Consider the following 71,644-nt stretch of genomic DNA (forward strand, 5'->3'; position numbering starts at 1 on the left):
CCAACTGGTAATGCATTAACAAGCATTTATTAATGCCAGGTTCTGTGCTGGGTGTACAGAAACAAAGAATGAAACAAGCCCCACTTCCAAGGAGCTGCCATTCTAATGGAGGAGGGGAGGGAGCCACAGATAAAGTAGAGAGGAGCAGAACTGGACCTCTGATTTCTTTAGGATAGGGAGCTCCCAAAGGAAGAAACCCTCCACCAATCCAAGCCAACACATGATTTTAGAGATTTGCCTAGACTGACGAAAGGTTATATAATTTGTTCAGGGTCACACAGACAATATGTGATGGGGAGAGGGGCACTCTAACCCAGAGCTTCCTGGCTCTGTGGTCACTACCCCCATGTTTCATCTATGGGGTGTACCACGCATCTCCGTGGTGTTTTAGGCCTTAATAGCTAAAAGAAATCTGCCTTAAGAGAAAAATTTAAGCCTTAACAGCTTAAGACTACGCTAAGACATATGGGACAACCTATATAAGTATATATAGAATAATAAACATAAAGAGAATAAATGCAAACACAAAGATATCAAATTCAAAGTCGTTTGGGAGTTAGAAGGAAATGATTGCTCTTTACAGGAGAAACATAAGTAGAGTGACGAGTCTTTAATTCCCCTTCCCTGCTGTGAATACTGAGATTCAGAGATGTATGGGACCGTGGATGAGAAGGAAAGGTGGATAGGGAGTGGGAATCCTGATCTGCTCCCGGGCCCCTGTTCCATCCTGGGCAGGAGACAGCCACCTCTTTCTTTTGTGAAACTGAATTAGCCACTTCTGCCTTGCAGCAGTATGGGGCCGGGAGTGTCGTCACCTTAAAGCACCACAGAAATATGGGTTATGATTTCATGATCGTATTAATCATCTGAAACAAACATCAGCTGTGAATCTTCAATAGTTGTGTTAAGACATCAACCCACTGCTCTTCCTCTTCATTCCCAGAGGTTAATTATCGATTTTAAATATGGGGCAGATTAAAGATTCTAATATTGAGAAGTGAGTCTCTAGAGCCTGGAGTTACATACTACTCAGCAGATTTGACTCAACTCAAGGGTCATTATACTAGAGTCTGCAAACATTTGCAGACAGACAGATTAGATAGATAGATAGGCAGATAGATAAGATTGATAGATGATACACAGATAGATGATAGAGATATAGAATGTATAGTTATAAAGTTATATACGTATAACTACGTATATAACTATACGTACGTATGACTACATTTCAACATATCTGGTTTCCTTTGTAATCCTCTTTTATTTTAGGCATCTAAAAACATTCAGAGAAAAGGTTCCATTGACTGCCTAAAGAGTCTATGACCCCCAAAATGTGAAGAGCCCCTGCACTGAGTAACCAAGGTGGGCAAGCCATGGAAACGTTTAAAGCAGGGAAGGGTATCTTCAAGCCATCCAAGAATGGTGGTATTCTCTCCTTCCAAAGCTGTTGTACCCACAGACTGCACTTCTGTTCTCTCTGTAGAGACATATTGGGATAAATGCTTTGTCTCTGACTTCTTTTCCAGGAGTATTTTTCTCTTGTATCATCCAGCCTTCACACCATCTCCCACGATAATAGTTATCCCTTCTACATTGAGGGGGTTAAGGGCACGGAGCCCCTGTGAGCTGGAAAATCCATGTAAAATTTTTTGACTCTCCCTTCACATCAGAGAAATCTGAATTATTATGGTATTAAAAGATAAACTATGTTGATGTCATACAATACTATACATATATTTTCTGCCTTTCTAAATTTTTTCTGTGTCATCTGCTGGCCTTCACATGTTGTCTGTGACTTCCACAAAACTCCCCCCAAATTTCCATTTAATTTCTTATGCCAACCCACGATATATTGAAACTATGATGGAGAAAGTCAAGTTATGGAAGGAATAACTGTAGTAGATGTGATGCACATTCATTCCATTTCTTCTTAATTAGGGACTGGACCTGAGATTTCAAGAAAAATAGGGACCCCCCCAGATAAGGAAAACTCTTATCAATGGAAGTTGCCAGACCTAGTGGTTAAGTTAGTTGACTAGGGGCTAATAGCTAGTGTGTGTCAGTATGTCCTATTAGAATTCTTTAGTATTAATCAACAAACATTTCAAACACCTACTATGTGTCAGGCAGTGTGGATCAAATGAAAATGGGTAACTATGGTGCTTTGGAGGAGACCGTATCTGAGCTTAGAATCAACTCATCAATAAACATTCATTAGCTTAGAAGACAGCTGGCTATGCTTCTTGTCTGCAATAGAGATACAGATCTCATGACAGTGAACTCTAAAGACTTGTTCAGTTGTGTACAACTCTCTTGATCCCATTTGGGGTTTTCTTGGCAAAAATACTGGAGTGGTTTGCCATTGCCTTCTCCAGCTCATTTTATAGATGAGGAAACTGAGGCAGTCAGGGTTAAGTGACTTGCCCAGGGTCACCTATCTAATAAGTGTGTGAGGTCACATTTGAATTCAAGTCTTCCTGACTTCAGGTCTAGAGCTGTCTCCACTGCACCTTCACCAAACTGCCCCTTCAAAGATCAGTGGCCATTATTCTGTAGGATAGAATGTTGCTTAAAATGAGTGGCTGGGAGATAATGATAACCCTTTGGTTATGAATAGACATCTTTATTACATCTTTGAGGCTGTCACACCACCTTGGGGACCATTTAAAATAATCTCATCCTTATATGGTTGGCAGCAAGTAAATAATTAACCTAATATAGTTGGTAAGAAAGTAAGATCTAGAGAGAATGATTTACAAGCAAATAGACAAAAGCTTGGACAGGAAACCAGGACCCACATCGCTCCATCCACCAGTGTCTCTTCCGCTGGCTGCCTGACTGGGGATGTGTCCTTAGACCTGTGTCTACAGAAGAGCTCTAAAACCTCATGAAGGCATCTTAGTGAAGTCCGCACTGGCATATGTTAACTCATTTCTAGGAACGCCTGTGAGGTATGGAACCATGCTAAAACACACTATGTTGCTCCTTGGATCAAGGCGGCATGGAAGGTGCCCAGTGCTTAGTTGTTCAGCTGCCTAGCGGGCCCCAGGGTCCCTAGACTCTGACCAGGAGCTGTGCAAACAGCTGAATGCAAGGGTAGGTTTTTAGATTAAGCAGAAAAGAGCTTCCCAAACCAGGGGAATTGAGTCTAAAGAATGTTTCTTGTTCTCCCAAGTTATTCTATCTGAACATGCTTGTTTATGTAGAAAAATAAACTAGAGGGTAACTTCCCGTATGTAGACTCTTCAGGCATATTTTCTAAGTAAAAGGAACATTTTCACTCCTTCAACTGAAGAAATAGATGAGGAAACTGAGGCAGACAGGGTTAAGTGACTTGCCCAAAGTCACACATCTTGTGAGTGTCTGAGGCAGGCTTTGAACTCGGGAAGATGAGTCTTCCGGACTCCAAGCCCAGTGCTCTGTGTACTATGGTGCCACCTAGTTGCCCACCTGGCACACAGTAGGTGTTTAATAAATGCTTTGTTGAATGAGTGGATGGAATATAGGGTCTTTTCTAGGGACTAGAGATAGTATCAGCTCCTTGAGGATAGGAACTATTTCATTTTTTAAATTTTTATTTTTAGTCTTTTTATCCCTCATGCCTGGCACATAGTAGGCGCACAATAAATGCTTTGTTGAACGAATGAACGAGGGTCTGGACACAATGTAAAGTCCTTGAAGATAGAAGGATTTCATTTTTTGGTCTTTGTACCCCCAGTACCTGGCCCATAGTAGGTGCTTAATAAATGTTTTGTTGAGTGAATAATTGAATATCTAGATATATATTTGAGGGAAGGACTGCATGCATGCATGATGCCCTCGACAGAATGCAAGCTTCTTGAGGACCGGAAGTCATTCCCTTTTTGTCCTGGTATCCCCAGGGCCTCGCATGATGCCATGAATCTCCTCCTCTGATCACCCCCAGGTGGTCAGGAGGCAGGTCCCCCACACGAGCAAAGCTGGGAGATGCCCGTCTACATCCTGCTCTAAGCGCCCCACAGGGATACGTCCACCCCATGAGCTGGGTCCTCCCTCGCGCATTCCACATTTCACATGCATTACCTACGGAGGGAGCCCGGGGTCCTACACGTTGCCATGCTTTATGTGACTTTTCTGGAGCAATTCTGTGAAATGGATCCCTGCCTGCTTACCTGCTCCTCACACAACTTATACATAAGAGGTACTTAATCAACATTCATAGAAAAAAACAACCAACCAGTCAATGAAGTTGGATATTCTGAAATTTTCAGTCTATTATCTCAAAATTAGTTTCCTTTTCACAAAATATACTCCCTTCTCCAAAATTAGAATGTTTGAAAAAAGAATGAGTGTAGATGTATATTATTAGATTAACCTACTCACAAACTTTCTGGGCCTGTTTCTCCATCTGTTAAATGAGGGGGTTGGCCTTGATGGTTTCTAAGATCTCTTTTAGCTCTCCATCAGGGTTTTTTAGCCTTTCTTGTGCCATGGCCATCTTCTGGCAAAGCTTATGGACCCCTTTCCCAGAATGTTTTTAAATGTATGAAATAAAATGCATTGAATTACAAAGGAAACCAATTCTACTAACACAGTCATCAAAATACCCGAAGTTCCCAAGTCTCAGGTTAAGAACTCAGCCCGGATCTATGATTCTCTTCAAAGGTGCTTCATAAGGATTTGTTCCCCAAATCGCATCTGCCTTGGATGCTTGGATCGATTGAATTGGCAGCCATGTGGTCATGGAACATGGTGTGTGCCCTTGGTAGCTCTGCCGAGGTGGTCCTTAGCAAACTGATGAGGCTTTTGGCTGGGGCTTGGTCCTGGACTGTCTGTCCCTTGGGGCCTGAGCTAAGTACTGAGCTCTTTTCTAGGAACCTTATAGCCCGCTGAACAGAGAGACACCTTAGGGATCCAGAGAGGGGACTGGAGAAACACCTAAGGGGTCCCCTAAGGTACTCTCTACACAGAGGAGATGGTAGGTCTTTTAAACTGAATGGGAAGAAATGTGGCTCCTAAGTATTTGCCTTTTTTTCCCACATAGATTTTTGTATCTGATCATTGGTGCTTCGATGAGGGGCTGTGTGTGCCTCAGCCTCCTGGCTGGCCGGATGAAGGTATGCTTAGGGTTTGTGCCTATCCATGCTCTCCAGAGTCGGAGGTCATTCCCGCCACCTCTTTGTGTGGCTGAACAGCAGCTAGGCACACTGTACCAGCATCCAGGGATTCAGAGCCCTGCCCCTCCCCCAAGGAAGGGGATGTGGAGCCTGTAATGACAAAGCCAAATCTAGGCAAGGTTTCAAAATGCCCTCTTGGCGGAGGCTCTGGCAGCTAGAGATTAGATGAGAAAATGAGTGTAAGGAACTTACATGAGTGGAGGCCACTTGTACTCAATTTGTTGAGGCCTAAAGCAAATACTTGCCAGCTGCCCTTTAAGGGTATGGGTTAAACGCTGAGGTAAAGTCCTGCAGCTAGACAGTGCAGCAGACACCGTGCTGGACACAGAGGCTTAAAGACCTGACTCCAAATCTGGCCTCAGGCACTTGCTAGCTGTGTGACCCTAGGCATGTCACTTATCCTGTCTGCCTCAGTTGTGTAAAATGTGGGGGGGCTGTCCAAAGGGCTAAGGACCCTTCTAGATCTACTGTGACTGAGGCTGCCCTTGAGAGTCAGAAAAAAACGGAGTCTTGGGGCAAAAACCTGGAGAAGGCAAGAAGTGAAGGCTGGGGGGCCATCGCAAGTCCACTGCCCAGATGTGAATTCCGAGTTACCTTTGGGACACTGAAGCCTGGCTGTGGCTAAACCCAACTTGTGTCTGGAGATGAAATTGGGCTTCTGGCTGACTGTTCTCGCCGGGGTGGTCCCAGACCCTGGCTATGCCACTCCACATTCATGGCCCTGACCTAGAAAGGATGTGCCCCCCCTGCCCCAGCTCATGGCCTCGGCCTGTGTGTGGGCATCCTGAGGATTGTTAAAATTGAGTATCAACCCTGCATTTTTATTTCACTCTGTAACTGATAGAATTCTGTAATCTTATTCTTAATTGTATAACCCAAGCCTCTTCTTTGTCCCTAAGTGAAAAAGCTCGGAGTTCAAAAGTTCAGCCTTCCTCTCTCACAGATGCTAAAGTTTACTCTCCCTATCGATCGCCTTTAAAGAAAAACTCTGAGCCAACTTTTGAGGTTCAATATTCTCATTAAACTCTAATTCTAAGGGAACTGTTATCCTAGTACCTGACCTGTAAACTACTTTGTGCCAAGGAAATTTGTTCTCCCTCCTAATTTCAGCTCCTGAGAAATTCCATGCCATCTGTATGTTATCTTGGGAACAGCCAAGCTGACCAGCCTCATCTCTGCTTCTCCTTGCCCAATTAAGGGTGGTCTTCTCTCATTCCCAAGAGCGAATGAGTCTACATCCCTGGTCCACTGTCAATAGACTCTGGACGTAGCTGCGTCCCATAAAGCCACATTTCTGAGAGGGAGAGGGAGAGGGAAAGGGAGAAAGAGAAAGAGAGAGGGAGAGAGGGAGACAGAGGTAGAGAGAGGGAGACAGAGGGAGGGAGAGGGAGAAAGGGAGAGAGGGAGAGGGAGAGGGAAAGGGAGAAAGAGAGAGGGAGACAGAGGGACAGAGGGAGAGGGAGGGAGAGGGAGAGACAGGGAGAGGGGGGGCAGGGAGAGAGAGGGAGATGGAGAAAGAGAGAGGGAGACAGAGGTAGAGAGAGGGAGAGAAAGGGAGAGAGAGGGAGAGGGAGAGGGAAAGGGAGAGGGAGAGGGAGAGAGAGAGGGGGAGAGAGGGGGGGAGGGGGGGAGAGGGGGGGGAGAGGGGGGAGAGAGGGAGAGGGAGAGAGAGGGGGAGAGAGAGAGAGAGAGGGAGGGAGAGGGAGAGAGAGGGAGAGGGAGAGAGAGATGGTCCCAATCCCATGTGTCTGTCTGCCCACTTTCCTTAATGTTACCAGTCACGCTGCCCTCACCCCCCGATGCTGCTAACCTTATAAGCAATCGTATTACTTCTCCACCTGCCCTGTGCTGTTCTTTGTTCTATGCTTATAAAATTGAGTTGCATCATCAATTCTTGGTCTTTGGTTAAACTGAGGCAAGCCATTGGCCCTTTCTATTGGCAGCCAGTGCCCCTGTTAATAAAACGTTCTCTTCCTTGATGTGGAGAACTGGAGGGTGGAGGAGCCGAAGCAGGAAGAGGAAAAGAGACAGGAGCTGGAGGGCCAGGACAAGGAATAGGGCAAGGACAGTACAAAGCCCTGCCAGATGAAACCCCACTAGATGCCAATGCGACGCTTCCTTCCCCTAGCTGGGCTTTAAACATATACACACATCTCGCGAACAATATGCCTTTTCTTTAAAAAATGTTTTTGATTTTAATTTTTTCCTAGAGTACAGGTTTGAATGAAATATATTCATTCAATAAATAGAATAGCAGCATTACCTTCCCAGTCACGTCCGCTCCCACCCCAGAGGATGTGATCTCTACACTGGGAAGTGGGACCAGAAACCGTCAGCCAAAAGGGCAGCGTGGACACCAGGCACAGGGCACCTCCCTGTCTGCGGGCAGCCCCAGGCTATTTCTTGAGCACCAGCACGTCCCGATTTCTCATGTGCCCCTCTGGTGTCAGGTTCCCCTGGAGGCCCAAGATCTACACTTGGAAGGCAAAGCCATCCTGATGGAAAAGCTTGAGAGTCTCACCTGAATGTTGCAGATACTTCTCTGTTCTGGCCTAGTGGCCCTCCCAGGGACCACCTCACTGCTCCGTCCAAGAGGACTCTGCTAGCGCTGTCCACCTTTAACCCCTGGCAGCCCCCACTGGCAGGGGCTGCTAGGCAGATACTCTCACCCCTCATCCACTCCGTCCCTTGGCCTCTAGGTAGCTGGTGGTCCCTGGGTAGCTCTCCTGTCACCCACCCCCTATAAGCCCTGGTGGTAGACATGGACAGTGAGTCTGGGCCTAAGGAGAAAGTCACTTTGCATGCTCTCACAACAGCTGAAGCTAGGGCCGTAGATCACGACCCACAGGCCCCAATTCTTCCTTTCAAGGGGAGCCTTGAGAGTGATTATATGACGTGCTGACCGGTACTCGAGGGAGCTGCAAGGCCAGCCCTGACCTTCAAGGTGCAGGGGAAGCGAAGAGCCATCAGGATGGAATCTACAATCATCTGACTGGCTCACTCATCACTCGAACCAGAGGCTCTGAAATGTCCCTGGGAGGCTGATGCTCTCTCCCTGCTGTCTGCTCTCCTCTCATGGCTGTGGAAATAAGGACACAGGCTTCTCTAAGTGCTTTGCCCATTCTCATTCAAAGTCTGTTTTGGCCACTGGCTGGAAAGAAATAAAAAGCTGCATTTATGTATAAAAATGCGGGGTGGAGGTGGGGGGGAGGGTCGCTGGATTTTCCCTCTTCTCCCTCTAAACTGCTTCCGTCCAGCCTCATTTGTGTCCAGAGAGGCCGTCGTCGGCAGCAGCATACACGGCCCCACCCAGCCGACAATCCTCGGCCCCCACAGGGTCTCCTAACTCTTCCTCCTCTGAATCATCATCGTCCTCTTCCTCCTGGGCTGACGAGCTGGAAGTGGGGCCTTTGCAGATCTTCAGGTGCCGTGTGAGATGATATTTGGTCAGGTAAGCCTTGGAACACTTCTCACAGACGTAATCCCGCTTCCCCTCGTGAGAGTTGAGATGCTTCTTCAGGTGATTCGTCCTCAAGAAGAGCTTCTCACACTTGGGACACTTGATCTGCCGCTCTCTGGGGGAGCACAAAGGAGAAAGCCTGATTTTAGACGTGACCTTAGGTCAGTCCTGACCCCTATTCATCCACACACTCCCACAAGTGTGGCAGAACCAGCAGAGCCCTGTGCCTAGAGCCGAGACCTGGGCTAGAATCCCACCCAGACAACGGACTGTGAGATTGTGGGCCAGTCACTGCCCCCTTCACAGGGCTGTGCTCTTTCAAATGTGAGCAAGTCCTGATCCTCAAAGAGCCACAGAGCACGGAGGCTATGAAGGGTCCAGCCTCCCCAGTTTTACAAGGGGCTGAAGGGCAGCTCCCCAGCATCCCCAGTGTCCCTGGCCTGACATACGTACTGTGTGTGGGTGAGCACATGCTGCTTGAGGTCTTGCCGTCGCATGAAGAGCTTGTCACAGTAATCACACTTCAAATTCTTCTCTCCCGTGTGGATGACCATGTGTGACTCCAGGTGAGCCTTCTGGGTGAAGGACTTATCACATAGCGCACACCTGTAGTTCTTTTGGCCTGGATGGCGGCACAAAGGACAAACTTGTGAGCCTCCCCTGCCACCAGCCCCAGGACTCCCCAGGAGGGAGGGAGGGGGCCATGTGGGGGTCTGGGGCCCTCCACCCCCCGGGCCTCCCCTCCTTACCTGTGTGGATCTTCAGGTGTGTGCGTAGGTTGCTGGGATCGCTGAAAGCCTTGCTACAGAAGTCACACTTGTGGGGCTTCATCCCCATGTGGCCCATGAAATGCACGTGGAGCTTGGATGGCGAGATGAATGCCTGTGGACACATTGAGCACTTCCACTTCCTCTCCTTGCTGTGGTTGGGCCCATGGCTGCCACCGTGGCTCTGGCTTGGCAGGTGGTGGTGGATGTGGCTGCTCAGGTGGGCTTTGAACTCTGTGTAGGAGTTGCACTCCTTGCCACAGTTACAGACATGCACATCTGGGTGCTCAGGAACACCTAAAGGCAAATCCACCCAGGGTTAGGCCCAATCCGTGCCCCGATCTCAGGACCGGAGATGTCGCTGATAACCGCCTGTGGCCAGTCTGTTCCGGGGACAAGAAAACACCTCCAGCTTTCCTCAAGTACTCACACGGTACAGATGGAGGCCGACTCTTACAGACAGGAAACATTCACTTACTACAATGCTCTGTTCCCGACATGAGTCTTTCCTGTGTCAGCCATGACTGACCTGTTGGACAAGGGCCTGCCCTGAAGAGGAGGCCCAAAGGTGCCGGGCACCAGCTCTGGCAACCTCCTGCCCGGCACAACCAGGACCTCTGAGCAGGGCACAAGGTCAGAGTGGCTTGTCCTCAGGGGCCAGGGACCAGAGAACGTGTGCAGGGTGCAAGGCCACTATGGTTGTGGGCCTGGAGTCTGAGAACTGGGCTCCCTGGTGAACCATTACCTCCATGGGCCTCATTCCCTCTTCTGTGAATGAGGGGCTGACTCAACAGCCTCCATGGCTGCCCACTCATAGTCCTGCGAAGGTCACCACAGTGGACTAAGGGCACCACTACATGAGTGGGACTGTCTGCAGAATCACATATGGATGCTTGGAAATGAACCTCCAAGGTCTCCCTGCCACTGTCTCCTAGGAGGGGAGGGGAATCTCCTGTTGGGAGAAGGCTCAGCCTTGACCTTTTCTTCCATCTGAGAATCTCAGTGATTTGGAGGCCCCCCTCCCCATGTTGGGCAGTGAGGGACAGCCTCATTGTGTGGAAGGAAACTGAAGACTCTCAGAAAGCCACAGAGGGACACAAGTTAGTATCTGCGATGAGGCTTATTTCTGTTTCTCCCATTTTCCATACTCATGATTTATGAAAGAAAGGGAATCTGTGCATCAACTTACCAATCTGCTGGGCATAGTCCCGGCTGTAATAAAAAAGCAGCTCGTTTTCCGGAGGGATATCCTGAGAGGTGCAGAAGTAGATTTTTCCATCATGAGGATAAGCAACCAGATTTTGTTCTTCCCGGTTCCTGTAACACCACACATTTGAGAACCGGTCAGGCTCAGGATTTGGAAATGCCAAAAGCACTGCTCTGATCAGGTATGGGCAACAAGCCAACACCACAAGGCCTGAAACTCTGGGCCATCACGCCATTCCTGTGGCTTCTCCACAATCACTGAAGGCATTTACCTCCAAACAGGATTCCCCTTAGGACACCAGTTCCCTGCCCTGGCCAAGTTGAATCCTGATCATAGTCTGTCTCTGGAGGAAGGGCATGGCATTTGAGAAGGGGGTACTCTAATAAGAAATAACCCTCCCTTCCAAAAAAAGAGGGAACCTGTTGCTCCTCCTACACCCAAATCTGTGCCCCAGGTAAGATGCTCAGTGTCTGAATTGTCATAAATAAAATCAACCAAAAGAATGCCAGGCCAAGACAAAGAACTTATATATCTCTCAGTATTATCGGACTCAAAGTTTCACATCATCACCTGTGACAGGAGCAGATCGTTACATAGGAAAAAGAGAAAGGAAAGGATCATGGGACTGGGGATTAAGAACAGGCCTGAGGCTTTTGCTGAAGCACAGAGTTGGACATGGTGAGGAAGACATCCTCCCAAGGATGGCAAATGCAATACACCAGGGCACGGCAGCTCTCGATGGAGATCAGGTGGACAGAGAAAGCAGACAATAAAAAAATGGGGTCGGAAAAAAAACAGGCAAGAAGTGAGTCCAAGGAGCGACCAACAGGCTGGGGCTTTCAGTGGAACAAGGCGGCCCAGGAGGGCTGGAGCTGCTGCCCTGGGAATGGGAAGACCAAAGGGCTTGACAGGGAGGGACCACCAGGAAGAGGCCTGGGTGCAGCTCTGGCCTCCAGCTCAGGAACAGCACAAACCCATGACGTGAAAGATCATGGAAAAGGAGGGAGAGAGCACAAGCCTGGAGGGGCAAATGTCTGGATTTTCAGAAAAGTCAGAGAATAAGCTGCCCAGCCCACCAACTCTGATTCCCGGGAAAATCCCAGAATGGCTCACTGGAGAGATGAGAGCAGGGCCTCCCCCGAACTGGCTCCACCAACCCAGGAAGGTACCTGCCAGCCTGCCTTCGGTGCCTTTTTCTGACAGGAGGTCTGGCCCAGAGCAAATGAGGGGAATGCTCCAGATATGGGACACAGGGGCCCTGGCAAATCTTTTAACTTAGCACCTGAGGGCAGAGATGGATTAGAAGATAATACAATTTAAATGGGTTAAGAAGTGGGTCAAGCAGGAATGGTGAATGGCAAATGAGAAGGTCTCCAGTGGAGTACTCCAGGGGGTCAGCCTCCAGCCTGGTCTGGGTAACATTTTTATCAATGACTTAAGAGGAAGGCTGCCCATAACTAACTCTACAGTGAACGACACAGCATCCAGAAAGGTCCTGAAAAGCCACAGCACTGGGATAAATTGAATAAGATGAAATTAAATAGTGATAAATGTAAAGTGTTGCATGTGAGTTGAAAAAATCCAACTTTACCAGATGCTTAGGGACGAGTTTTGAAAAAGATCTGAGGGTGTTAGTGGACTGCTAACAAGTAAACAGTAAGCTACGGAGACCAAAAAGTCAACACAATCCCTTAGGAGGCACAGCTTCCAGGAAGAGGGAGGGGACCATTCAGTCCTTTGTTCTCCTCATACTGTCTGGAGCTTGTAGTGCTGAGGTCTGGGCACCACTATAAGGACATGGAAAATTGGTGGATTGTGGATGTCCAGAGGAGGGCAACCAGCACAGCGAAGAAGGGCCTTGAATCTACCTCATGTGAGGATCAGCTGAAGGAATGGGCAGGTCTGGATCCAAGAGAAGACTCCAGGAGAGGGTACGGTGGTGGTAGGAGGACATGGGGGCTCTCTTCAAGTATCTGAAGGACTGTCCTGGAGGAGGGATCACACCTGTTCTTTCTGACCCAAGGGTGGAAACATAAGCAATGGGTATAAATTGAAGGCGTCACAACCCCAGGGGTCTTCAAGCAGAGACAAGATGGCAGGGCATGGCTAAGGGTCCCTGCCAACTCTCTCAATTCTGAGACTCTTGTGAAAATATACTCTAGGATAATTATGGTTTTCGTTACTAACTTGATAAATTAAGATAGACTGTTCACAACTCAAGGGAATTATGTTTAGGTTAACAATGAATTTAAGCAGCTGCTCACACTAAGATCTGGGGAAAATTAGCACTATGCTTTATCATATTAACCTGAAATCCATCCTTTCTCTCTTTTTGTCAGACCCCACTTCTCTGCCTAGATCATGGGCAGTTCCTAAAGGGTGCGACTTCCTGCCCCATAAGGCACAGGCTTGTTAACCTGGGCTGGGCCCCTCCCAAGTAGGAACCTTGCTCCTGTTTACCAGTAAACAGAGAAGCCAGCTTGGCCTGGGTTCCTCCCCAGGGAACTATTCTCCTGTCCTTTTGCCTCCTTGGTGAAACTAGGGGTGACTTGGTCTCCACAAGGAAGACAAAACCAGGGGGATCCCACTTGGGAAGCTTCTGATTTTCTGGCCAAGATTACTATGGGCAATTGATGCCCAGCAAACAATTAACATTCCTTAATTGCCAGAGAGGGGTGTGAGCAACCACACCTGAAGGCCAACCCACCTACCAACTGAGGTTGTCTTACCTTTGCCAGGGGAAGGTCCCAATGATGTACTGTCAGGCCAATGAGAAGGAAGACACACCTAGGTTTAAAAGACCCTGTTGGCCCTCACTCAGGGTCTCTGGTCATCCAGAGAGGCCACTGACCCAGTATACTGGTTGCTGCTAGCCTAGCTAATAAATTGATCACGCTCATGTCCTGGCTTTTTGCTGAGGTGCCAGTGAGACCGTGTTACTAACAGTATACATGTCACTGTTAATAAAATGCTGGAGATAACTGCCTCAGTATCATTTTTACTTGTTAGTTTTGGGGGCTCATGGAGGATTTTAGGGTGAAGGCCAGGTCCCCCCAGTCCCTTAGAAGAATCTCTTGCTTCTTTGGATCTGGGTGGACTCCACCCAACAGAAATGTTTTTCTTCTAGGAAACTGTGGCTGTGACCTGACTCTCTCCTGAAATCCAAGATCTCTGGGCAAGGAGGTAAGGATCCCCCTGGGGATATTTTTGTATTAAAAGTTGCAACTTTGTATATATGTTTGGAAACAATTGGCAATAAAATCTAGTTACATTCCCTGAACCGCCTGTGAAGGGAATTGTTTGTCTCTCCAAGTGGGACTGGAAGGCAATCAGGTGTTGATTTGGGTGTGCATCCATTTTCAGCATTCTTCCAAGCATACAAAATTGAGAAAGTCCCATATTTCTCCCAGAAACGTGGGCACTAATTTGCTTCTTTGGTGACCTCCAAGACTTTTTGGAGAATTAAGTTCCTAATATTTCTAGGCAGAGTTGCAAAGCATCCTATTGGTGTTTTTTGCTTTTTAGCTCCAGGGAATTGAGAGTGCCTATTGAACCATCGCTATCTAGTCTCCTAGTGGGGGTCCCAGGGGAACAGAGAAAATTGATTTGTATCCCACTGCTGACCTAAAGGGGGTTTGTGTTTTTATGCATGAGTGAGGATGAGACCAAGTCCCCTTTTCCCTTATGACTGAATCAGCTTGCTATTATGGGCCACAAACCTTTCTTTGTTTTAGCTGTAATTTCATCAGGGGTACTGGGTGACAATGCCCCTTTAATTCACTTAGGGAGAGAGGTTAGTCCTTAATTGTGCCCTCCATTAGCTTATAAACTGTGTCTCCAAACAAAGGACTGAACCCAGCAGCAGCAGCCTCTATGCTGGGTGAGCATGGCAGCAGGAACCCACTCATAGAAAACAAGGGTCAATGGGGAAATCCTCTGTCTCCCCAGGAGGTTCTCTTTGTACCAAAAGCACCAACAGGTTTTTCTTTAGCCATTAACTGACCACTAATTTTGGTGCTAAAAAAACTGGCATCCAGTTTTCAGGTTTTTTTTTTTTTTGACACTTTAAATAGTCAGGAACGGATTTCTGCCAGGGACTCCTGAGATCTGATTAGTCATAAACCAGATTCATAAACCGAGCACCAGGCCTTCGACTAGGCTATTTAGCTAAACCATGTAGCTCCCTGGGGAGGGTCTCCTGAAAAATAACAGGAATCTCAAAAGGGCACTCTTGGAAATCATATCTCTATTGTCCACTCAAAAAGCTGAGCTAGAAACTGAACCAGTAAAAAAATAAATAAATCAAATCTTTTTAATTCCTCCAAACAGATAAGATACTTTACCTGATAAGGGGAAGTAAAATTGAGAGGCACGAAGCTAACAGCCAGAAGGAAGACCAAATTAATTGTCTTTGTGTGTGGTGTCTGTCTGTCTCACCGGTTTTCCAGATTTAAGATTTTTTTTTAATGGGAGCTAGAATTAGCAAAAATAACATGCCAAAGCAAACTCCTTTGGAGAAGCTCCTTGAAACATGGGATAAGGGAGAACTCTTCGGTGAGCCAAGCATGACAAATAAACCAAGCAATTAGGTTTTGTAATATCTCGTTTAAAACAGGGAAAAATTCAGTTGGTGAATTATTTTGGCTTGAGTCTGAAACTTTTCATCAGGATAACCTGAAAGATTTAAGATTAGTCTTGGCAGAGATAAAAACCCCAATCAGTTAGACTATTGGTATTTATGAAACAAACTAACTGATCCTTTAAATGAATTTCAATGATCTGGTGGCATTTTTCCCTTTCAAAAAACCATTAGTCATGCTCTAAGGGGCAGTGTAGTTTTTGTTAGGCAACACAAGCCTTTCAGCCCCTCAGACCCCCTCCACCTAGGGAAGTAACATTCCTAGAATCCACAAGGACCCCGGAGCAGTTAGAGGTCACTTTCAAAATAACAGCTAAAAGTTATAATCCTGCCTGGGAAAATGTAGCTGATTTAATAGTGTATCTACTCTCCTCAGGAGAGAGAGATGAGCCATCACAGAAGCAACAAAAAGGTTGGCTCTGGGGGAAGCGGAAGTCCCCAATCCCAAGGGTCTCCCCAGTTGGGCTTTACAAGACTCACACTGGGACCCCAACAATCCAGATGATTATATCAGAGCAGAGCAGGCCAGGCAATCTTTGCTTAACTGTATGAATGACTACACAGCGAGTTCCAGAGAACTGGTCTAAATTCCAGGAGACAGTGCAGGAGGAGGGTGAGAATCCTGATCATTTTTATGACAGGCTGTGCAAAAGTACTAAACTGTGTGTGAGATAAGATGCCATCAACCCTCAAGATGCATGTACTATGCATACGCACTTTGTTAATCAATCACTGGCAGAAATAAGAAGGCGTTTCCATAAAGGAGACCCTGGGTCGCATGAGATGCTCACAGGCCAGCTGAAAGGTGAGGCCAACTTGGAGAAACAGAAATAGGAAAGACAGGAGGAAAACCAGCAAAAAGAGGAGGGACAAGCTGTCACTACTGCAGCTCACAATGCACCATGCAGTAATGCAGCCATTCCTGGCTCTCTCACACGGGTACCTCCAGGGAACATCCCCAAATCTCCTTTTTATTGAAGAAGGAAGGGCCACGTTGCCACAGATTGTAGAAAGAAAAGGGACCTCAAGAATGAAAGGGGGAATGGATCTAGAGGCTCCCAGAAAAACAACAATGCATGAGGGTGCTGGGGAGGCAAAGGGCCATGGATCTTGAAGAGGGATTTAGTTTTTGCAGAACGTGAGGTCCTAGCCTGTTACCCTCATTCCTCTCCCCAACACAGTGAATCCCATGTTATCTGTTAAGGTTGGGGACACATTTGCTAGATACAAGAGCCTCTAAATCCGTCTTAATGAGTAGGTCCAACTCCATGGGTCCCCCTTCTGTGATACTTTCCTTTCCCCTTATGCCAAGATCTCCTTGTAAAGCAAATGGGACAAGATCACCTGTGCAAACTTGGGACTCTGTCCCAACAGCTGATATCAGGGAAATATGTTACAAACTGCAAAAGTTCCTTTATGTTGGCATTGAATGCAATTAATTTAGAATGTCAGCAATTAATGTTTAAAAATGTATGGTACCATTGTAAAAACTGTTTGTAAAAGAAATGTTAAGAATTGAAAAAAGCAACTCTCTTGATTAGGAAATGAGAGAATTCTGAAAAGTGAAGAATAAGCAGACAGAAAAGAAAAGACAATGAATACAATTTAATTTGGAAAAATGCTTTGAGGGGCAGCTAGGTGGTACAGTAGACAAAGCACTGGACCTGGAGTCAGGAGGACCTGAGTTCAAATCTAGCTTCAGACACTTACTACCTGTGTGACCCTGGGCAAGTCACTTAATCTGGATTGCCTCAAAAAAAAAAAAGTTTTAAGTAGATTGGGCTTCTGTAAGTTGTTAACCAGGCCTGAGAGAACTCAGAAGCCTCTCTGGCCCTCCTGGGCCTCAACAGAAGCAGGCCTTCTGTCCTCAAAGGTTATGGCTTAGAGATTTTTGTAATTACTAACTTTGTATGCTGGGAATGGAAGTGCACAGGGCAGTTCTATCTCTCTTTCTGGGAGAGTAGGAGAGGTAGGAAGTCCTTTTATCTCCTAGAGTATATCAGAATTGTAACTAATCAAGCAATAATTCAACAGAGTTTAGCTGTTAAAGGTAAATAAATAAAAAAGTCTCCTGAGTTGAGCTTTCTGTGCTACAGGAAAAATTCAGTTCTATGGATAGTCTGGGATATTATTGAAATATAGAGACTTAAGGAATCGAGAAGGTAAAGGAAAGTTTTGAAAAAAGAATATGAAGGAAATAAAAGGTAAGGAGGATTTCCAGCTTCTACGAAATGAAGAAGCTTCAGGAAGGAGAAAGAGAAACTGCTCTGTGGCCTCCACCCTATCTCTCACCTTCAGGGAAAGCAACAGGGTGGGGACAAGGACTTAGGCTTTTCGAGTGATTTCAAAGTAGAAGAAAAATTTTAGAGAGTTGGGAGCACTTCTTTGTGTCTAAGAATGAACTAAGTGATAACACTGAGCTCTCAATCTTTTTTTTTTTTTTTCAATTTCAGGCAGTGGGTTTTATTTTGTTTTTATTGAAATTCTTAATTTGCTTATCTATGTTAATGCCTTTCAAATATAAGTAAGGTCCCTCTCATCTGTACAAGTGGATTCAATGCTGGTTCCAAACTGACTTTTCTACAAGTTGATAGGAAGTATATAACCTGAAAAGTGGGCAGGTATCCTTTTTTTAGATAACTTTTTATTTGTACATTCTGTGATACTGTAGAGAAATCCTAACACATGTTGTTTTTCTCATATATCATTCAATGGACCCACAAGCTGGTTGTCATCCCTTCTTACAGCACACAATTAGGAAAGAAGCAGATTCAAATAATTTATTCTAGACTTTTTCTTCTTTCATACTCTAAAATATCTTCTTTGTGTTGTTGGAGGAGAAAGGCCCACAGGCCTGCAGTAGTGCCCAAGGTTAGCATTAACTTTCAGCCAGTTGGGTTTGTCATTTGGGTTGCCCCGAATGTAAAATGCTGAACGAACCAAAGTGTGGCATGGGGGCCGGGCCCCGGAGAGGAGCTGGGACAGCAGCGGCAGCGACATCAGGGACGGCGCCATCTTGGTCCATCTGAGCTCTCAATCTTGAAGGCTGCCAGAAATTCTCTGAGTTTCTAAATGCTGTCATTAGTAGTTATAAAACTCAGATTTGATTTGGTCAAAATATGTCTTGAAACTAAATTAGGATGTGGTCTAAGTGTGCTCCAAGACTGCTCCTAGCTGGCAAACTCAATATGATACCATTTGTAAAAATCGATCTAGGTGTGACTGACTCTATTCTGGTCTCACTTCAAAGGGAATATGGTCTCCTAAGTCGGAAAATGGTGATAATTAGAATCTAATTGGCCCAAGACAACGTAAAAGGTTGGCAGGGTGAGAGCGGAACCCAGTCCAGCACAGGCCACAGCACTGCAGACGGGGTCCTAACAAGCTGCAAGCAGGCCTCGGGGTCACTGAGTCAGTGCCAACAGTGGCAGTGTCCAGACCTCTCACACCACAGATGGTAAGGGGGCTGGACGATGGGTGAGAAGGAGACCTCCAGGGGTCCCCTGGCAGGACTTTGTGGCATGGCTGCAGTCGGGGGTGTGAGGAGGAGCACTAGCACAGCAGAGACTGTGGGGGCTCACAAACCAGTACCTAGGACAGGAAAGTAGGACGCACACCTCTGCCTAGATCACACTGCCCTGGGAAAGCCAAAACCTTACACGTCCCCAGAATCACCTCTGAAAACAGCTGCACAAAGAACCTGAAGCTTGGGACAGCACCTCCTCCACTTGAGGAGCAGAGCCCCACTTTAGCATAGAGTTAAAAGTCAAGAAATAAGCTAGAAAATGATCAAACAACAGAAAAAAACTTCCAACTATAGAAAGTTACTATGGTGACAAGGGTTAGGGTTAGGGTTAGAGTTAGAGCCAGGACACATTAAGGGTTAGGGTGAGATCAAAACACACACTCAGAAGAAGACAACAAAGTTAAAATTCCCACATTCAAAGCCTCAGAGGAAAATGTGAATTGGTCTTAGGCCAAGGAAGAGCTCAAAAAGGATTTTAAAAATCAAGTAAGAGAGGTAGAGGAAAAATTGGGAAAAGAAATGAGAATGATGCAAGAAAATCATGAAAAAGGGGTTAACAGTTTGGTAAAGGAGGCACTAAAAAAAACAAACTTGAAGAAAATGATACCTTATAAAAGACATCAGGCCAAACGGTAAAAGAGGTACAAAAAGCCAACGAGGAGCCTTAAAAAGAAGAATTGGGAGGAGCCAAGATGGCAGCTGCAAAGCAGGTATTTTCCTAGGGCTCTTCCCCAGGCCCCCCCCAAACACAGATAAAAAATGGCTCTGAACAAATTCTAGAACTGCAGAACCCACGAAATAGCAGAGGGAAGCAGGGCTCCAGCCCAGGAGAGCCTGGATGGTCACTGGATAAGGTCTATCGGAGCTAAACAGAACCCAGCGTGGGCTGCGCCTGGACCAACCAGACCAGGAGCCAGGCACAACAGGTCCTAGCACCCTGAATCAGTGAACTGTGGCAGTTACCAGACTTCTCAACCCACAAACGCCAAAGACAACAGAGAAGGTTAGTGGGAAAAGCTGTGGGGACAGAGTGAAAGGAGTTCAGGGTTCGGCCACCACCCTGGGAGGAGCGGAAGTGGTGCAGCTACAGAACTACAGCTGCAGTTGCTTCCGGCCTCAGGCCCACCTGGTGGGAGGAATTAAGTGGCGGATCAGAGCAGGAGTGCAGAACCTACTTAAGATCTGAGTCCAATCTGGGTTGGTGCTTCTTGGGTGAGGAGGAGCACTGCTGTGACAGAGCTGGCTGTGAGAAATAGCTCTGAAAACAACAGCGCATCCCCTCAAGCTTTGAACAAAGTACTCTCTACTCTACAAGCAGTCATACCCCGAAGAAAAACTCAAAGGTCAAGTAGCTGGCTGGGAACATGGCCAGGCAGCGAAAACAGACTCAGATTCAGACTCAGACTTTGGAATCTTTCTTTGGTGGTAAAGAAGACCAAAATATGCAGCCAGAAGAAGTCAGCAAAGTCAAAGAGCCTACATCAAAAGTCTCCAAGAAAAACATGAACTGGTCTCAGGCCATGGAAGAGCTCAAAAAGGATTTGGAAAAGCAAGTTAGTGAAGTAGAGGAAAAACTGGGAAGAGAAATGAGAATGATGCGAGAAAACCATGAAAAACAAGTCAGTGACTTGCTAAAGGAGACCCAAAAAAATACTGAAAAAAACAACACCTTAAAAAATAGACTAACTCAAATGGCAAAAGAGTTACAAAAAGCCAATGAAGAGAAGAATGCCTTGAAAGGCAGAATTAGACAAATGGAAAAGGAGGTCCGAAAGAGCACTGAAGAAAATACTACCTTAAAAATTAGACTGGAGCAAGTGGAAGCTAGTGACTTTATAAGAAATCAAGATATTATCAAACAGAAGCAAATGAATAAAAAAATGGAAGATAATGTCAAATATCTCATTGGAAAAACCACTGACCTGGAAAAGAGATACAGGAGAAATAATTTAAAAATTACTGCACTACCTGAAAGTCAGAATCAAAAAAAGAGCCTAAATATCATCTTTCAAGAAATTATCAAGGAGAACTGCCCTGATATTCTAGAGCCAGAGGGTAAAATAGAAATTGAAAGAATCCACCAATAGCCTCCTGAAAAAGATCCCAAAAAGAAAACTTCTAGGAATATTGTCACCAAATTTCAGAGTTTCCATGTCAAGGAGAAAATACTGCAAGCAGCCAGAAAAAAACAATCTAGCAGCTTCTACATTAAGGGATTGAAGGGCTTGAAATATGATATTCCGGAGCTAGGATTAAAACCAAGAATCACCTACCCAGCCAAACTGAGTATCATGCTCCAAGGCAAAATATGGATTTTCAATAAAATAGAGGACTTTCAAGCTTTCTCAGTGAAAAGACCAGAGCTGAATAGAAAATATAACTTTCAAACACAAGAATCAAGAGACGCATGAAAAGATAAACAAGAAAGAGAAATCACAAGGGACTTACTAAAGTTGAACTGTTTTGTTCACATTCCTACATTGGAAGATGATGTGTACAATAAATGAGACCTCAGTATTAGGGTAGCTGAAGGGAATATGTGTGTGTGTATACATATGTGTATATGTGTGTGTGTGTGTGTGTGTATATATAGACAGAGGGCACAGGGTGAATTGAATATGAAGGGATATCAAAAAATAAAATCAAATTAAGGGATGAGAGAGGAATATATTGAGAGAGGGAGAAAGGGAGAGATAGAATAGAGTAAATTATCTCACATAAAAGCGGCAAGAAATAGCAGTTCTATTGGGAGGGAAGAGGGGGCAGGTGAAGGGGAATGAGTGAATCTTGCTCTCATCAGATTTGACCTGAGGAGGGAATAACATACACACTCAATTGGGTATCTTACCCCACAGGAAGGAAGGAGAAAGGAGATAAAAAGGGGGGGGATGATAGAAGGGAGGGCAGATAGGGGGAGGAGGTAATCAAAAGCAAACACTTTTGAAAAAGGACAGGGTCAAGGGAGAAAACTGGATAAAGGGGGATAGGAAGGAGCAAAATATAGTTAGTCTTTTACAACATGAGTATTGTGGAAGGGTTTTGCATAATGATACACATGTGGCCTATGCTGAATTAGCTTGCCTTCTTAGGGAGGGTGGGTGGGGAGGGAAACGGGGAGAGAATTTGGAACTCAAAGTTTTAAAAGAAGATGTTCAAAAGAAAAAGCTTTTGCATGCAACTAGGAAATAAGATATATAGGCAATGGGGCATAAACATCTATCTTGCCCTACAAGTAAGTAAGGGAAAAGGGGATGGGGAGGAGTGGGGTGACAGAAGGGAGGGCTGACTGGGGAATGGGGCAATCAGAATATATGCCATCTTGGAGTGCGGGGGAGAGTAGAAATGGGGAGAAAATTTGTAATTCAAAATCTTGTGAAAATTAATGCTGAAAACTAAAAATATTAAATAAATAAATAATGGGAAAAACAAAAGAAGAATTGGCCAAATGGAAAAAGATATATAAAAATTCACTGAAGAAAAGAATTGTAGAATTGGCCAGATGGAAAAGAAAGTACAAAACCTCACTGAAGAAAATAATTCCTTAAAAGTTAGAATTGGGCAAGTGGAACCTTATGACTTTATGAGACACCAAGAAACAATCAAACAAAACCAAAATAATAAAAAAAATAGAAGAAAATGTGAAATATTTCACTGGAAAAACAACTGACCTGTAAAATAAATCCAGGAGAGATAAGAGCCTAGATATCTCATCTTTCAATAAATAATCAAGGAAAACCGCTCTGATATTATAGAACCAGAGGGTAAAACAAAAACTGAAAGACTCCACCAATCATCTCCTGAAAGAGATCCCAAAATAAGTACTCCCAGGAATATTATAGCCAAATTCCAGACTTCCAAGATCAAGGAGAAAATACTGCAAGCAGCCAAAAAGAAACTATTCACATATCATAGAGCCATAGTCAGGATAACACAAGATTTAGCAGCTTGGAATATGACATTCCAGAGGGCAAAAGAGCTAGGACTACAACCAAGAATCACCTATGCAATAATACGGAGTATAATCCTTCAGGGGGAAAGACAGACATTCAATGAAACAGAGGATTTTCAAGTATTCCTGATGAACGACTACAGCGGAGTAGAAAATCTGACTTTAAAATACAGGATTCAAAAGAAACATAAAAAGGTAAACAAGAAAGAGAAATCATAAGGGATTGGATAAGGTTAAACTCTGTTTCTATTCCTACACAGGAAAATTATAACTCCTAAAAACTTTCTCATTACTAGGGGAGTTAGGAGTATAACACAGACAGAAAGCAGAGGTGAGTTATATGTGATGGTACGATTATCTAAAAACATACAATTAAGGTCTGAGAAAGAAGAATGCACTGAGAGAAAGGGAAAGGGAGAATGGGATAAATTATATATATGACATAAAAGAAGCCTGAAAGAGATTCTGCAGTGGAGGGGAAAATGGGGAAAGCAGGGAGGGGAGCACATGAACCTCTCATTGGAATAATATACACACTCAATTGGGTCTAGAAATCTATCTTACCATACAGGAAAGTAGGAAGGGAAGGGGAATACAAGAAGGGGGCAGGGTGAGGGATGGGGGAGCTGATCAAAGGAGGGCAGTTTAGGGGAGGTAAAAGTCAGAAGCAAAACATTTTTGAGAATGGACAGCGTAAAAGGAGAGAGTAGGATAAATGGGGAAAATAGGATGGAGGGAAACACATAGTTGGTAATCATTACTGCCAAAAAATTCTACTGTTTCTCTGATAAAGACTTCCTTTCTTGAATATATAGAAAATTGGGTCAAATTTATAGAAACAAGAGCCATTCCCCAATTGATAAATGGTCACAGGATATGAACATACAGTTTTCAGACAAAGTATTCAAAGCTATCTACAGTCACATAAAAAAAATGTTCTAAATTACTACTGATGAGAGAAATAAAACAACTCTGAGCTATTACCTCATACCTGTCAAATTGGCTAATACAACAGAAAATGAAAATGACAAATGTTAGAGGGGATGTGGGAAAATTAAAACACTAATGTACTATTGGTGAAGTTGTATACTGATTCAACTATTCCAGAGGACAATTTGGAACTAGGCCCAAAGGGCTATAAAACCATGTATACCCTTTGACCAAGCAATACCACTACTAGGTCTGTATCCCGAAGAGATAAAAAACAAGGGATAAAAAAAGGAAAGGAACCAATGTGTACAAAAATGTTTATAGCTGTTCCTTTTGTGGTGGCAAAGAACTGGAAACTGAGGGGATGTCCACCAGGTGGAGAATGGCTGAACAAGTTGATGGATATGATTGTGATGGAATACTATCGTGCTTTAAGAAATGATAAGCAGGATACTCTCAGAAAAACATGGAAAGATTTACATGAACTGGTACAAAGTGAAATGAGGAGATCCAGGAGCACACTGTACACAGTAACTTAATATTGCATGATGATCTACTATGAATAACTTAGCTATTCTCAGCGATACCATGGTCCAAGACGGTTCTGTAGGACTTAGGACAAAAGGTGCTGTCCATCTCCAGACAAAGAACTGGTGGAGCCTCAATGTAGATCAAATATACTTTATTTTCCTTGGGTTTTTTTGGTTTCTGTTTCCTTTCACAGGATGACTTACATGGAAATGTGTTTTGCATGACTACACATGTAGAACCTATGTCAAATTGCTTGTCTTCTCAATGAAGGAGAGAAGGGAAGGAGGAGAGAATTTGAAACTCAAAATTTGAAAAAAATGTTAAAATTATTTTTACATGTAATTGGGAAAATATTAAATAAGACTAAAAAAAAGAAAAGTAAACTCTTTTTTTAATCCTCTAGGGTTATAGATTCAGTTGTCAGAAGGCTGATGTTTGAGAACTATTTAGAAATATAAAAGATAATGACAATGGTTTTCTGTGAAGTTATTAAGGTGTCCTCATCTGTGAACAGCAGAGCCCTGAGATCTTACCAACTCTGCTAACAATTTAAAGTACAGTAATTTAAATTTAGTTAAGAACTATAAATTACAAAGAGGAGAGATTCAATTCATATCCCTACTTGTTATACCAAACTGCCCTGAGAGTTATGAAATCTTCACATCTCAGACTACAACAAATGAAATTAGATAAGGTCTGGTAGTTAAGCCCACTCATCTTTCAGGGTCTTTTACAAGAAACTCTGATTTGCAGAGTACTTGGCACTATGTAAATACTGGCTATTGTGATTTTCAGTGTTCCATTTTAGTTGTGACTTACATAATATCTTATATGTTTCCTTATATGGAGCAAATTAGCAATCACTGTATTAACTTCCTTGTGTTCTATACAAATTCTTAAGGATTTTGGCCTGAGGAAAAAAGGGCCACACCCTGTGAGATATTGGCCTGACTCTTTAGAAGCTTTTGCCTGGGCCAAAAAAGTTCCAACTTAGAATATTAGACTGAGAAATTTTTAACAGCAATAGCTTACAACATTTAGCCTAGCATACTTGGAGCTAACCTAATAACAATTATAAATCTAAACTGGCAGAGCCTTATACTGTGAACTCTGGTAGTGCCAACACTGTTAGAAAAAGTGGTTTCACTTACAATCTAGATACCATTAGGCTGTAAACTCAGCTGTTAAGGAGTTATCTAAAAGCTGCCAATTCTTTCATTAAGATTTAATAATAATTTCAAAGATTTCTTTGTTTCATTTCCTAAGATGTTTTGAGACTTGCTATTTGGGCATGATGATCAGTTTGTTTCAGCTTTGCTGGTGATACAGTATAAGGTTCTAGGATGCTTAAATCTGAGAGCTGCGAGATTCAGAAGTGAAGAAATCTCTTCATATCCACTGAGAAAGTTTATACATCAGCTCACGTTGAGCAAGTAAATTTAGCTGTATTTAAGCTATATCTTAAATTGGCAGCAAAATCTGTCATCTTTTGGAGGTATGAAGTATCACCATCCTATGAATTTTAAAAAGTACCCTTCAGCAGCAACACTGGCCATACTGGCTTTAATGAGCCTTTCATTTTAGAAGAGAGGGAAGGTTGGCCCCAGGCATTGTGACCCAGCCCTTTAGCCCCTTCACCCAGCCAGTGACTTACTACTCTGCCTGGAATGACTACTGATGACAAGGCTTCCCTATATCCTGGGAAACTCTAGAATGTGGTCATTGAGAAAAATGAGATCCCCTCTTGTATGACTAACACTCTTTTACAAAGTTTATCTTATAGTAGCAGTATAAATGATGATTTGGGATGATGGAATTTATGAAGTTATACCTGGAGTCATATATATTAAAGTTATATCTTAAATCAACCTAGTCTTAACAGACTCCAGTCTTATGGAATTAACTAAGAAATATATATATATATATATATATACACATACATAGAATGCTTAATCTCAGCAACACGAGGGTAATAATAACTGAATCTAGTCCTAAACTATGATTAATGAAACTTGCTATTTACAGCTATATCTTATGGGACTATAATTGGTATTATTCTGAGTCTGGCTCCAGGTATGATTGCCAGGAAATGTCACTGAACCAGTGACCCACAATGCCAGCAGCGCCATGGCAGTGACTGATCTGTGAACACTACAGGTGGATTTCTGCCTCAGTGAAGAGTCAAAAGAGTGACTTTTGGCATGGGCTGAGGTAGGACTCTCCTGACTGATTCCCCCCGTGACATTTCCTTTAGAACAGAACATTTTCCCACCTGGCTCACTGTGAGCCAGATTGTGACATTCTGTCACTCCAACTGACTGCCTACATGACTTCTGCCTGGAACTGACACCAAGCTCGGGGGGAGCATGTCTCCCTTACTACAGTTATGTCCTTCTTTCCTTTTATAACACATTTCAATAATCATATCAGGCGGTCAGTAGAACATAGGAACACAATATTAAATCTTTATCTACCAGAGCCAGATTAATGCTGGAACACATCTAAGTTATTATAACAGGAAATACGTAAGATCTAAATTTTTTAACCTGAAGCTATAGTCCTTTCCATGCCCTAAACAACTAAGTTAAGAAGTACCTGGGTTTGTCCTCTGCCTACTAATGGTTATATGTTCAGGTATAAAGTTAGATCCTTGAATGAACTTGTGTTTGGGGCATGCTCTGAAATGCAAGCAAATTACACAAGCACCCTCTTAACTATGTCCTCATGTTTAGAGAGGATTTAAGAACAGTGGTCTATGTGGGTGTAACATCTATGTTTATTTGAACATGGTTAATAAGTGAATATGTTTTACTATAGACAACTCATTTCATGTAATCTGGAATTAACTACTTAGTCTATTTACAGGCCCTTTCCCAGGTCTCTTGTTACAATTGGAGTAAAATAAGCATCTCTTAGGTAAATTCATTTGTGTGGCCGTTACACTTAGGCATAGACATTATCTACTTACAAAGAGTGTTGTTACCTATGTGCTCATGTATAGAATTAGATCCTTAGCAGCATCTCATCCTCCTAAGGGGGAATGGGCAGCTGGAGGGAATAGCTGGAGTGAAAAAAATTTTTTTGAGAAAGCAACAAGATCAGATGATTATATATGTCAAATGTAAACGATTCTAATGGGATACAAAGGCCTTGAGTATGTTCTAATAACAAGTTCTAAAAATTGGGTTCAGAATTTTATGTATGCAATTTTAAGAGGGTTAGTTAAGGTATGATTTCCCAACTAAATTCATAAATATATCAACGTAGTAATTTGTTAACTCTCCTCACAGGACAGTCATAAGTAATAAAACTAAAGTTTTTCCCTTTCTGGGTCTTGACTCTGAGGTGAAGAAGAAAATAGATAAATGCTAGTCCAAAAAGGTTAAAAGACAGCAGAGTCAAGGCCAATTTAAAAGCACTCTTAACTGTAGCTTACATTATCTACTTTATTTTTATTTTTTATTTTCTTTAACATATCTACTTTAGTAAATATCACATCTTTAAGCATTTTGGGCTGGGGCTGGGACCGGGCCCCTCCCAAATGGGACCCTTGCTCCTGTTTACCAGTAAACAGAGAAGCCAGCTTGGCCTGGGTTCCTCCCCAGGGAACTATTCTCCTGTCCTTTTGCCTCCTTGGTGAAACTAGGGGTGACTTGGTCTCCACAAGAAAGACAAAACCAGGGGGATCCCACTTGGGAAGCTTCTGATTTTCTGGCCAAGATTACTACGGGCAATTGATGCCCAGCAAACAATTAACATTCCTTAATTGCCAGAGAAGGGTGTGAGCATCTACACCTGAAGGCCAACCCACCTACCAACTGAGGTTATCTTACCTTTGCCAGGGGAAGGTCCCAATGATGTACTGTCAGGCCAATGAGAAGGAAGACACACCTAGGTTTAAAAGACCCTGTTGGCCCTCACTCAGGGTCTCTGGTCATCCAGAGAGGCCACTGACCCAGTTTACTAGTTACTGCTAGCCTACCTAATAAATTGATTGTACTCATGTCCTGGCCTTTTGCTGAGGTGTCAGTGAGACCGTATTACTAACAGTATATGTGCCACTGTTAATAAAATGCTATCTTGACCTGGAGATAACTGCCTCAGCATCATTTTTACTTGCTACACATCTTGTGGTCAGTTTAAAAAACCTTAAAGGTAGCCCCTTTGTATGGAAGTTTGCATGAACCTAGATTTTTCTGTGGATTTCCCCTGAAACTACTAAAGTCAGACAGCATAGTGGAGGAGGAGGAAATACTCTGCCACTGGAGTCAGGAGGCATGGGCTTATCACCTCCCCTCAAATCCTCTGTCTCCTCGTCTGAGAAATGAGGATGATACGCATCCTGCAGGCCTCAGAGCTTGGTGGCAAGGAAAGCGCCTTCGGGGAGGCTCCAGTGCTCCTCACACCAACAGTTATCTCACCTGGCTTTGCGCACAAACATCATCCAGTTACATTCATTTTCGTCCGTTGTAATGATACAAAATTCAAGGACGCCATTGTGGTACATCTGCCAGCAGAAGGCCAAAAAAAAAAAGGGAGAAGTGGTTATGGATAGGATGGATTATCATTGATTAGGGCTGCTAAAGGACCCAGTGGCATCTTGAGCACAGGGGCCCTCCCACACCTGGAACACAAGGATGCAAACCCCAGTGACTGCTGCCCAACTGTCCCCGCTGGGCACACAAAGCCCATCCCCCAGCTCTAGCCTGGAAGCTTCGACATGACACACCTCGTCCAGTGTCTGAATGGAGGGACAAACCCTGGGCATTGACGTGGTTATCTTGTTAGAACTTTGGGGCTTTCAGATCTTCCCATCAGATAATCTCATGAGCTAGGAAGAGAGAAGAGCCTCAGCTCCACATTTTAATTGTCTACAAATCAACTTAAAAATGAGAGGAACTCCCCGGTGGAACACAACTGGCTGCAACAATAAAGATTCCAGCCAGCACTGCCACAGAACTTCACAGGGACAAACTCAGGCTGATATTTGCCACCCCATCAATGGTGGCTGGCAACGTCCCTCAGGAGCACAGGTCCAGCTACCCAGAAGCAACAGCTGCCACATTCCTCTGACTTTCACACACATGCACACATGGCATGCACACACACGACGCACACACACTGCCCCCCAGAAGACCCTGAGCTAGATATCCCTGGTGCCGACGCTGTGAGCCAAGGGAGAGAAGCCCTTCCTGTGAGATGCTTCCAGTGACTGATGGCATCATTGTGTCATGAGACCCTCTAAGGCAGGGAATTTACTGCCAAGTCCATCTACTCTCTCTCCCTTCCATGAGGCTCACAGAGAACTGCAAGAGGCAGTGATGAAAAGGATCTCCAGGAATCCCTCTCCCTAAAGACTTCTCCTTTCCCATTATTGGGCTTCTCCTACTCACTTGTGAAGAGAGGGTGCTGGGGCTGCTGCTCTCAGCACAGGCAACAACATGAATTTCAGTGTCAGTGGGTGGAAATGCCGGCCAGGGAAGGAGGCTGGGGTGGGGCGGGGGGGGGGGGGGGGCGGGATCTCATGGCAGGGTTTGTGATGGGGTCAGAAAATCCATGAGAAAGGGCAGGGGGAAAGGGGGAGAAGGCAAGTCAGAGTGACCCTGTTTGCATCAGAAGCTTCCTTGCCTGTTAAAAGCCTACTCAGGTCCTGCATACATGGGGTATTCACTGACTCCCAAACAAGCTCGTGGTGTGGAATAATATTTACCAATATAACCCTTTTATTTCCAACAACAACAAAAACCCAGCTTGTTTTTGGGTGACTACCTAGATTCAGACCAATACAGTAAGTGAAATCATATGTGCCACACAGAAGGGCTGCTAAAATTGTTTACTTTCCCAATCTCTGCCTGTGCTTCACTTTGTGATACTCACTCAGATGCCAGGGCCCAGAAGCAAAGAGAATACAAGAAGCAATCCAAGGCTCTATAGAAGAGAACTACGTAAATGTAGGTGTCTCGGCTGCTTCATTTTCCTTCCACCTTTAATACAACGGCCTTAACAAATTCCTTTTTTTAAACAAGTCTTAATTTTTATGGATTATCTCTTGTTTTTACATCCCCTTCATTTCCAAGTAGTTCCCTCTCCCCTACCCATGGAGGCATCTCTTGTAACAAAAAAACAAGAGACAAGGAAAAAAACAGCTCAACTAGACTAGACAAGAAATCAACTGAACCTGACTGTAGATGCTCCATATCCACAGTCCCCTACCTCTTCAAGGAAGGGTTGTTGTTGTTCAGTCCTTTCAGCTGTGTCCGACTCTTCATGACTCCATTTGGGGTTTTCTTGGCTGAGAAACTGAAATGATTTGCCATTTCCTTCTCCAGCTCATTTTACAGATAAGGAAACTGAGGCAAACAGAGTTAAATGACTTGCTCAGGGTCACAGTTAGTAAGTGTCAAGGCCAGATTTGAACTCATGAACATGAGTCTTCCTGACTCTAGGCCTGGTGCTCTATTCACTATGGTGCCACCTAGCTGCCCCTCAATGAAGGGAGGTAGGTGCAAATAATTACATTTTTAAAAGCAATAGAAAAGTCATACACATACACCAACACCAACCTTCCAGATATGATTAGCAGCCTTGTCTGTCCAATCTGCTACCTCCATGGAGTGGCTCTGCTGGCCAATCAATGGCCCAAAGCAAGTCCGCACAGGAATGGTTTCTCCAGTCCATACACCTATCAGCAAGAAGAATCCAACAATCAAAGGTCTGAAGCCAGTCCCAAAGGCACAGGGAAAGAGAAGGGCTGGGCACGTGTACCGAGTCTCAACAACAGGGAACTTCAGAGCAGTTAAGCTTTGTTAGTCCCTCCTGACAAATAGGGAAAATACGATATGGAGATGAAGTAGATCTCATGAGGGATATATGGTATGAGATATCAGACATCCTTGACTTCTAGAGTCTGGGAGTCAAGAAACTTGACCGTTCTTCAAAATGTTCAGAAAAGATCCTAAGGATGTCACACTATAAATGCTTCTACTCCCAACTACTGTAAAATAAAGAGAAGCTTCCAGCGCCTTGGGTGGATAATTTAGGTTTATCAGCTGTTTTCTAGAAAGTTTAGCAGGATTTGAAAGAACTTGAAAAGTGTCTGCTGATGACTTCAGAACACACACACACATATGTATGTATGTATGTATATGTATACTTCTTGTACTCCCTAATTTAAGTGAAATTGGGGTAAACGTATTCTAGCCAGCTGTTTCTTTCTTCTCAGGCACTCAAGGCACTGCTCAGATACTTATCTCATCTACAAAACCCTCATCATGATCATGGATATTTATGGTGTTCATTTCCATGTTGCTAATGAATGCTAAGCCTGAAGGACAAATTTGTTCCTGACCTTTCAGCAGGGAATCAAGAAGACCCAGCCAGGGCAGAGTTCTCTCCCACCAATTTATGAGACGGTTCTCTGAGAAAGTGAGTTTTCTCATAGTGACTTAAACCTGAGTTACACTTAACAGCTAAAATTGTAAATAAATATTCCTCCTAGGCTCCTGGGACCTCCCAGCAGCTCTCATCCTTACAACTCAGCAGCAACAAGGGAGGAAGCAGGCAGGTGGAATGCTGTGGATTTTATGGCTCTTACCCACATCTGCCACCATAAGAGACTGGCGGAGGACAAGCTGCTTTGGGAGCGACAGCCTGGCTCGGCTCTCTATTGGGCTGTCTGGAACAAAGGTCACAGGTCCATGGTCAGGGCAATCTGAGGGGTAGGCTCGGTCACAAAGTGTGCACCCTGGAGATAGAAAAGATGAGATAATTTTAATGATGCCCAAATGGATACTAGAAGTAGGCAAGACTAGGGCCTGCCTTTTATTTACTTTCATAAAATCTGAGCTGAGTAAAAAGGTGGGTCTTGTCAGAATTACTGTATCAAGATTTCATATGCCCAATCCATGTGACTGTAGCATATCCTTCTCCAGGACCTGACAAGATCTTAAATTTCCTTCTAATTCGACAGACAATCCCTTGTTCAATCTTGAGGCTAACAGTTCTCAAACTTTTTAGTCTTAGGATCCCTTTACATTCTTAAAAATTGGGGATCACAAATTAACTTACTTATTCAGTAGCATACTAATCTAACTACCAAAAAATTATTTTATAGAGCTAGAAAAAATGGCAACAAAATTCATCTGGAAGAACAGAAGGTGATGAATGTCAAGGAAATCAACGACAAAAATGAAAAGGAATGTAGCCTGGCCATAGCAGATCTCCAACTGTTACAAAGTGGTGATCATCAAAACAATCTGCTACTGGTTAAGAAATAGTATGGGGGATCAGTGGAACAGATTAAGTAACCAAGACACGGTGGTAATGACCGCTGTAATTTAACGTTTGATAAACCCAAAGATTCGAGTTCTTAGGAAAAGAATTCACTATTTGACAAAAACTGCTAGGAAAATTGGAAAGCAGTTTGGCAGAAACTAGGTATAGATTAACATCTTACACCATATATCAAGATACAGTCAAAATGGGTACATGATTTAGAAAAAAAGGATGGTAGTATAAACAAATTAGGGCAGCACAGAATACTTTACCTGTCATATCTATGGATAAGAGAAGAATTTATGACCAAACAAGAGATAGAGAGGATCATGAGATGTAAAATGGATAATTTTGAACACATTAAATTAAAAAGTAGTTGCACAATCAAAACCAATGCAGCCAAGATTAGAAGGAAAGCAAAAAACTAAGAAATATTTTTTTACAATAAGTTTTTCTGCTAAAGGTTTCATTTCTCAAATGTATAGAGAATTGAGTCAATTTTATGAGAATATGAGTCATTCCCTAATTGATAAAAATGGTCAAAGGATTGGAATAGGTAGTTTTTAGAAGGAGAAATAAAAGCCATTTATGCTCACAAGAAAAACTGCTCTAGATCGCTATTGTTTAGAGAAATGCAAATTAAAACAACTCTGATATATCTATCAAATTGGCTAATACGACAGAAAAGGAAGACAACAGAGTTTGGAGGGGATATGGAGAAATTGGGAAGCAAATTGGGAAGTAAAAACCTGGAAAGACTTACATAAACTGATACAAAGTGAATTAAGCAGAACCAGGAGAACATTGTACACAGAAACAGCAATACTGTACAATGTTCAACTGTGAATGATTTAGCTATTCTCATCAATACAATGATCTAAGACAATTCTGAAAAGACTTGATGAAAATGCTATCCACCTCTAGAGAAAGAACTGATGGCGTCTGAATGCAGATGAAGGCATACTTTTCAAACTTTATTTTAGCTTTTTTTATCTGTGTTCTCTTTTGTAACATGGCTAATATGGAAATATGTTTTGCATGACTGCACGTGAATAATCTACATCAAAGTGCTGACCTTCTCAAGGAGGAGGAAAGAGAGAGGAAGGAATTTTGGAAGTCAAAAATAATTTCCAAAAGAAACGTTAAAAATCATTTTTACATGTATTTGAGAAAAAATACAGTAAAAACATTCTTGGAATGTTAAAATAAATAAAAGATGGAAACTGAGGATCCTGGGTTTCTTTTTCAACATAGGTTATATCAATAGCTACCATGCTAGAAATCCAAACAGATAAACTTTTAAAATATTCATTCCTTTAAAATGATGATGATGATGATGATGATGATGATGATAAGGGACAGCTAGGTGGCACAGTGGATAGAGCACCAGCTCTGGAGTCAAGAGGACCCGAGTTTAAATCCAGCCTCTGACACTTAGTAACTTGTGACCTTGGGCAAGTCATTTAACCCCAATTGCCTCCAAAAAATAATAATGATGATGATAATAATATACCCATTGCACGTTAACTTAAATAAGATATTTTTAAAAAAGTAACTATTTTCCAAAAAAAAAAAATGAGTGAGAAGAATGATCCAGTTTTACATTCTTCTGCAAATCTCTCTAATGCATAATTTAGCAGAAAACAGCTGGATTCTCCTATCTGTTTCTGCATACCATCTGTCACGATACCTTCTTGTGGATGAAATATATGAAGAAAATTTAGCTTCATGAAGGCAGCTGAACAGTGGGAGAGGGGAGGGGTATTTTAATAAATGCTCATCCCTTCTCCTATACTATTGATCAAATATCTGATTGAATGTATGAACTGGGATCACCCTCCCCTAATCCCATCATTCAAGGCTTTCCTGGCTACACTTATTTCATACTACACCCCTTCACTGATATATGTTCAAGCCAAACTGGACTACATCACCCCCACTATCGGCATACTGTTCCTCACCCTAACCTGCTGACTGCAATTCCCTACTTAAGACCCACCCAGGCACCCTTCCTCCACAGCAGCTTTCCTAATCCTGACGCTTCTCAGTCTCCTCAGATGTGCCATTGGACATGTTCTCTGGACCTTGACACTGCACAGTCTTCCCTGAATTCGAGTAATCTTTGTTCATCTTCCTTGTTCCCAACCTGCCCTCGAGGCCAGGGATGGGGCCTGACATTGTCCTCTGAGGGTCTTCTACAGAGCTTTGCCCATGGAAGATACGCTGAAGTGAGTTCCAGGCCATACCCTTGGACACACTCAGCCCAGCCGGAAGCAGCTCTGGGATGTCCCCATGCGACTGGCAAGGCCAGCCTGTTGGTGGAAGGTGATATCACAGTATGACCGACTCAGTGTCTACAGGGCCATATTAACCCTTTGTTCAACTATCAACAATATGGGAGTCAGGTTCTGATGATGGACCTAAGGTGACGATAATATTTACCATAATAGCCAGCATGTCTATAGGGATTTATAGTTCACAAAGTACTCACAGCCAGGTCCCAATTAGCGTGGATAAGGTATCTCCTGAAGTGGTGGCATGGATGTGACTTCACACTACCTGAAGTTATAATTATGTAAAATATGGTTCCAGTCCAATGGAAATACGCAGTGTGATTTCAAGTAATGCGACCACTCCTGGGGACTCATTATTCACACTAATCAGGACCTAGCTGTACATGATAATACTAAAATACCATCCTACAAATATTATCCTCACAACAATCATGGGAGGCAAGTGCTAAGATTATACCCATTTTACAGAAGAGAAAATTGAGGCAGAGAAGTAAAGTGATTTGCCTAGGGCCATAAAGCCTAAGTGTCAAAAACAGCGACCGAACGTAGGTCTTCCTGACTTCAAACTCAGAACTCTATCCAGCTGATGGTACCACAGTGCACAGAGCACTGGACCCTGAGTCAGGAAGCCCTGAGTTCAAATTCCGCTTCAGACACATAGAAACTGTGGGACCCTTGGGCAAGTGACTCTGCCTGCCTCAGTTTAAAATGGAGATAAGTAGTCCCTTCCTCCCAGGGTTGTATGAGAAAATAATTGTGAAGTGCTTAGCACAGAGCTTGGCACACAACGGACACTCTATAGATGCTCATTCCCTCCCTCGCATCCACTCCACCACCTGCTCCATGTGAAAGCAGGCAGGGCTTCTTTCTTCTAAAAGATTCTGATTCTAGAATTTAAAACTATTTTCTGGCCTGAGGCTGAGCCTGCCTGCTCAGAAAAGACCAAGGTTTACCTAAGTGAATGGATGGCTTCCTTTCTCCTCCTCCATCAAGATGAGCCTGTACGTGATGCTTTCATGGGCCTCAGCCCCTCTCTCAGGTTCCAATATCCCCTCTGCCTAATACCAAGCAGCCGTTAGACCAGGGGGGGACCTGTGGCCTCAGACTAGTCAAAAGGCTGCACTTAAGGCCCCAGAAGGCCCTATGTGGCCTCAAGGCCGCAGATTCCCTGCTCCTGCACTAGACTCTTCCTTGAAGTTTTGGCATCAGAGTAATGGCTTTTCCTCAATCCTTTTCCTTCTCTTAATCATGTTCCTGGTGTTCCCTGGCTGGCTCCTCAGGGGCAGGGCCGCTGAACGGGGATGCCTTGGTCCCCTCTGCAGGCTCCAGAGAGAGTCTAACCTCGTCTGTGGGAGATTCCATTAGCAGCATTCTCAAGTACACATTTCTCCTCACTAAAGCTTTATGGTGCAAACAACTTCTTATTTTCTCTTATTTTGAGCTAAAAAGTGATGTGACCTCACACAGAGACTGTGGGCCCTGAGATGTGCTTCTGGAATTTATGTGAAACTGTCCTAGGTCTTGGCTTCTGTGTAAAAAGGGCAGACTGCCATTTCATATCCTTACCTTAGGAAGATATTCTTAAGATAAATGAAACATCTGAAGTAATCTCTAAGACACTACTTCAACACAACAGCCAGTGTGAACTCAAGAACACATTCCGATTTCTCAACACGTTTCATGTTCCTGCACCTCCAAGCTCAGCTGTTTGCTAAAGACGGTGGGCGTACTGATGCCAATGTTACCCCCATCCCCATTGGGCACACTCACAGATGGTAAACAAGGTTGCCATGTTCTCCTTGTTGGAGTTGGAGTCTTCCATCTGCAGGGACGGTGGCACAAAGGAGAGGTTGTCTGAAGCCACATCTACATGGCCTGACCCCATAGCCACCTCTGGGGTGATGGAGGACACAGCCACGGGTTCAAGGCTGAGGCCCACTTCATGCAGGGAAACCGACTCCAGGGAGGCAAGGCTGTGTGAGGTAGAAAGGGCCACGCTTACGGAGTTGGTGCTCATGGCCACAGTGTGGATGGAGTCACTGAGGGCGCTGTCGGGCATCCCACTGACTCGTCCTGCTATGTGATCAGTCTCCATGACCACAGGGAGCTCCAGGCCATTCCCGTGAAGAGGAATCACACCACCATGTCCCACAGGGTCTGCTGCCAAATTGTTACCAACCGAGTCCACAGACAAAGGTTCATGGCTTCGGGAACCATTTGGCATCTGTGAGTGCTCCCCTGCAACACCCTCCATCGTCAGCTCCTCAGCCGCCATGCCGTCTGTGGAGATGGGGCTGGTCACCCTAGAGACACTCTCCATGGTGATGGCGGTGTCCAGTGCCACCTCATGACTGTCACCAGGATGGAGGCTCTGAGCCCCATGGGCATTGACTGCACGGGAATCCATAGGGACAATGCCGGGCTCCAAGCCGACGCTGCCGCCGGGCTGATAGGGGTCTAGTGCCGAAGGGTTATTGGAGACGGCCAGCGCGGGGTTGTTGTCCACACTGATGGAGTTTGGGTGGATGTACTGAGGAGGAGGTCTATCGGCCAAATAAGATAAGATGCCTGATGAAGGAAAGAGAGGAAATGAGGGATCTAATGGTATCCAGGCACACATGAATGTTCTCCAAACAGCACTTCGGCAGCGTCTGTACTTACAAATGTACACAGGCTAGAATTTTTCCTACAAAAGTCTGGATATTTTTTTCCAGTTTAATAAAATAAGCTTGTTTTTTGAGGATTAATGTAAATGTAAACAGGAGTCTGTTCCTGGGGGACCCTTTGCTGAGGAGGGACAATTAAAGTAGAATAAAAATGACCTAAATGCCCTGACCTCCAGCAGGCCTTGTTGTGTATTTTTATTTTTACAATTCCTACGCTGGGTTGCAATGAAAGACATTGCTCTGAAGAGAGAGACACTCAAGCAGCAGACCCACTTCCAGTACAGGATCTCACACAGACTAAGTGCTTAGTAAATGCTTGCTGGCTGACCATCAGAAATGAGGAAGACCCAAAGAAAGACATTTTTAAACTCACAAGCAGCTAGGCCTCTTGTGGCCTCCCTGAAAGCACTGCCACCTCCACAGCTGGCTGGGCAAAAGACATTCCCAAATTATAGAACCAGCAGAAGTCAGCACTAGAGCAGGAGTGGGGAGGAGAGGCTCAGCTGGGGGCTGCTGCCAGGCACCCTCAGGCCTGCACCTGGACAAAAGGACACAGCTGGACACAGGTGCATGCTCTTTGAAACCAGGGGCTCTTTGCCACTGGTATGTCCTGGGCCCCTCAGTCAGGCTGGTGGAGCCTACAGGCCACTCCCTCTCAGAATCATGTTTTTAAATGCATTAAATAAGATACACAGTACCACGAAGGAAAACAATTATACTGAAACACAGTGATTGAAATTTTTTTTTACAAACAGGTTCAGGGAAGGCAGGTCTCTGAGTCCCCTGTTGTAAAAGAAAGGCCCTGAACAAAATGAAAGTGTTACGGGTGGTTCGATAAGCAAAAGGAAGCCTTTCTGAGACAGAGACAAAGCTCTCCCTGCCTGAGGGAACCTTTTGCCCAGTTAGGGGACTCACCGGGTAGAATGTGCCTGAAGTAGCTGCTCTCCAGGTGTGGGTATGGTGGGGGTGGGAGAGGGTAGTTCCTCTCTGGTATCCCACACATCACCCCCCGATCACCAATGCCCATTGGGAGCATCAGAGACAAGGCAGAAGGCAGAGAGCTTAAGGAGGGACCAAGGTTTGGAATTGCAACTGGCAGTCCTAGGGGAAAAAAAGAAAAAAATAGAAGTTTCCTTAAAAGGTAAATTAACACTCCCACATATCTTCTTGGAAAACATTGGTTAGAATCTCAGAAATTTCTTTCCATCAATAAAAATCCCACTTACCTGGAGAAGAAATAACAAAACCTACTTCCTGCCACCTAAAAGAGAGGTGGGGGACTCCTGTATGTGATCACACCAGGTCTCTGTGCTTGACGCTTTAGCACAACCCTTTTTCTCTCGTCAAATGAGGTAGGGTTCAACCTGGAGGGCCAGGGGAAACAACTGGGATATAGAGACCCCAGGCACCAACAAAATACAGTTTTACAAACAGGGCCACAGACCGGACTGCAAGGAACACCCTCTCCTAAAGCAGGTCGACACCATCTCTCCATTTTAGAGCCTCCACAGAGTCCCTCAGGGTGGTGAGGAGTGTCATGGCTTGCCCAGGGTCACGGAGCCTGCATGCAGCCCCAGGAGAGACTTAAACCCAGCTGTCCTGGCTCCTCGGCTAGCGCTTCCCCATCAGACATAAGTAACTACTAACCATCCAGCCAGAGTGGCCTCCACAAAGGGTGCTCCAACGAAAGCAAGCATAGTCCCGGGCCCAGACTTTGGGGTCCAGCGTCACATGGTTCACATTTTGATGCTGGTCATACAATAACCAGTAAGAGTCAAAATGATCCTGATGATTTTAAGCCCCAATGAGCTAATTATTCCAAGATGATTCAGATACAAGTAAATGGTGAATCTCCACACAACGTGATTAAAAATCTTAATTTAAAATGCAATACGTTTAAGGCCTTAGAGACCACGTAACCCAAACCCCCTCATTCCACAAGGGAAACCCAAGGCCCAGGAGGACATGTGATTTGCCCATGGTCTCCTAGGTGAATGTAAGAAACAGGATTTGAACCCAGATCCTCTGAGATAGTGAGTGCACTCTCCCATTTGGACACAAAGATAGTGCCTTAGACACAGCGAAGCTTGTCCATCAAAGACTGTTCCGGAATAGAATTGCGGAGCTGGAGGCTTAAGGGGGGAGCGAACTGCACAAGAGTCATATCTCCGATCACAAATGTGCCGCGGGAGCACCTGGGAGCTTCAGAAGCAGAGCTCGTCCCCCCAGCAAGCCCAGCCTCCTCTCTGTGGCACAGCAGAAATGAAGAGACGCTTTGCCTGATGTGAGTTGTGCTCCACTAATTCTCGAGGAGGCTGGCTGACAACAAAGTTTTCAAGGAGGTGGAGGGATTCACACAAATCCCAGGCGCCCATGACCTCTAATTGAGTGAGATCCTCTGGGCACTTCGGTCAGGCACAGCTGAGAGACAGCTCCTTTCTCTACGGCAAAAAAGAAGGGTTGATGATTCAACTTAGCCAGTCAGGCACCTGAGTGAACTGGGTTTAAGGCTCAGTCTTAAGGAATCTAGCCAGTAAATCCCAAGTTAACAAGGCAGATTTCAGCCATCAAAATGTACCTTCCTTTGGATAGAATACCCTCAATTGAAAGAAGAGGTTTGGAGAGGTGAGGGGAGGAGGGGAAAGGGAGGGGGAGGGCATGGGAGGGGAAAGAAGGAGGAGAGGTGGAGAAAAGGAGGAGGGGGGGGAGGGGAGGAGAGGAGAGGAGAGGAGAGGAGAGGAGAGGAGAGGAGAGGAGTGGAGAGGAGAGGAGAGGAGAGGACTACTCATAGGTTGTGTCTGTCCTTCCTTCTAAGAGCCTAGAGCTCATGGATTGGACAATAGGTCTCTGCCCTCCTAGCTCAGAGTGAATATAAATAGTAACTGTTTCTCTTTTGGCCAGCAACCCTGAGGGTCTTCTCCTGTCAGTTTGATTTTTTTTTTTTTTGATTGAAGGGGCCATCCCTTAATTCACTTTGTAAAGAGGCCTATTCACAATGGGCATTACCTCACTTAAAGTGAGAACCTGAAAAGACCTTAGCCTGAAAGTGCCAGGGTCTCCCAATGCATCCTGGGCCATCTCTAGTCATCCTGGTGAAAGCAGGCCACTGGACCCAGATGGCTCTGGAGGAGAGAGTTAGGCTGGTGACCTTGCACAGCCTTCCCTCACTCAAATCAAAGTCAAGTGCAAGTCAAGTCATCATCTCCCTGATGTCATGGTCCTCTTCAAAAACGAAGGACAAACACAACAACAATCTGAAATATCTACTATGTACAAGGTCCTATGCCGGAGCTTATATGTCTTAAGGATAGCAGAGGAGTTTGAGAGCACAAACCACCAGGGAATCAGGAATGGCATCATGGAGGAGGTAGCACTAGGACCAGAGAGGACCAGGACTGTCAGAGCTAGAGAGAAAAGTCTCGAAACAGCCCTTCAAAGGCATGACAGTAGGAGATGGAATGCCAAGTTCATGGAACAGCATCTGGAAAGTGGAGGCTGCAGCCTGACCATGAAGGGCCTTAAACGCCAGGCTGACGGGTTTACATTTATTTTAGAGGCCAAAAGGTACCACTGAGGACTTCTGAGTTGGGGGAAATCCAGTCAAACGTGTGCTTTAGGAAGATGATTATCCTGGGATTAAGAAAGACCAAAGCTCAAATCCAGCCTCAGACGCTGACCAACAGGGCAACCTCGGACAACTCACTGAAGCTCCCTAAGGCTGTTGTGAGGCCCAAAGCAGATAAGATTTGTAAAGTATTTGGGAAGCCCAGCTGTTATTTTGGTAGCTGGGGAAAGGATGTACTGCAGAAAGGAGAGGCTGATTTGGGTAAGGATGAAGATGGGAGTGGCCTGGGTGGGAAGAGATGGAGATGCGAACTGCTGGGGAGGTAAAAATGGATTGGCAGGGCAAGGGAGTAGAAGAGCCAAGGATGGCTCAGAGTGCCTAGATGCCCTCTAAGGTTTCTTGGGTTCCCAATGTTCTATGACTCCAGGAGATTCTGCAGAGAACAAAGGGGTCAAAGGGAGCCAGTGTGGCATCACAAAAAGAAAGCAGTCATAGGATGTGGGTTCAAATCCTGGCTCAGCCACTCACTTCCTGTGAGACTTGGAGCAAGGCACTTCACCTTGCTTGAGACCACAACTTCCTCATCTATAAAAGGAGAGCTGGACTAGATTCTAAATTGATGACCCTGTAATTGATATAATGAGTCTAAGGATTTTAAGCATCAGTAAATTCTGCCTTCAAAATCTAAGAAATGAGAGAACTTAAGACCATAAGTCCTTCATTATCTAATTAGGCAGATTTTAAAAAATTAGTTTCTGCCTGCCAGTCGCCAGATCTGCTTACTCAGATCCAATGTGTTCCGCTGAAATTGTAAAGTCAGAGTCTGGAACTAAGAAGGACACAGAAAGGCTGGGCAGGAGTAGGAGGCTCCAGTGGCAGTGCTGGCCGAAGCTGTCAGGAGCCCATCCCTCCCTCCCGATGATGCCAAGCCCAGGACTGCAGCCAGAAAGCCCTTGTCCTGGGTAGGAGGAACCATCTCCCCCTCACCCCATCTCCTGAAAGTGCACCCATGATCCCTGGCTATTAGGGCATGATGCCAGTGTGTTTGCCATCCACCCACCCACACCCCTGCAGGTTTGGAGAACCACCCAGAGCCTGATGGAGGACAGTTACATATCGGGACAAGCTGCTCCTCTGGCAGAGCTTCACCACTCACCTGGGGCAGGGATAGCATTGTGAGTAGGGGAGGCTGCCAGCCCGAGGTGACTTCCTGAGACCGGCAAGGCATTGCTCACTGAGGATGAAGCGAGCTGCTCCATCCCCACAGGACTCAGGTTCATCTCATTCATTCTAGGAAAGAGCACAAAGAGTTATTGGCTAAAACACTAATGCCCGGGGAACGACGAGTCCTCCACCGCAGCGCCTTCCTCAGGTCCGCTGGAATCAGGCAGCGCTGTGCCCACAGGCTGTCCCCCTAAACACAGCATCCACAGCTCTCTGAAAATGGCCTTTGCGTTCGGCCAAACCATCCGATCCTACAGGCGGGTTGAAAACAAAAATAAAGAGCCAAGCTGCCAAGCCTCCTTGTTTTAAACCAGCCTGCAAAGTCTGCAACAACACCACGCAGGAAATCGTGAGCCTTCAAGCTGCTGAGAAGTTATCAGGCTCTCCATGAGGATCAGCTCTGAGATCTGGATTAAGCAGGGGAGAGAGTGCTGAACTCGGAGCCTGAAAGAAAGACCCGAACTTACGTCCTCTGTGGGCCTCGGCTCTTTCATCTGTAAAATGGAGATGTGACAGTAGTACCTGTCATGTCTGCCTGTCAGGGCTGTCAGGAGACTCTAGGGAGGGAATGTCAGTAACACTTTCAGGCCCTTTCCATCAGGCACTACTACGTCCTCATCACGGAAACTTAAAGACAAAAATGCCATGCACTTTCCTCTAACATAATAACGTTTCAAACATTTCTGGAGAGACCTCAGATACCCTAGACAATCCAGCCCATCCACTCTACATAGTCACCTCATTGGCACTAATGGCTACGAATAAAAACAATAAAAGGTTACCAGCAATGACTTACCAATTCAGATCAGAAACTGATCGCTAGCTAGTATCTTAGCAGCACCAAAGAGACCAGGCAGTAGATACCAAGAGAAGTGACACTAACATGAGGGATTCTCTGAGCCACTGGAAGCTACAGCGATCCCGCCTCCTTGTCCAAGCACACACCAAACCTGGTGCCCAAGAGGCAACCCCAAAGAGAATTCCATTCTACTAGTAGACAGGCTAAAATGATCTAAACAAAATATCTCTTAGGGCACAGAAACTTTTCCCCTTAACACATCTCACAGCACCTGGGGCAGCCAGAGAAAGGAGTGGTGCCATCACACTGTGGTAAGCAGACTATTTAAATATTCATAGGCCAGTTAACTTCACTGCATTCCAAAGTCACAGACTTCACCCAGTCATAAATGTGTGCCCTTGGGGCTATCCTTTGACCAAGCAACACCACTACTAGATTGGTATTCTAAAGAGAGCAAAGGAAAAGGGCCCGGACGAACAGAAACATTTATAGCTGCTCCTTTTGTGGTGGCAAAGAATTGGAAACTGAGAGGATGTCCCTCAACCGGGGAATGGCTGACCAAGTTGCAGTATATGATTGTGATGGAGTACTACTGCGCTATAATAAATGATGAGCAGGATGTTCTCAGAAAAACCTGGAGACTGATGAACTGATGCAAAATGAAATGAGCAGAACCAGGAGAATACTGTACGTAGTAACAGCTATACTGTATGTTGATCAACTATGAATGACTTGGCTATTCTCAGTAATATAATGATCCAAAACAATTCTGAAGGACTTACGATGAAAAAATGCTACCAATCCCCCAAGAAAGAACGGTTGGGAGTGGGAATGCAGATTGAAGCAGACTTTTTTAAAATTTTATTATTCCTGGGGTTTTTGGTTTTCTTTTTGGTCTGTGTTCTCATTTGTAACATGGCTAATATTGGAAATGTTTTGCATGACTACACATGTATAATCTACATCAAATTCCTTGCCTTCTCAAGGAGTGGAGAGGGGAAGGAGGGAATTTGGAAACCAGAATTTTAAAAAATAAGTGTTAAAAAATTTTCATTTCCATGTAATTGAGAAAAAATAAAATAAAAATATAATTTTAAATATCAATGTGTGCCCTTGGACCATGTACAAATCAGTGCAAACCCTATCCCCCCTAATGGAAAGGCAGCAAAGCCCAGGGCTTCCTGAGACCTATACTTCCCAATACCTACTGCACAGTCACTCCTGGATGTCCCATTGGAACCAACTTCAAACCCAACATAGACAATAAATGAATTTGTTTTCTTTCCCCCCCAACATACAACACCTGATTTCCTAATATTAAGATCCAGGCACACCACTGAACCAGCCAGTCACCCACACCTATCTCCACGTTACCTCTGGCTCTTCCCTTTCCCTTATCTCCCCCATCCTACCAGGCACCAATACTGTCTATCCTATGTCCAGAACAGACTGACACCTTTCCTTCCATTTCCATTTCCAGGTCACTGTCCTAGTCCAAATGCTACCTAGTCCTCACTGAGAAGACTTCAACAACTTCAGATCTGTTCTCCCTTCCCCTCCCTGCAGAACCCAGCCTTGAGGCAAGATGAATGCTCCTCGTGCACAGATCTTAGAGACTAGTCCTCCACATAAAAACCTCCAATAGCTTCCAAGTGCCTCCTGAATCAAACCCACACTCCCTACTTAACATGGTGTTCCAGGGACTCCACCATCTGGAGCTGCCATATCTCTCCAGTTTTCTCTCATGCTGCACTAACCTTTCTCCACACTTCAGTAAAACTGAACACCCCCATTATCTGTCCCATACTTTCCCTATCCCCTTCGCACCATTTATTTCCAGCCCTGGTCATGATCTCATTCATCCTTCCAAACCGAGCTCAAATGCCACCTTCTCCCTATACCCTGGTCAGAAATGGTTTTTTATTCTGAGGATCTCAAATAGGACCCTGATCAAATTCCATTTTTATAATATCTTTCTTCATGTATGTAAGACAGCCCCATCATTAGATTATAGGTTCTATGAGACCAGAGACCACATGCTTGTCATATTTTTATCATCATCATCCAAGCTTAGCACAAGACTCAGTGCCAGGCACATAGTAGATGTTACAGAAATGATATCATCATTATGCTGTACAGCTCCGATGCTACAACGTATCCTGTGCCAGGATACAAAACTCTCCAGCCAAAAGAAAAAAAAGGTAAGGCTGCCCTAACTTCTGGGAATTCTGTGAGTTTAAAGTAAACCATTAACATCATTTTTTTGTTGTCAAGCTTCCTCTGAAGAACGTAACATCAGCAACACTACAAGAACACCAACAGAACTCTAAAGCAATTAGGGCTCTTTGCTAGCATGATCACATTTGGTAAAAGCCCTCTGCTCCAACTCCTTGTCATGAAAACCCACTCCTGAAGGAGAAGTGGACCAGCCTTAAGGCAAGAGAAGCAAAATGGGGTGTGGCCTCCCTGGCATTCTCAGAACAGAACTTAACAGGAGGCGGGAGGGAGGGCTCAGCAGGTGCTCTTTAGGAGTGACTCACTAAAAGGGGACAACTTTTCTTGGGCAGCCAGCAACCACACAGAAATGCCCTGGTGTCTTCATCTGTGAAATGAGGAATTCATCTCACATTCTCATCTAGCGTACGTTTGCCCTCCGGCTCTGGATTCTAACCCAGCCTAAATACCTGTTCAATGGCTGCCTTAGGTAGAAGGCATGACAGATGCCAAGTACCACCATGACCTCAGATACTCTCTTTCTCGTCTTCTGCTCTCCTCTCCAAATGAGCTCATTCCTTCCCCTTTCACAAGAGCTGCTTCTGATCCTGACAGGTGTGCGTAAGCTGGGGAGTCTAGCTCCCAAGTCTGTACCATTCCCTTCACAAACATAACGTCAGTTACAAATTGCTGATTTCATCACTACCTACTTGGCAAAATCAAAGATAGTTTTAAATAAGCACATCTGTGAATAAATAATTTGCTCTGTCTTCCCCCTAGAGAGGCAACAGTTACCTAGGAGAGAGTCAGCTTCAGAATCTTAAAGACTCGGATTCAAGGCCCTTTTTTGACACCTCCTGGCTACACATCTCAGGCATTGTACAGCGGATGCCTATCAGCATTGGCAAAGGGTATTTCCTTGCTGGAAGCTAAAACCAACAAATGCAGGTTTGGTCCCAAAAAATCCTTCCCAATGCAAACCTCTACTGATGTCATATAGGCACATAGATCTAGAGTGGAAAGGGACCCTAGATAAGGAAACTGAGGCACAGAGGGGATCAATAACGTGTCAATACAACTAGTAAGTGACTGACAGAACTTGAATCCATTTCCACCTACCCCCAAATCCAGGACTCTTATCCGCTAAATCAGAGACGTCAAACACGGCAAACAACCAGATTAAAATGGAATTGGAAAATATTTAACAAAACAAAGATATGAAGGAACCCAACGTCATGCGCGGTTTCCTCACATTGGGTTTGGAGATGTCAGACACGCTGCCGACTCCACCTTTCCTCTCCCAAAGACAACTTTTCGAAGCAGAGGCCTCGAAGACCCTGACACTCGCACCGCCTATTGCGGGGTGCTGCGGGCTGCGATGGTGCAACCGTGGAGCGTCCACACGAGCACTTTCTTTCCTGCAAACCCAGCCAGACCCCATGGAGGGAGAGGGGAAAGTTACGCCGTATGGCGACAGCAAAAATGCGAGACAGAAAACCAACATCTAAATGTAGCTGAAAAAAGTGTCCTATGGAGGGAAAAAACATCAAAAGAATGAAAAGATGCGCCGTGGGGGGAAATTTTGGGGAGAAATTTACAAAGAATGAAAGAAATGTTCCGTGGCCTTGGGCTGGAAGGGTTAACACGTCACACGCACGCAGCAAGGTCTCGGGAGGGCTCTTCCAGAGGGGCCCAAGGCCCGACCCCCGCCCCTCCAAGCCCTCAGCCAGGTGCACGGCAGGACTCGGGCGGAAAGGGGAGCCACGGACCGGACGGCGGCCTGATTCGGCCGTCTCGGGATGTCCATCCAGCGGCCTCCAAGCCCCACAGCTGGGCGGGGGGACCCGGGGCCGGGCGCCCCCCGGCTGCGCCTCGCACAAAAGGTTCGAGGGGCCGCACGCCCCCCGACCCCCAGCATCCTGAGGAAGCGGCGGGGGGGGAAGGTGGCCTGCTCGGGGGGGCGGGGTCTCGGGCTCACCTGGGATGCATCGGCTCGGCGCCAGGTGTCAGCCCAGCGGGCGGGGGGAAAGGGTCGGGGCGCCGGGACCCTCGGCGTCGCCCTCGGGGGGCTCCAGCCCTCCAGCCCCCCGAGGGAGGGGGCGATCAGTCTTCCGGAGGCCCCCGGCAGCGCATCCCCGGCCTCCGCGGGGGAGCCTGGGGCCGGATCCTGAGGGAGAGAGAGGGGAGCGCGGCTCAGCGGCTCCGACCACGCCCCCGCCGACCCCCGCCCCACCCCCGGACACACCTCTTTTTTTTTTTTTAAGCTAACTTTGCTCCAGCATCCTCCGGCCCCCGGCCGGGGGAGGGGCCGAGGAGACGCATGCGCAACGAGGGCGCGCGCACATCCAATGCTCCGCGGCCGTGGCGGCTCCTCCCCGCGCCCGGCCCACTCGCCGCGCACGCGCAGACGAGCTGCAGGGGAGGAGCGCAAGCGCCAGTTCCGCTTTGTTCCCGGGTCGCTGACTGTTGGCGAAAACCCCGCCTCCTCACTACAATCCCCTCCCCGCCTGCGCGCGCACGCGCACGAGGTGCCACCCCACCCCCCAACCTGCTGAGATCAGCATCTCCCCTCCCCCCGCGAGGCCAACACCTCCTACCGCCAAGGTCCCCCCACTTCCACCCTCCCCTCAGGTCGCACCCGCCAAAGCGCCCTTCCGTCACCGCCTCCTCCGTCTCCGTTGCTCTCAGACCTCACCCTCACCCCCCCTCCCGTAGTCCCCCCCACCCCAAACCGTCGTTCTGATCTACCGCGCCCCCCCCAACTCCTTTGTGCGCTTGCGCACCGAAGGGCCCCCTGGGGGGACCGGCGCGCGGAGAGGGACCCAGGGGAAAGGAGAGACAGCGTGGAAGAATCGAGCACCGAGTCATCGAACCGCGGTTGCTAAGCGACGGAGGCGGGTGTAAGGGTCTGGAACTTGAGGAGATGGTTGGTCCCACTGTAGCAGAGCTTTCTCCTCCTCCTCCTGCAGTGCAGTCAGCCCGTGGCGCCACCGGAGCATGCGCAATGTACGTCTGAGAGCCTGCTAGGCCATGTGTATGGTATGTCAGCCAGGAGGGACCTTGGAGCCTAGAACTGAGAATGTCAAACCTAGGAAGAACCTTGGAACAGGGAATGTCAGGGCTGGGAGGGGCCTTAGAACAGGGGATGTCAGAGAGAACAGGAAATGTCAGAGCTGGGAGGGGCCTTAGAACAGGGGATGTCAGAGAGAACAGGAGATGTCAGAGCTGGGAGGGAGCTTAGAACAGGGGATGTCAGGGCTGGGAGGGGCCTTAGAACAGGGGATGTCAGAGAGAACAGGAGATGTCAGAGCTGGGAGGGAGCTTAGAACAGGGGATGTCAGGACTGGGAGGGAGCTTAGAACAAAGGATATCAGAGCTGGGAGGGGCCTTAGAACAGGGGATGTCAGAGAGAACAGGAGATGTCAGAGCTGGGAGGGGCCTGAGAACAGGGGATGTCAGGGCTGGGAGGGGCCTTAGAACAGGGGATGTCAGAGAGAACAGGAGATGTCAGAGCTGGGAGGGAGCTTAGAACAGGGAATGTCAGAGCTGAGAGGGGCCTTAGAACAGGGGATGTCAGAGAGAACAGGAGATGTCAGAGCTGGGAGGGAGCTTAGAACAGGGGATGTCAGGGCTGGGAGGGGCCTTAGAACAAGAGATATCAGAGCTGAGAGGGGCCTTAGAACAGGGGATGTCAGAGAGAACAGGAGATGTCAGAGCTGGGAGGGAGCTTAGAACGGGATGTCAGGGCTGGGAGGGGCCTTAGAACAAGGGATATCAGAGCTGAGAGGGGCCTTAGAACAAGGGATGTCAGGGCTGGGAGGGGGCTTAGAACAGGGCATGTCAGGGCTGGGAGGAGCCTTAGAGCAGGGGATGTCAGGGCTGGGAGGAGCCTTAGAGCAGGGGATGTCAGGGCTGGGAGGAGCCTTAGAGCAGGGGATGTAAGGGCTGGGAGGGTCTTTAGAATAGGGGATGTGAGAGCTGGGAGGAGCCTTAGAACAGGGAATGTCAGGGCTGGGAGGGGCCTTAGAACAGGGAAAGTCAGGGCTAGGATGGGCCTTAGAACAGGGAATGTCAGGGCTGGGGGCCAGCTTAGAACAGGGGATGTCAGGGCTGGGGGGAGAGCTTAGAACAGGGGATGTCAGGGCTGGGAGAGACCTTAGAACAGGGGATGTCAGAGCTGGGAGGGGCCTTAGAACAAGGGATATCAGAGCTGAGAGGGGCCTTAGAACAGGGGATGTCAGAGAGAACAGGAGATGTCAGAGCTGGGAGGGAGCTTAGAACAGAGGATGTTAGGGCTGGGAGGGGCCTTAGAACAAGGGATATCAGAGCTGAGAGGGGCCTTAGAACAAGGGATGTCAGGGCTGGGAGGGTCCTTAGAACAGGGAATGTCAGAGCTGGGAGGGGCCTTAGAACAGGGGATGTCAGCAAGCGGCAGAGGGAGGAACGGGACTGGACCAGATCGGAGCCCGCTTGGGCATCTCGAGGGGCCATGGGGGAGGGCGTGCTGGTGGCTGGTGTGCACAGTGACAGTGTTGATGCTGCTGGATAAGCTGTCCACTATGCTGGAGGCAGTGCGGAAGCACCAGGGCAGCTTGGCCTGGCAGCAGAGCGGCCTCATGGGCACTGTGCGCTGCATCCAGAGCAGCCTGGCGCACTCAGCCACAGCCATGGGGACACCAGCAACACACTGGCCCAGCTGCTGGACAAGGCTGAGGGCGTCAGCACCCACGCCCATGCTTCCCTGCAGCGCTAGCAGCTGGAGGCCAACTGCACTGCTGGTTGCCCCCGGCCAGATGCATGTCCTTCAAGGAGGAGGAAGAAATCCCAGCCAGAGCTTTTCAGAAGGAGCCAGAATCCACAGAGCTAGAAGAGAAGGAACTAGGATCAGAGGCCTTAGAAGAGCTGGAAGAAAGGGAGAGCTTAGATGAGGAGCCAGTGGAATCTCGGGCCAAGTGGCTTTGGTGTACTGGCCTAGAGAAGGTGCAGAGCCTTCGAAGGGCACTGTCCCACCTCCACCCACTCCTACCAAGCCTCCCCGATTGGGCCCTAGCCAGGGCACTGAAAATCAACCTGAGGCAGGGGTAGCTGTTGAAACAGAGCCAGGGTTAGTACTAGAGCCACCAAGGAACCCTATGGAAAATCCAGAGAGTCCTGAGGCCAGCGAAACTCTGATGCTCCTGGAAGAGGGTGCTGCCTAGTGCTCCATCCTGCTTGCCCACTTCTCTGTGCCTGTATCTTTAATGGCACCACCAGTTGCCATGCAACAGACCCCAATTACCTATAGATCACCTTTACCTAAGCAAAGAAAGTACCCTACCTTTATAGCTCACCTCACTCCCTCTCTTACTCCCAAACTCAGACCTCCACTTCAAAGCCCTCCTATCCACCCCATTCTAAACCTCAAAGACCAACAGTATCACCTTCCCAAGTGTGCTCAAGATTAATAAACTAATTTCACTTAAAAAAAAAAAGAACAGGGGATGTGAGGGCTGGGGGGCAGCTTAGAACAGGGGATGTCAGAACATAAGATGATCCCTTTGGGCTTAGAGAACCTGGATTTGAATTCCTGATCTGCTTATTATCTGCATGACCTAATGGAGGTCCCTTGAACTCAATGGGCCTCTGTAGCTAATGGGCTTGGAGACTACAAGTGGCCAAAGGCAAAAAGTATTTTCTTATAATATGGGCTGGTATAATCATTATTGTTGCATGTCTCGTTGAACTATAAGTTGGTAATGTGGTTTGGTAGAGTGCTAGCCTTTGAGTCAGGAGCACCCAGGTGTAACATCATTTAAGTTGAGACTTTCTTACGGTCTTTGAGCCTTACTAGGTGCCAAGCCTATGTGGGCGTGAAGTCCTAAGGGGAGTTGCTAAGACCAGAGCCAAAAGTAGGAGCCTGAACTCGGATGAAGTTTGATGATGGCTAAAGAGTGTATTAAAAGAGAGAACAGAACTATTTGCTTGGGGCTCTCACTCTTGGCAGAGTGCTGATGTGGAGGCTCTGGGCAGCTGTAGCTAAGAGCACCCCAGCTTGTAAACCCAGATGTTTGGATTTTGTTAAACCCTGGTAACCATGCATTGAGATTTGAATCAGACAAGGTCTGTCTGTTGATGTTTGTAATCGGTATTTGCGCTGAAGTTCAGGGTGCTGGCTTTTTCCCCTGAACTAAGTGAATGATATTTGTACGTGAGATTAAACTGAGATTGTTAACCCCTTAACGTTACTTTCCTTAGTAAAGCAGATCAAAGAACCTGTGCTGGCAGCGTTCTTGTTGCTGGGCTTGTGTTAGTCTTCCCCCCCCCCCCCCCCACAGCAGCTACTAGCCAAATTGCTGCAACACCAGGTCAGATCTGGCCTCTGACAAGCACTTTCTGGCTGTGCTACTGTGGGACGACCCCCTCCCAGCCTCAGTTTACAAATCTGTAAAATGGGTTATAGAATCCCTACCCCCACAGTGGTGGTGTATTACTGTATCAGTGAACCAGCCCCGGCTGTCAGGCAGCTTACATTCCACTGGGAGTGGGGGGCAGGGTTACCACTTGTACAGAGACAAGTGTGTACAAGATAGTGGGAGGAGAGAGACCCTAACCAGGATGGGCATCCTGGAGCTGGAAGGGTTTTTAAAAGAGACAGCTGATGCGCAGAATGCCCAAGTTAACTTGGGGTAGTGGCTGGCAGAGCTAGCTAGGATTCAGATCTAGATCCAGGAAGGTTTTCCATGGCAGAGAGGGTGCCTGGGGGCTGAATCTTGAAGGAAAGTCAGGATCCCAGGCATCCTGTTGAGGAGGGCATGGCGGACCTCGGAATGGCTATGGAGAGATTCTGGTGCCTGGCCACGGAGGCTGTGTTTTACATAGGGGCAGTGCGGGGCCACTGAGGTTTGGAGGCAGGGGCTGGGCTTTGGCCATAGGGAGAGGGGTTTGACAGCGCTGTGGAGCATGGATAGATTGGGAAGGAAGAGGAGAGAAACAAGGGTGAATGGCAAGCCTGATTAGTGTGGAGCCATGTGGAACAGAGGCAAGAAGGGGAAGACATGAAACACTTAGCCGCTGATTGGATATGGAGGTGAGAGGGTGGAAGAGCTGGGGTTGACTCTGGGGCTGTAAACCTCAGTGACTGGGAGCATGGTGGGTGCCTTGGAGGGGAAGGAGCTGTGTGACTCCTGTCCTTACCATGTTGAAGTTGAGATGCCTCTGGGACATCCCAGAAGAGATGCCCGTTGGGCAACTGACGATGCCTGACTTTTGGAGCTTGGAGAGGGGTGAGGACCTGGGGTCTTCTGCTGCTGAGTCATGAGCCAACTCCAAAACTTCAACTCAACCAGCATTTGCTCTGTGGCTAATAAGTACAGGACACTGTATTAGGAGCTAGGGGAACCAGGACAGAAGCAGTCCCTGCCCTCAAGATGCTTACAAGTCCTGGGAGCAGATGAGATCTCTAAGAAAGTGTGTGTGTGTGTGTGTGTGTGTGTGTGTGTGTGTGTGTGTGTGATGAATGACCTCATTAAGGAAACTGAGAAGGTGCACCGAGACAGGTGGAAGCAGAGCCTGAAGAGAACACAGACTCCCAGGCTTTCCAAGATCTCTGGCCATCCAGTCCAGCCCGTAATCCAACAGAAGCCTCCCTGTGATATACCGAAGAGTCATCCAGCTTCTGCCTGAAGGCACTGCACCCCCCAGAAATGGGGCCTCCCTGCCTCCTTTTGAGGCAGCTTGTTATACTTTCAGCCAGCTCTGATTGTGAGGAAGGGTCTTCTTACAACAAACCTCCATTTGTATCTTCACATCTCCCACCTATGGCTCCCTGTTTTGCCCTCTTGGGCCAAGCAGTATGAGTGGGATCACCCTTCTATGTACCATATCTCCACTTGGTTTCCCTTCTCCAGCCCAGATGACTTTCCAATGGTGGAGCACTCGCTCCCCTCCTCAGGACACCTCTATTGTCAACATCTTTGTTGATGCAGACTGAGCCGGTCTTCCAGATAGGGTCTAACCAGGACCAAGTAAAGTAGGAGTCAGGAAGACTTGAATTCAAGTCCAACCTCACACAGGTTGGAGGGGTGTAGAGAGGAAAAACGTTCCTCCTCCTAGACTTAGCATTAAGGTGGAGAATCTAAAAGGAAAAGTCATCAAAAGCACAGGATTTGTGTATACGTGTTGTGTCCATGTAGTCTGTGAGTGTTCACATGTGTTTTTTTAGATGTGACTCAAATAGAGGTATGAATGGATATCTCTGGAGTCACTTCTGCCCATTCTCCTTCAAGGGAGGCTTTGGCAGGAGGGGAGCAGGAGACTGGGGCCATGAAGCTGGCTGCTCTTCTATCCTCAAAAAGGGGTCACTGGGCTAGAATTATCTGTCTATCCTTGCACCTCCAAATACAGGTGTAACAGCAATGTTGCTAGCAGCTGCTGTGGAGGTGAAAGACCAACAACAAGAGCGCATAGGAGGGCTGCTAGCACAGGTTCTTTGGTCTGCTTTTCTAAAGAAAGCAACTATAAGGGGTTAACAATCAAACTTTAATTAAACATACCTATATCATTCACTTAGTTCAGCCAGCACCCTGAACTTCAGAGAGTATACAAGCAGAAATTACATAAACAGAGCAAATAGCACAAATTAGTCTGTTCATAGCAATACATACATAGTTACCAGAGAGAAGCATCAACATCTGGGTTTTTCAAAGCCAAGGCGGGGGCTTCAACAGCTACCCAGAGTCTCCACACTAACACTCAAAGGCAAAACGCTAACCTCTGAGTATATATATACTTCTTCAGGGTCAGAGGGCATCACAACCATGCAACTCAAACCCGTGTGGACTAGGCCTTCCCTTGATGTAAGCAGGTCATCAAAGACTCAGAATTCAATCAAAGATTGCTTAGCGTTGAGATGCACTCCAAAACAAAGACCACAAAAGGTCCTACCCTAATTACCATAACAATAGGTGGTCTAAGGGAAGTAAGTTTTAGGTTCAAGCCACTCCCCTTACCATTAGCCCTTAAGGGGGGGGTGGGAAGAGGGGAAGGGCCACCTGCAGTCACTCTGATCTATATCTGGCCACTGGACCCAGATGGCTCCAGAGGCGAAAGTGAGGCTGGTGACCTTGCACAGCCCTGCCTCACTTAAATCCAACTCACTTGCAAGTCATGACATCACCTCCCTGGTGTCACAGTCCTCTTCAGGAATGAAGGACAACCACCACCACCAAATGCCCTGCCCCAATAGAAACCCTCCCAATACAGATAAGGATCATCAAGTGAAAGAAACCACCACATCGGGCATGCCTGAAAATATGTCTCATTGGGCATCTCTCATCCAGCGTCTCTCAGGCGGGTTAATAGGCAGCAACACTTATTTTGTATGTGAATACATATACATTTATGAAACAAATCCAGGGCCACAGGCTCGCCATCATTCTATTTGCCAAAATTTCCAGCTCCTAAGGGAAAATGCCATTCACATATAAAGAATTATGGAGTCTGAATGCAGTTCGAAGCATACTATTTGCTCTTTCTCTCTTGTTTTGTTTCTTCTTTCTCATGGTTCAGTCCACTGGTTATAATTCTTCTTTACAACATGACTAATGTGAAAATGTTTAATATGAATGTATATGTAGAGCCTATATCAGATTGCACACTGTCTTGGGGAGGGGGGAGGAGAGGGAGAGGGAGAAAATTTAAAACTCCAAAGCTCGTGGAACTGAATGTTGTAAACTAAAAATAAATAAGTAACTTTTTAGAAATCCATATACATGGCTCCTACAAAAAGATTTCTATTGGATCCATCCAACTCTAGCCACAACAGCCATATCCTTGAACGCCTGGGCCCCATTCTTCAAAGGCCACTCAAAAAGGCAGGAAAAGACAGCTCTTAGTAGCTGCGATTCATTCAGCATTTAGCATTTTTGCAAAGGGCTCGTTTGCAAAATGCTTTCCATAAATTATCTTATTTGATTCCCACAACAAACCCATAAAGTGGGTGCTCTTATTTCTCTTTTTATCGGAGGAGGAAACTGAAGAAATTAGAGGAATTAAGTCCCTTGTATGTATCGTAGACTGCAAGTTCAGTATGTCAGGAGCATGATATGACCATGAAGAAAGCAAATGCATTGAGGAAAGAATGGCTTCTAGGACAAGAGAGAGGAGAGACCCAATGTGCCATGACCCGGAAACCCAACAAATAATCAGCCAACCATACATGAAGACTGTCTAGAAGAGGGTGACCAAAGTAGAGAAGGGCCTTGAGGTCATGCCACATGAAGATCAGTTAAAGAAACTGGGATGTTTTACGTGGGAAGAGAAGACTCATCACTTAGTCACTGTTTTCAAGTTTTTGAAAGGCCATCCTGTGGGTGAAAGATTAAACATGTCCTGCTTGGACCCTGAGAACAGAACTAGGGCCAGTGTGTTTCAGAGACAAACTCAGGCTTAATGGCAGCATGAGCATCCTAACAGTTAAGTGAGATCAGCTGCCTTGGAAAGCAGAGGGCTACCCCTCCCTGGAGCTCTTTTATCAAAGGCTGGATGATCACTTGGGTAAACTATAGATGGCATTCTTTTCTAGATAGGGGAGATGATCACAGAAGCCCTTCCCAACCTTGTAATTCAGACAGCCAAGGGAATGTTACCTGGACCTCTGACTACTATTCAATTTTAGGTTTCCATAGCACTGAAATTTTTTATTCCAAAGAGAGCAAAGAAAAAGGAAAAGGACTTGTATGTTCAAAAATACTTGCAGCAGCTCTTTTTCTGAAATTGAAGAGATGCCCATCAGTTGGGGGGTAGCTCAACTAGCTGTAGTATACAATTGTGATGGAATATTATTGTGCTGTAAGAAATGATGAGGGTTTCAGAAAAACCTGGGAAGACTTATATGAACTGATACAAAGTGAAGTGAGCAGAACCAGACTATTGTCTGCAGTAACAGCAACATGGTAAGGATGGTCAACTATGAAAGATTTAGCTACTCTAATCAAGACAATAATGTAATATAATTCCAAAAGACCCATGATTAAAAAAAATGCTAACCTCCAGAGAAAGAACTGATGAACTCTGAGTACAGATTGAAGCATGGGTTTTTTTGTTTGTTTTTTTTTAACTCATTTATTTATTTATTTGTTTATTTATTTGTTTTGGAGGGGGGAAGGCAGGGCAATTGGGGTTAAGTGACTTGCCCAACATCACACAGCTAGTAAGTGTGTCAAGTGTCTAAGGCCAGATTTGAACTCAGGTCTTCCTGACTCCAGGGCTGGTTCTCTACTCACTGTGCCAACTAGCTGCCCCTGAAGTATGGTTTTTAAACTTTATTTTTCTTGCTTTTTTTTTTTTGCAACATGACTCTTATGGTAATATGTTTTACATGATTTCACATGTATAATTGATATTATATTGCTGGCCTTTTCGATGGGTGGGGGAGAGATGGGAGGAAAGGAGAGAATTTCAAACTCAGAATTTTAAGAAAATGTTAAAAATAAATAACTAATAAATTGATTTTTTAAAACTTTCCAGATCCGTAATTCTGTGATTCACTGTTTCCGTGAACAAATACAAAGACAAGTATACACAAAGTAGGAAGTTATTAGGGCAGAAGAGAGAAACAAAGCAGGAAAGTGTTAGCAGGGAGAGGGAACACTTGTTAGCGGAGGTACCAGAGAAGGCTTCATGAGGAAAGGACAAGTCTGGACTAAGTTTTGAAAGAAAAGGCTTCTGAGGGGACAAGAGCAGGGAGCAGCATGGTGTCATGGAAAGCACATTGGGTTCAGAGTCACAAGACATGCCTTTGAATCTTAATTCTACCCCTCACTCCCTGTGTGGCCCTGGGCATGTCACTTATACACAGATATAAGGTATGCGTGCTTGAGGGAAGATTATTTTTATCCCAATATCATGCAAATTTAAGACAAATCCCTGCCTTGGCAAGCTTGTTAATACGTGGATATCAGAAGCTTGCACAGGCTTACCTTAGACATGAAATTGGTTCATTGGATACCCCGTAGATAACAAAGTAAATATTACCATCACTAATTAATATTCAATTGTAGGTTTCCATAGCCCTTAAAAATTTTTTTCAACAAGATGTATCTGACACATCTAACTAAATGCACAATTGTTATGCTGCATAGTAATTAGGAGAACTAGTCAGCAGCACACATCACAGACTATAATATTTAATTTTTCAAAAGTGTGGTTTTTAAATTTATTTTAATTATTTGTTTTTGTTTGGACGACTCATTCATTTCCCGGTGTACTGCCCACTCCCAACTGAATCCTCCCTTGTCAAGTCAACAAGCATTGATTGTTGTTCACTCATTGTATCTGAGTCTTCATGACGCTATTTGGGGTTTTCTTGGCAAAGATACTGAAGTGGTTTGCCCTTTTCTTCTCCAACTTTTTTTTTTTTTTTTTTTTTTTTGCAGATAGGGAAACTGGGGCAAATAAGGTTAAGCGATTTGCCCAGTGTCACACATCTAGGAGGTGTCTAAGGCCAGATATGAACTCAGGCCTTCCTAACTCCAGGCCTGATGCTCTATCCACTTCACCACCCAGCTACCATAAGCATTGATTAAGCACCTATGTGCCAGTCACTATGCTAAGCATGGGGATACAAAGAAAGGTAAAAGACAGTTCCTTCTCTCCAGGAGCTCACAGTCTAATGTAGGAGACAACATGTCTGTGTATGTTCAGACAGGATATATGCAGAATAAATTGGGCAAATCATAGAAGGTAGACATTATCCTTAAGAAGGACTGGGAAAGGCTTCTGGCAGAAGATTGGGACTTTGGCTGTCTTTCAGGAAGTCAGTGAAGCCAAGAAGCAGAGCATTCCAGGAATGGGGGTGGGGGGAGGGGGGAGTCGGTGAAAAAGCATGGAGTCAAGAGATGGAGGGTCTCATAAAAAGAAAGATTAGTTAAGCAAAGCCTTTTGACAAAATGACCATGACTGATATCATTTCTCCCCTTTACTTTCTCACTTCTCTACTCAGAGGGGAGGTGTGTTTTCATTATCTGTGGTCTGGGACCAAGATTGGTCCTTGAAGTTAATTCAACTTCAGCAGTGCCGTAGTGTTGACTTTATTTACATTTTTGTTAGTCATTGTTCTCCTGGTTCTACTTGTTTTGCTCTACATCAGTTAACACAATTCTTCCCATGCTTCTCTGAATTCCTCAATCTGGTTGTTTCTTATGGGACGTTCATTTTTCTATTGCATTCATATACCACAATCTGTTTAGCTGTCTCTATTGATAGGCAATTTATTTCTAGTTCTTTACTACCATAAAGACTAATGTGAATATTTTGGTGTATGTGAAGCCTCTTTTTCTATTACCTCCTTGCAGTATGTACCTAAGTAGTGGGATCTTTGGAAGAATAGGACATTATAATCATCTTTTTTTTTTTAAGCATAGTTACAAATTACATTCCAGTATGGCTGGAACAATTTGCAACTCCATCAACTATGTATTAGTGGGTCTTTCTTTCCACAAGCCCTACAACATTGACTATTTCCAGCTTTTGTCATCTTGGCTGGTTTGCTAAAGTATGAAGAGTTTTTAATTTCCATTTTTCTTATTATTAATGAATTGGAGAAATCTTTCAAATGGCTCTTAATAGTTTGACAATCCTCTGAGAAGTGTTTGTTCATGTTGAATAGCAAGTAAGATCAAATAAGACAGTATTTGTAAAGTGCATAATAGCACAGTACCTGACACACAGACAGTGCTTAATAAATCTTGTCCCCTTCCCTTTGTTTCCCTTTTTCTCTGAGGATTTCAAAATGCATAGGATTTCAGATACAGTACATCAAGTAGAGATTTCACATTATAAAAGGACACAAAGTAAAGGAATAGTAAAGCAAAAACTTAACATTAAAAGATCTTAAGTGGCTAGGAAGGCTAAGGATAGGAGGTGGCCCTATTGTTTCATTAACTTTATGTTCTATTTTTAATCAAAATATATAAAGTATTTACTTTTTATTTATTTTTAAAATGTTTTATTTTTTCCCAGTTACATGTAAAAATAATTTCTAACATTCTTTTTTTTTAATTTTGAGTTCTAAATTCTCTCCCTTCCTCCCCTCATTTCTTAATTAAAAAAAAAATTCCAATTACATTTTAATCTGGTGTTTGACACTTCTGGTGTAGAAAGCTTCTGGATAAGGAAACACCCTCTACAGATGAAGGTTGGCACCTTCTCTACAAGGTATAACCCCAGGGAGCTGCTGAGGACACTGAGGCACTGGAAATCCAGGCAGAGGGTTCTGAAGCTTCAAGTCCTCATAAGATACTGAAGTTTTCTGAGGATGTCTCATATGTTTTTAGAGAGTTTTTTGAGTCAGAGGACCCCGGGATAGAATCTGGGCTGTGCCATTACTACCTGTGTGACCTTGGGCAAATCACTTAATCTAACTGGGCCTTCATTTTTCTTATCTGCAAAATAAACCCTTTGGGTCAAATGACTCTCTAGATGCCAGCTGGTGACCCTATGATCCTGTGCCTGTCTCCAAGGCTCCTCATGTTTGCCAGAACAAATCCCAGGCTGAGTTAGATCATTAAAAGTTGACTAACCTGTAACTGAAAGGAATCATGTTTTCCCTGTCATTTGCCTTTATGGAAGAATTTTTCACTAGCTTCAGGCAGATCCTTGAGAGTAAACAATGAAATACAGGACATGAGCAAGAGCATGTTGGGGCCACACCATGAACCTACAAACAGAAGGTCCGTGTGTAAAGACAGGGTGCATGTGCTCTGCCAGTGGCTTTTCAGATCGATTTGTAAAGTTGAAAATGCTTGAGAAGTGTGGATAACACACATGTACACACACACACACACACACACACACACCCCTATACACACACCCTGGACACTGATGATACAATTAGGCTTTAGAGGACTTTCATCTTCAAAAGCCTTCGATTACAAGAATGGACTAATTAGTCATTTTGGGTGGTGTGGCAAAAAGTCAACTCTTCAAACTCAGCCTTGCTTCTCCCTGGAACTGGGACTCCCACCCTTTCAAGTAGAGCATTTTCACCCCCAAGGGGAAAATAAATTATCTGTGTGTGTGTGTGTGTGTGTGTTTTTAAACACTGAAAAGAAAGGAAATAGCTCTCTGTGCTCTGTAGAAGGACAGGGTCCTCAGATCCTGGGTGGGATTACAGGAGGTCGGAGAAACTGCACTTAGAGATGTTTACAGTAAGCAGGGAAAGAAATGTCTGGCAGCATTTGTTACATGGGACCTTTTGATGGTTATCCTTCTACTCCCCCTCTTTCTTTCCTCTTTCCTTTTTCTTTTGCTTCATCTTTCTCCTTTGTCTCATTCTTTTTCTCTTTTTTACTCCTCTAATTTTTCTTGTTTTTCTTTCTCTCCTCCCTTCCTTCCCTCCTTTCTTTCTAAATCTAGAAAGTCATTTGACTCATAGAGCTCATTTTACAGATAAGGAAAAAAAGAAGTTCCAGTTAGATTAAGTGATTTGCCTGAGGTCACACAGGGAGTAAAGACAGAGACCAGATTCAATCTCAGGTTCTCTGACTCAAAAATCTCCCTAAAAACATAGCAGTTACATCCTCAGAAAACTTCAGTATCTTATAGGGGCTTGAGTTTCACAACTTCTTCCTTCCTTCCTTTACTTTCCTTCCTTTCTTTTTTCTTTCTTTCCTTCTTTCCTTCCCTCCCTTCCTTTCTTTTTTCTTTCCTTCGTTTCCTTTCTTTCCTTTCTTTTCTTTCTTTTCCTTCTTTCCTTCCTTTCTTTCCTTCTTTCCTTTCCTTCTTTCCTTCCCTTCCTTCCCTTCTTTCCTTCCTTTCTTTTTTCCTTCTTTTCCTTCTTTCCTTCTTTTCTTACTTTTCCTTCTTCTTTCCTTCCTTCCTTCTGTTCTTTCTTTCCTTCTTTCCTTCATTCCTTCCTTTACTTTCCTTCCTTCCTTTCCTTCTTTCCTTCCCTTCCTTCCCTTCTTTCCATCCTTTTTTCCCTTCCTATCTTTTCTTTCTTTTCCTTCCTTCCTTCCTTGACTGTATGTTTGAAAGAAAAGGAAGAAAATTCCTATATGTAGTCAAGTTTTCCTGTCTCCTTTAAACCTGACTAATTGGGAATAGATTTCCTGTATGCAGTTACTGCTAAAATATATCTTCTTGTCCCCTTTAAATTGGACACATTAGACCTGGCTTTCTGAGGTTGAAGAGGGAGGCCTGGCGATCTCGTTTCCCCTGGGGTCCTCCTGGGTTTGACGCACCTTACAGCCACAAGAGAGCACTCTTCCCTTTGATGATCTCCCCCCCCCTCCTCCCCACCTCCCTGGGAATGAAAGAAGGAGTTTTAAGTTTGCAAACAGTCTAAGAGCTCTTCCCATTAGCCCCGAACACCAGAAACCACAAAGGCTCCAGTTGGGTTTTGATTTTCAACGAGAAAAGCCTCCGGTGAACTCTTCCTCGGCCTGGCGGCAGATCCTTGGGTTCCTGGGCGGGGCTCTCCCAAACCCGAACATTCCTGGGCACTTTGCAAGCTCCTCATCTCCTGAAGACCTCGACTCAGTGGATTATAATAATTGAAAAGCATTGGTCGCTTGGGAAGATTACTTTGTGTTGGGTGTGAGCTGGCATTTCCAGGCTAACGGACAGAATGTAGGGGACCCTTTGTTATCTTTTGAAATAAGAAGATCAGGGGTGGTGGGGTGGGAGGGGGGAAAGGTGGATTTAAAATATGGATTAGTGGTCCTGAAAACCTTGCCTACCAAACTCAGCTCAGATCCTTATATAAAGATCTCAGAGTACAGTGAATTTTTTAAGTCAGGAAAGTTGTCTTGGGACCTCCAAGGGAACCTGAGTTTGAGGATTCCTGTCTGGCAGCCAGATCTTCACCTAAGACAAGTGGTCTTGATTTAGGTCTCTCCAGATAACATTCACTACTGCTTGGAAATCAGTCCCTTTGCTGACTCATTTTTTTCAGCAAATAATGGAGAGCAGTAAGTCTGATGGCACCCTGAAAAGAATACCATGCCATTTCACTACCACATCCGTGAGCGTGCCAGGGAGTCGAACCAGACTATCTTTGGGAGAACCCTTCCGTGTCTCCTTCCACCTAGACAGTGGTTACTGGGACCGGGCGTACTACGGGGGCTGCTCAGGAAGATTCACCTGCTTTCCTCTGCCGGGACAGCTTGGAGTGTTAGATTGTGCCTTCGAACCAGCCTTCGTCCAAAAACGGAATGAGCGGGAGAGGCAAAGGGTGCGCTGTGTGAATGAGGGATATGCTCGCCTCCGGGACCACCTTCCCCGGGAGCTGGTGGAAAAGCGCCTCAGCAAGGTGGAGACCCTCCGAGCTGCCATCGGCTACATCAAACATCTCCAGAATCTGCTCGACTCTCATTCTCTAGGAGCTTGCAGTAAGGCCAAAGAGAGCCCAGCCACGTCCAGCGCTGACCCAAGACCAGAGTGCCACAGTGATGGAGAATCCAAGGCCTCCTCAGCCTCTTCTCCATACAGCGAGTGTGAGGAGGTTTGCAGCTAGGAAGCATCCTCTGGGGGGAAGGGCACTATCTTCTGGACTACTTTAAACATTTATCTATCTATTTGTCAAAAACTCATCCAAGGAGTTTCCATTATGGTGGTGTTTCTCCTTGAGGTCAAGATATTCAGGAGGAAAAAAGAAATGACTGCTTCAGTGGGGGAAAAAAGGTATTTTTGTTCGTTTGCTCTAAGGGGTTTTCCCCCTTAAACAATTATATGCAAGCAACTAAAAGGGACTTGTAAGGTAATATGTTTTCCTGTACATCTTTCTCTGAAAAGCATGGGGGTAAGAAAGCCAGTACATTCCTGTTAACTTAACATCCTAGGATGGCAAAGGGTGGGGGAAGAGGACTGGAAAATGGAGCAGGAAAGAAAAAAGGCTGTCAACAGAATCCCCGAAACCAGCCATTATTCTTTAAAGAAACTTTAAAATAACTGACACCTGGAATTTCCATCCATAAGAGATGATAGTAAATTAGAGAGAGAGATGTATAGGTCATTGGATAGAAGATGAAAATAAGAAATCCTTAAAAAGACGAACCCTGCCTGAACTCTTCTCTGTGTGAATTAGGTTGGAGCTCTCACGGACTCATGGTTTTTGGTGACTGTGACCTAAAGCTGGCAGCCCTGAGCTAATGGCACTGGATAAATACTGTTGATGAGCTGGGTGGGAAGTCTTTTTACAAGGTGCCTGTCAGGATCCTGCCTCATGAAATGTTGAGCCTTTGGGAATCTTGCAGCATTGAACAGAAAATAAAACATTGTAGAATGTTGATCTCTTTGAGGGGTGGGATGTTTGAAGATGGGGGAGAAAATCAAAATGCATTTGAAAATTTCTTTCCCTCCACCTCTTTTTATCACTGTCCTCCCCTTTCTCTGGGGAGGTGTCCTCCTTCACATTCTTCTCTCACTTTCTCTCCCCCTCCCTCTAACTTTTGATTAAATTAAAAGTTGCCCTATGGTAACCCACTGGAGATAATTGGATGTGACTTTTTGATGGTTGTGCTGTGCTGGGGAATAGAAGGAAAAGTTTGGTGAGACAGAGCATCAGGGGAAGGGAGAGGGGACATATTTCCAAGTTTCTCCTTTCATGAAGACTTAGTGAAGTTATCTACTGCTTCTCACATAAAACGAGCAGCAGAGATGTTAGGACTGAAAGAACAGCCAACCAGAGGTGGCTTTGTACTGTAGAAGAAAGCAGGTTAAAGTCCTTGCCCAGCTACTTAAAGCTGTGTGTCTTCTCAGCCCAGACCCTCAGTGAAGGGTTTTTGAATCTGTAAAAGGAGAGGGTTGGAATAGAGCAGGGGGTTCTTAACCCGGGGTCCATGAACTTTAAAAAAAATGATATCCATATTTCATTAGAACTGGCTTCCTTTGTAATCCTGCGTATTTTGTTTTGTGAATTTTAAAAACATGATTCTGAGAAAGGGTCTGGAGATTTCATTGGACTGAGTGCCACGGAGGTCCAGGACACAAAAAAAGGGGAAGAAGCCCCACACCCAGGGATCGCTAAAGTACCCTCCCGGCTCTGAATCCTCATGCTACTATGTCAGTTGCCATTGAGGGGTGAAAGTCAATTTCTCACCTCCAGCTTTGTTTCCTGATGCTTCCATAATGTCAGTGACTTCCTTGTGGAAGAAGTACTATGATGGGGTCTCACAGAGAATCAAGACTGCTTACACCTCTTTTCTCCTTAGCCTAGTTTTGTCAGGTATCAGAATACCTGATCAGGGGAAGAGTCTAACACTTACCTAATTGGGAGGGGTGAGAGGGAGGGAGAGGGGGAGGAGAGAGAAAGGAAGAGGGAGGGAAGGAGAGAGAGAGAGAGAGAGAAGGAGGGGGGAAAGAGGGAGGAAGGAAAGAGAGAGGGAGATTGCAAGCACAGGAAGGAGGGAGGGGGAGAGAGATGGGAGAGAGAGAAACAATGGAAAGAGAATATATACATATATATATATAGAGAGAGAGAGAGAGAGGGAGAGAGAGAGAGAGAGACAGAGTATTCAGTCAGGTCTCACCCATTGATGTGTCTAGTAGTACAGCAAAAGCAGGCTAGTCAAGTACTAAGAAAGTCACACTCGCAGGGTGATGAATGTAGGGGCAACAACATCTATCAAAGACAATATTACTAAAGTATAGAGGGGCTGCTATCTGCACAGAGGATCTATCCAAGGATTATCAATCTAGAGGTGGAAGGGTGCTCAGAAGCCATCTAGTCCAATCTCTTAATTTTACAGATGAGGAAACTGAGGCTGAGAGGAAAAGTGACTTGACCAAGCTAATAGGTAGTAAGCTTCAGAGGCAGGATTTGAACCTGGAGTCTGTAGCCCTAGAGCCAATGCCATTGCCCAAGGTCACTTAGGTAGTATGGGGCAGAGCCAGGATTCTATCTCTGGACTCGTGCCAGAATATTGCTGTGGCAGTCAGCTAGCATTTGTTCAGTACCTAGGAGGCGCTGAAACAGTGGGAAGCTCCCTGGATTCAGAGTCAGAGGCCCTTGGTTCAAATCTTGGCTTTGGCACCATCTGTATGACCTTGGGCATGTTCCCTTCAACTCTCTGGGCCTCAGTTTCCTCCTCTGTGAAAGGAGGTTGGCCTAGATGCCTTCCAGCTTTAAATCTGTGATCCTGAGCCTGTGGCATTGTAGGTCGGAGGAAGCGAGCGTGGAACACCGAGTTCATGTTACACCAGACACATCCTGTGTTCACTGCTGCCTCGCTTGGGTCTTTCTATCCCCAGTGCCTAGTACGTAGTAGTTACTTTAATAGATGCTTGTTGCTTAATAGACTAATACCAAGCTGGGTTGTAACTGTTCTCATCATTTGGTATGGCTACTGATTTCAAACATCCCAGAACGATTCTGGGCCAAAAACTTCATTTAGACTTAAGAGCAAAAGCAGGTCTTTGGCTCGAATTACAACACATATGATAATTATTATGATATATAATTATATATAAAATTATTTTTGTTTTCCTTGTATAGATTTGGTCCCATCCCTCACTAGCCCCCAACATATCCTGTTTCTTCTTCCAAGGAGGATGTTAGTCCCCTGAAAGATGAGGTCAAATGATGAAAACCTGTGTATGTTATATTTACTAATTAAAAGCAAATGGGGAGAATGCCTGTGTTATCTTGCTGTCTGAGGCTGGAGGAGAGGATACTGACCAAGTCCCTGACTCTCTGGAGAGTTTTTAATGTGGCTTTGTTTTGGTAAAGAGCCCAGTTTCTTTACATTCAGGACAAGGCCATGACTACCAGAAACATTTTGGGGGAATTCTTTTATTTTTATGAGCTCTTGGGTCTAATCAAATAACTTTTCTTTAAAGAGGAGGAAAAAAATCACTGGGACAGTCTCTGGAGATGGAAGGTCTCCTTTTGTCCCAGGACTGAGCCCTCTTTTAGACAGAAAAGTGGAGAAGGAGACGTAGTCCCTGGAGCTCTCCAGGACTGATGAGGATAAACCAGCCACGGAGTGGAAAGGAAGCTCCCCAGAAGTCAGGAGCCCCGGGTTCAAGTCCCACTCTGATACTTCGCAGCTTGAAAATGCTAGAGAAAGCATGGCCAGGCTTGGAGTCAAGAAACCTGGGTTTGAATCATGTCTCTGGCAATGACCCGGCAAGGCTCCTATAGTCATCAGAAAGGGCCTCAGAGGCCGTCAATGTCTGGCTCAACCCCCTCATTTTATAGGGGAGGAAACTGAGGCACAAATAAGCATGGTCACACAGCTAGCAAGTAACCCAGGTGGGTTAATAGGAAGAATAGTTAAAATTAAGGTTTGCAAAGCACTTTACAAACATCACCTCATTTAATCTTCACAATACCTCTGTAAGGCTTTATTTTCTCCACTTTACAAAGAAGCCAGTTACATAGCTAGTCAGTGTGAGAGGCAAGATTTGAACTCAGGCCTAGCACCTTACTCACTGTGTCAGGGATACAGTTTCTGTGACTCCAGACCTAGTGCTTTTATTACCGTGCGTCTCTGGGAACTTTCTGGGAAGAGAAAAGTAGCCATGAAAATTCAGTATGAAATAGGCAGTGGGACGCCACAGTTTTTAGAGCACTGGGACTGGACGCCACAGTTTTTAGAGCACTGGGACTGGGGTCAGGAAGACCTGAGTTCAAATCCAACCTCAGACACTCACTAGCTGTGTGACCCTGGGCAAGTCACTTCATCCCATTTGCCTCAGTTTCCTCATCTGTAAAATGAGCTGAAGAAGGGAATGGCAAACCACTCCAGTATTTTTGCAAAGAAAACCCCAAATGGGATCACGAAGTTGGACGTGACTGAAATGACTGAAGGTATAGTCTAGTCCCTGTGCTAGGCTATGGAGATACAAAGATGAAACTATCCCTGCCCTCAAGGAGTTTCCATTCTACTGGGTGGGAGGGGAGAATGAAGTCAATACAGTCAGAGTCATTTCAGGGAGTCATGGGGGATGGGAATTCTTTGTGACTCAAGTTCCATTTTCCTTTCAATCTTCTTTAAAATGATGGTACGGTAATAAAAGCACTGGATTTGGAGCCACAGAAACCACTGCTGTACCTCTTTTTATACCACAAATTTATTTTCTTTAATCTCAACTGGGCCCTCAATGCAGGAAGAAAATCCTTCTAATCCTCCCTGATTGATTCACTTGTCCACACTGCACAGAAGCTGTTTCTTCTTCCACCAGTCTTCCACACTCCCTCCACAGCCTTCTCAGCTGAGGACCTCACTTCTTGCTTTATTGGACTAATTGACTCCATGCATCATGAACTCCATCTTTTCCCCTCCTCCTCGTCTCAAAACTCCTGTGTCATCATCTTCAGCTCCACCTTTCCTCCAATAGTGAGGCACCTCTTCTTGCCAAGGCCAATCCCTCTATATGCGCCTTTGATCCTATTCCCTCCTGCTTTCTCCAACAGTTTGACCCTTTAATCTTCCTCTTTTTTTTTTTTTTCTAATTATCAATCTCTCCCATGTGGCTACTCAAGACATCCCCTTAAGTATGGCATCATTCTTTTCTGGGTTCCTTGTGGAGCCATGAATTACATTCAGTGTGCCATTGGCTCCCAATGCAGCCCTACCCTCAGCTGATCCAGGGACACCACTAGGATGCCAATGGAATAACAAGAAATTCTCTGAACCTCTAAAGTTCACAAGCTCCTCCTGTGGTCAAGGGGCTGGGGGAAAGAGGCAGAGGAAGGACACTAAGTCTAAAACTGAAGGGCACCCAATCTCCCTAGGAGACTGCTCAAGGGCTTTAGCTGGAATACAAATCTCTGCCAGATACTCTAAAAACTTAGGTTTCATGCTGGTCTATTTTAAGTCTCACAGGGTATCACTACATTTCTTCAGCCAACCCAAATAGTGGTCCCAACAAACTCACCCCAGTTCACCCAAGGACATTTCCCATTTAATGTAAAGTGTCTGATTGATTGGTTGATTAAGCCTTAGTCTCACCCTAAGGTATCAAGACATCTTACCACTTACTTTAATCTTCTGAGTGACTTGTTTAATTCACCCAATCAATCCCATCCTTATATATCATTAACACTCGTTCATTTCTTTTATCACACTCCCTCACTCCCCCAACCTCATTGTGTTGTGAATAAACTCCTTGACATTCTCAACCTTTTCATTCCATGTATAATGACATCCTTACTCAGTCATGATTCAGAACTTAGGATCTGGAAAGCCCACACTTGAGATCGATGGACTCTCCTTTGTCCCAGAAGCTATCACAGATTCTCGCCATGCTATTGTCAGTCCTGGCGACACAGACTTTATCCTCATCCACATTGTTATATGCCTCACGCTATCTTTCAGCTACCCCATCAGACTGAGGAAGAAGTTTGTGTTCTGGGTCAACAATTCTCAGATCTAGCCAACCAAGCCAACAGAGGGCTCGATGGGTAGTGCCTTTCAAAAGTTTTTCTAAGCTGGTACTGTCTAGAGAAAGGTTGTATTTCTTTCCCCTCCCAAAACCTCTAAAGTCTATTTTGTCAGGCTGGTGAAGATAGGTCACGATCCCATTTGTCACTTAGGGAATACAAACTCCGACAAAAACGTGGACCCCAGAAGTCCTTCTCTGTGGGGCAATTATGCTTCCTCTGGGCAAATGCTCTGACTTTATCAATGGCCCAAGAGCCAAATGCATCAGTTAACTTTCATCTCTTAAACAGCTGGGGGAGGGGGCGCAGGGGAAGAAGGAGGAGAAACGCTTACAATTGCTTTTTAGTTCTTCCATTTGTCCATTAAATTATAGAACCGTTTCCAGCTCTTTGATTATTATCACTTTGTCTCTTAAGAAAGTTGCAGGCTCTTCTGGGTGGTGAGGTTGTTTTTAATCCTCAAGCTGCAATTTAACTGGGTCCTTTGGTGAAGACCTGTCAACGGCCTTTTCATGTTGCATTACTCATTGTCATTAGCCATGGCCAGAATGAAACCGCAGAGACCACAGAAGGAAGTGTATTCAGACAGTAAAACCATCCCAACTGGTTTTTACATCTGAAGCAAGCAATGGGGATGGGGGGAGGAGGACACACCCTTAGAAAGTCTCTCTTTTTTTCCCCCCGACGACTTTCTGACACTGGAAAATTTGACGACAAAGAAAACTTACTAATGGAGCATAAAGGGGGCTTGAGGAATTCTCCAGATCAGCCCCCCAGCTACAGGGAGATCAATAGTTCAGTGGTCCACAGAGTGGATGCCTAGGAATGTTGGGGCCCAGGGCAGGGAGTGGGAAATATACCCTCTAATCAACTTTGTCATTCACGAGGTGGAAATTTTAAAAAAGAATAACGAAGACAAAAATGAGTGGGAACAGAGAGTCTGGGACATTGGAACTCTCTATGTGGAGAGAGTTTGTTTACTCATTTTGGAAAGAGACTCTTGAGATGGGAATGAGGACGTCCCCAGGGCTTACCTAAGGAGGGGCTTAGATGACATATGGCTCCTGTGACTGCTCCAACGTCCTACCCAGCTCTGAGGTGTTATCTTAAGGTCTAAAATTCCTCTCAGCGTTGAATTTCTATTGAAAGTTTTCTTCCAGCTCTGACTTGCTGCTGGCCACAGACCTGACCCAGGGCAGCCACTGCCTCCTCCTATCCCCCCCAAGATTAAACTCATCCCTAGCCCCTCCCTAGTCATCATTTCCTTCTGTCCTGTTTCCATTTCACTCTCCGTTACCGTCCTTTGCAAAAAGATAGCTGTATTAGAGTCAGGGAACTTAGAATCACTTTTTTTTTTCTATCACACACTACCTGGGTGACCATGGATAGGCAAGGCATTATGCCTCTCTGTGCCCTGGTTTCCTCTTCTGTAAAATGAAGATTTTAGACTAGATGGTATCCAAGACCCTTTCCTTAGGATCTTTCATCCTAGATCACTTCCTCCTACATTCTTTCCATCTTCTGGGGCTCATAACTTTCTCCCTAAAACATCACATCTTTTGGTACCCTCTCCAAGGCTGGCTGGTCCTTCTGTCACACTCCAGGACACAGAAGACCAAGGGGAGTCAGTCAGTCAGTCAGTCAGTCAACATTTATGAAGTGCTATGTGCCGGGGCAGCTAGTTGGTGCAGTGGATAGAACGTGGGCCCTGGATTCAGGAAGAACTGAGTTAAATCCAGCCTCAAATATTTGCTAGCTGTATGACCCTGGGCAAGTCACTTAACCCTATTTGCCTCAGTTTCCTCATCTGTAACATGAGCTAGGGAAGAAAATGGCGATTTACCACTAAATAATATGCTAGTTATTGTTATCTTTGTTTAGTGGTAAATGTTATCTCTTTATGGAGTCTGAAGTTCTTTTTGATGAAAGTAAAGAATACCTCTCCACTGGGCTGGCCAAGGAGAGACTGTGATCCCAGCGGCCTTTAGAAAGACAAGAAATCCTCCCTAGAGTCAGTAACAGCAGAGCCAGGGGCAGGAAGCAGCTTCAAGCAGTGTGGCCCGTGGCAGCAGAGAATAGAGCCAACTCTGCACTCAGGAGAAATAGCTCTGACTGTGGGAGGTCAAGCTGTGGAGAGGAGCAGATCCAGGGAACCCAGTCCTCCCAAAAGAGATGCTGAACCCATGGGGGAATGCTATAAGGACTACGTGGGAAAAACAAGAACATCGAGGTGTTGTAGTAATACTGGCGGCATGAGTCGCCTTGGCCGTATGAGTACCCTACATGTGTGCCTCCTTACCATCGAAATCTAAGTTTGTGCCATTGATGCTGTGTGCATTTGAGGGAGAGTACACCCCCAGTTTAAGGGGGTAATTGTTATGGCTCTATACATTAGTTACTGTTTATTATTATTATTTAGTAGTAAATGAGTTATCTTTATTAGAGTAACTATTGGTGTCCTAAGTGGCAAATGAATGTCACAGACAATGGCTAAAGGAGTTTGAGGAGGGAGGGAGAGAGAGACAGACAGACAGAGAGACAGAGAGAGACACAGAGAGAGAGAGAGAGAGAGAGAGAGAGAGGCACAACGTTCATTATTCTCCTGACAGAAATTATTAGAGTAGGCAATTCCGTTTACAGGACTGGGCATGGAGCAAAAACCATAGTGATGGTGACGGTCAAGATAAGTCATCTCTGCGTGATGAACTGGCCTTTCTCACCCACACTCCACCCTATGAAGCTTGTAAAAGACAGGTATGTGAATGAGTCAATGGGCAGGTCCCCACGGCCCCCGGCTACAAACAAAATCAAAGAGCTGAGTTCCAGGACTGATCCTCAGACATACAGAACTATTTACCTTTGTAGAATATAAGCTCATTGAGAGCAGAGCCTGCTTTCTTTCTCTTTTTAAATCCCCAGTGCTTAGGACCTAGTGAGCACATAACATGTGCTTGTTGATTGGAGCTTCGAGGGACTTCAGAAACCATCTTGTCTGACTCCCTCATTTTACAGATGAGAAAAGTGAGGTCCATAGGGTTTAAGTGATGGGCCTAAGGTTCACCAAGGTAACAAGAGGGG

The 71,644-nt window shown here is 45.4% G+C and overlaps 2 protein-coding genes and 2 pseudogenes across 2 annotated transcripts; 2 read left to right on the forward strand and 2 right to left on the reverse strand.

Annotated features, from left to right (window-relative positions):
• Positions 1-7,322: 7,322 nt before the first annotated feature.
• On the reverse strand, positions 7,323-47,523 carry PRDM4 (PR/SET domain 4). The gene is made up of 11 exons (XM_036761585.1): positions 47,180-47,523; positions 42,121-42,254; positions 38,315-38,500; positions 36,504-37,301; positions 31,760-31,909; positions 30,729-30,847; positions 28,587-28,672; positions 10,573-10,700; positions 9,366-9,680; positions 9,070-9,238; positions 7,323-8,731 (listed from the first exon to the last, which is right to left on the reverse strand). Exons 1-11 carry the CDS (start codon positions 47,188-47,190, stop codon positions 8,416-8,418), a joined length of 2,412 nt encoding a protein of 803 aa, XP_036617480.1. The 5' UTR covers positions 47,191-47,523; the 3' UTR covers positions 7,323-8,415.
• LOC118851974 lies at positions 17,854-18,244 on the reverse strand (annotated as a pseudogene).
• Positions 47,524-49,619: 2,096 nt separating the features above from the next.
• Positions 49,620-50,399, forward strand: LOC118851363 (annotated as a pseudogene).
• Positions 50,400-62,140: 11,741 nt separating this feature from the next.
• On the forward strand, positions 62,141-62,695 carry ASCL4 (achaete-scute family bHLH transcription factor 4). The gene has a single exon (XM_036758978.1). It carries the CDS (start codon positions 62,141-62,143, stop codon positions 62,693-62,695), a length of 555 nt encoding a protein of 184 aa, XP_036614873.1.
• Positions 62,696-71,644: the final 8,949 nt, after the last annotated feature.

The sequence above is a fragment of the Trichosurus vulpecula genome, chromosome 5 (assembly GCF_011100635.1).
Source record: "Trichosurus vulpecula isolate mTriVul1 chromosome 5, mTriVul1.pri, whole genome shotgun sequence".
Classification (NCBI taxonomy): domain Eukaryota; kingdom Metazoa; phylum Chordata; class Mammalia; order Diprotodontia; family Phalangeridae; genus Trichosurus; species Trichosurus vulpecula.

Bases quoted from the DNA above. Each gene is read 5' to 3' on its own strand.
- PRDM4 (XM_036761585.1), bottom strand. The intron at 30,848-31,759 runs GTAAGAGCCATA...TCTTGCTGATAG, and splicing joins TCTTATGGTGGCAGATGTGG to GTGTATGGACTGGAGAAACC. The intron at 9,239-9,365 runs GTAAGGAGGGGA...GCCGCCATCCAG, and splicing joins ACACCTGAAGATCCACACAG to GCCAAAAGAACTACAGGTGT.
- ASCL4 (XM_036758978.1), top strand. From the start codon at position 62,141: ATGGAGAGCAGTAAGTCTGATGGCACCCTGAAAAGAATACCATGCCAT.